This window comes from Primulina eburnea, chromosome 6, assembly GCF_022965805.1.
Source record: "Primulina eburnea isolate SZY01 chromosome 6, ASM2296580v1, whole genome shotgun sequence".
NCBI classification, from domain to species: Eukaryota; Viridiplantae; Streptophyta; class Magnoliopsida; order Lamiales; family Gesneriaceae; genus Primulina; species Primulina eburnea.
The window spans coordinates 34,127,945-34,187,028 of record NC_133106.1 but is presented as its reverse complement, the minus strand read 5'-3'; the positions used below and the strand labels follow the sequence as shown (position 1 = coordinate 34,187,028).

At 33.6% G+C, this 59,084-nt stretch overlaps 8 protein-coding genes and 1 long non-coding RNA gene across 17 annotated transcripts; 3 read left to right on the top strand and 6 right to left on the bottom strand.

Annotated features, from left to right (window-relative positions):
- The first annotated feature begins 1,146 nt into the window (after nt 1-1,146).
- On the top strand, nt 1,147-3,698 carry LOC140834564 (uncharacterized). The gene is made up of 3 exons (XR_012118735.1): nt 1,147-1,603; nt 1,698-1,783; nt 2,577-3,698. It is a non-coding gene; the product is annotated as an uncharacterized lncRNA (long non-coding RNA).
- A 2,556-nt stretch (nt 3,699-6,254) lies between these two features.
- Nucleotides 6,255-8,329, bottom strand: LOC140834563 (5-amino-6-(5-phospho-D-ribitylamino)uracil phosphatase, chloroplastic-like). Of its 2 annotated transcripts, none has more exons than XM_073199537.1 (2): nt 8,173-8,329; nt 6,255-7,715 (listed from the first exon to the last, which is right to left on the bottom strand). In XM_073199537.1, the coding sequence occupies exon 2, from the start codon at nt 7,577-7,579 to the stop codon at nt 6,437-6,439; it is 1,143 nt and encodes a 380-aa protein (XP_073055638.1). In that variant the 5' UTR covers nt 7,580-7,715; nt 8,173-8,329; the 3' UTR covers nt 6,255-6,436. The 2 variants fall into 2 exon arrangements, with proteins under 2 accessions (XP_073055638.1, XP_073055637.1); XM_073199536.1 differs by having other exon boundaries at nt 8,053-8,328.
- Nucleotides 8,330-14,353: 6,024 nt separating this feature from the next.
- On the bottom strand, nt 14,354-18,368 carry LOC140834562 (uncharacterized). Of its 5 annotated transcripts, none has more exons than XM_073199534.1 (7): nt 18,286-18,368; nt 17,716-17,926; nt 17,477-17,535; nt 15,684-17,217; nt 15,465-15,607; nt 15,130-15,304; nt 14,354-15,051 (listed from the first exon to the last, which is right to left on the bottom strand). In XM_073199534.1, exons 2-7 carry the CDS (start codon nt 17,834-17,836, stop codon nt 14,468-14,470), a joined length of 2,616 nt encoding a protein of 871 aa, XP_073055635.1. In that variant the 5' UTR covers nt 17,837-17,926; nt 18,286-18,368; the 3' UTR covers nt 14,354-14,467. The 5 variants fall into 5 exon arrangements, with proteins under 5 accessions (XP_073055635.1, XP_073055631.1, XP_073055632.1 ...); XM_073199530.1 differs by having other exon boundaries at nt 18,179-18,304; XM_073199531.1 differs by lacking the exon at nt 18,286-18,368 and adding an exon at nt 18,127-18,268.
- Nucleotides 18,369-19,284: 916 nt separating this feature from the next.
- LOC140835501 (uncharacterized) lies at nt 19,285-20,064 on the bottom strand. The gene has a single exon (XM_073200993.1). It carries the CDS (start codon nt 20,062-20,064, stop codon nt 19,285-19,287), a length of 780 nt encoding a protein of 259 aa, XP_073057094.1.
- An 8,565-nt stretch (nt 20,065-28,629) lies between these two features.
- Nucleotides 28,630-31,006, top strand: LOC140834561 (aquaporin PIP1-3). Its single transcript, XM_073199529.1, has 4 exons — nt 28,630-29,072; nt 29,437-29,732; nt 30,509-30,649; nt 30,767-31,006. The coding sequence occupies exons 1-4, from the start codon at nt 28,742-28,744 to the stop codon at nt 30,866-30,868; spliced, it is 870 nt and encodes a 289-aa protein (XP_073055630.1). The 5' UTR covers nt 28,630-28,741; the 3' UTR covers nt 30,869-31,006.
- Nucleotides 31,007-31,869: 863 nt separating this feature from the next.
- Nucleotides 31,870-34,124, bottom strand: LOC140834560 (cytochrome P450 86A22-like). The gene has a single exon (XM_073199528.1). It carries the CDS (start codon nt 33,790-33,792, stop codon nt 32,179-32,181), a length of 1,614 nt encoding a protein of 537 aa, XP_073055629.1. The 5' UTR covers nt 33,793-34,124; the 3' UTR covers nt 31,870-32,178.
- Nucleotides 34,125-36,885: 2,761 nt separating this feature from the next.
- Nucleotides 36,886-38,893, bottom strand: LOC140834559 (BTB/POZ domain-containing protein At5g41330-like). The gene has a single exon (XM_073199527.1). The coding sequence runs from the start codon at nt 38,446-38,448 to the stop codon at nt 37,054-37,056; it is 1,395 nt and encodes a 464-aa protein (XP_073055628.1). The 5' UTR covers nt 38,449-38,893; the 3' UTR covers nt 36,886-37,053.
- A 3,380-nt stretch (nt 38,894-42,273) lies between these two features.
- LOC140834558 (AT-rich interactive domain-containing protein 2-like) lies at nt 42,274-46,072 on the bottom strand. Its single transcript, XM_073199526.1, is given in 3 exon segments — nt 42,274-43,366; nt 44,557-45,093; nt 45,095-46,072. Coding segments are annotated over 3 exon segments (2,178 nt in total). The 5' UTR covers nt 45,830-46,072; the 3' UTR covers nt 42,274-42,460.
- Nucleotides 46,073-52,607: 6,535 nt separating this feature from the next.
- Nucleotides 52,608-56,467, top strand: LOC140834557 (uncharacterized). Of its 4 annotated transcripts, XM_073199523.1 has the most exons (8): nt 52,609-52,787; nt 53,562-53,730; nt 53,828-54,122; nt 54,538-54,685; nt 54,805-54,941; nt 55,648-55,710; nt 55,794-55,862; nt 56,106-56,467. In XM_073199523.1, exons 3-8 carry the CDS (start codon nt 53,931-53,933, stop codon nt 56,178-56,180), a joined length of 684 nt encoding a protein of 227 aa, XP_073055624.1. In that variant the 5' UTR covers nt 52,609-52,787; nt 53,562-53,730; nt 53,828-53,930; the 3' UTR covers nt 56,181-56,467. The 4 variants fall into 4 exon arrangements, with proteins under 4 accessions (XP_073055626.1, XP_073055624.1, XP_073055622.1 ...); XM_073199521.1 differs by having other exon boundaries at nt 53,562-54,122; XM_073199522.1 differs by lacking the exon at nt 52,609-52,787 and adding an exon at nt 53,095-53,471 and having other exon boundaries at nt 53,562-54,122.
- The last annotated feature ends 2,617 nt before the right edge of the window (nt 56,468-59,084 follow it).

Sequence of the window (59,084 nt, the reverse complement as noted above, 5' to 3'; positions counted from 1 at the left end):
AGATAATTTAAAAAAACATGATTATAAAGAAATATTTCAAGATAGTTTATTCAGGTTTTTCGTAAATGATATAGAAACTATCAATTTATTCATTTCAATCTCGTGTCATTTTTTCTTGAAATCGAACTTAAAGTTTAAACTTGTTATCATGTATATTTGTATTTGATGAGTTTGATTGTTTTGGTTACTGAATTAGATTCATTTAGTACATTTCAGATAAGCGAAATTAAATAGATCCTTCTTCGTAAACATCAAAGTATTCGAATAAATCAATAGCTGGCTAGATTTTGCTATCAAAATGGATATTTAATTTGCAGGCTGAAGGCTTAAATGTAACATTACTGTTATTTCACCACAGAATAACTTTGCGATTTCCACCTCCTCTGTTTACAACGGACAAAGATTGGATCTTGAGTCTCAAGCAGTAGAGGAATACAGAAGCAGCATATGCAATCCAAGTATTCGCTCTAAGCCCGAATTCACTCACACTACAACCCACGATGGCGTTTCCCAGCAGAAAATTCAGAACCCCCAGATCGTGAGACGGCGAGAGCAGAGTAACGTCGGCGAGCCACGCCGCAGCGAAGTAGAGGAACGACACCACTTCTTTGAAGGAGTTTAATCTGAAGAAGTTCTGAAAAACAATGGTGCCCAGCAACCCAACTGCAAATTCTGTCGACTCTTTGACTTTGTTGCTATTAGTACCATTGAAGATGGTGAGATTTTGATCATGTACTTCTGGCTGGGTTGATGGAAGCGATTCCCCCAATCTTTTGTTCTCAAATTGATAAAGCCAAGAAGCATATTCAAAAAATGAAAACATGCGATAACCATTACTTTGGAGATTTGTCGGGCCAAGAGCTGAAAGACATGCAAAAATTGTTGCTGATACCGTGCAGCACGCATAGACGAAGAGCTCCCATTTGTAGTTGGGATCCGAGGTAAAATCTCCATTATCATACACGATGAAAAATAGATTGCATAAAGCGTTGACAAAGTAAATGGGTAAGAAACAGTATCCACATGCTCCGCCGAAGAAAGACACAAGAACGAAGATTCCGCAGGTGAAATTTAGGAGATATATGTTGACAGATTTGTTTATCTAGTGACGAAAAAAGAAGGCATGAATGGATGAGTAGTGTCAAGACCGTGCAATTTGGGAGGCACCAGTCTTGGGAGAAATCCTTGCAAACTCAAGAATTCACTCTCCAATTTGCATTAAGAAACCAAAATCACTCCCTCATCATGGAGCAAGATTCTCGGAGTCCACGTTCGAGAGAAGCGCAGCAATTAAGGAAAGATGATTATGGAATGGGCATTTCAGCCGGGTGGTACAGCCCTATATATATATGGTGTCCAACTAGAAATGAGATCACACCATCTCAAGCCTGCAATTTCCGAGCACATCATTCCCCTTCCTCGAAAGTTTTCCAGCGAACAAAGTTTCATCCAGAATCTCGAGATTTCCGCAGCGGTTCGAACAAGTTGTTGTCCATTGTTCTGTTAGCATTCCCCGTCAATCCTCAAGCCAGATTTCAGCCCAAGTTCGAAGCTTTGCCGCAGCGGTTTGAAGTCTAGATTCCACCACTTCCGAAGCCTTCCAGTAAGCCCACCTCTGTCCAATTTTTTTTAGCTTCCGTAGGATCCCTCTTGCAACAAATTCACGAAGCTTTATTTGTCATCTTCGAATTGTGCAGCAGCAATTTGATGTCCCTGTACCAGTAACCATTTGAAGCTTCAAATCCTCCCCACAAACTCAATTCTCGATTATCTTATTTGAAACGTAAGTGGGTTTTCTCCTTTGTTTTATTTTGCCTCTGATTTTATTGAATAAAATGGCTCAATCATATTTATTTAAGTGGCCTTGATATTTATACTCTTTAATAAATATGGTCCACTTATTTGATTATTTTGTTGTGGACTTCTTTTGTTTATTATATAAAAATTTCACAAATATAGTTATTTTAAGTGACTATTAGTATTTATACTCTTTTAATAAATATGACTTATTATTTAATTGTTTTTAAGGTAAACTTTCGAATATGTATATTTTTATATAAAATATTTGGGCACACTAAATCCTTTTATTTTTGTGAGAATGATATATGTAGGAAATAATTTAAATACGACTTTAAAAAAAATTCGATCGGCATAACCTATTCATTTCCATTCGGTATAAAACCCCTTGAATTATTCGTTATTCGATATCAGTTATAATATTCGAAAGCATGTTGAATTATTTGAAATGCACTGTAATGATGTGATTTAGAAATGGTAAAGGAAATTCCGAACTTCGATATGCTTTGTTTAGGCCCTGATGCGGTGGGTTATAATAACCGTTCCTTTGGCCTCGCCCCTTAGAGGAGTAACATATAGGGGACTGATCAGTAAAACCATAGAAAATGAAATGACTTGCAGTGCTATATTCTTATTTTTGTTATTATTTGATTCAACATGCTTAATATTGAAATTTCGATAAATTATTCGCATGTATATCCTCGATATTTGTTATGCTCGATCGGCCCCCATTTACTGAGTATTTCCCCAAAATACTCACCCCTTACATTCCCACCCAGATAAGAACGAGGAACAAATCGAGGGTGAAGAGCAAGATCACTTTTGGGGATGGTAATGAAGAAAACTCCATTTGAGACCAGTTGAATTTATTCTGTCTTTAATTTTATCATCATGTATTCCGCTTCCGCATTTTATTTCTATCGCATTGTAAAGACGATTATTGGTTATGAAAAAGACTGGTTATTTTGATTTACTACGAGGCTTGTTGTTTTGCAATTATGTGATTGTGAGACAACGCCGGTGTCGACTAACCCCGGTCTCGGGGCGTGACATTTAAGTGGTATCAGAGCCGACCTCTCTTAGTACGGTGTGGTTCGGGGACGAACCAAGCGGAAGCTGGTGGGCATGTGAGGCCCGGGGCCGAAGAGGGCGGGGGGTGAACGTCGGTGCCATTAGTTGCACGGACAAAGAGCGGCTCCTGGCAGGCTTCTAGGTGAAGGGAACATGAATGAACCGACCCACACGGGAATGAGAGGGATTCCGAGACTGGGCAATGTAATGGACTGAACAGTTGAAGAGGGCTTAAAAGATTTGATTGGTACTACTCATATCACGAAGGTGCATCTTCTTTTCGGTAGCTCATCACATAAGAACTCCAAAGTTAAGCGTGCTTGACTTGGGGCAATTTTGGGATGGGTGACCTCCTGGGAAGTTTCCCAGGGTGCGTGTGAGTGAGGACATAAGCACGCTGGAAAGACCCGTCTTGATACAGTGAGGACAGTCGTCGAATCTGGGGCGTTACAAGTGGTATCAGAGCAGGTCACCGGCATGGAACACCGAGAAATAAGTGCTATGCGGGGCAAAGTGCTACGTGCATGGGAGCCACCTCTTGAACCTGCGGGGCAAAGTGCTACATGACGGGAGCCACCTCTTGAACCTGTAGGAGCCACCTCTAGATTCTCGGTGCTGGTGGATCGAGTGGTCAGGCCGCGACGAGGACGTCGCGTTCTGAAGGAGGGGTGATTGTAAAAACTAAAGATTTAAAATGAGTTTATAATATGCTACAATTGACTTCTATAGCAACTTGGGTTAATCATTTTCGTAAAGCGAGGACGAATACGAAGTAGTTGCTATAGCGGCCCATTGTGCAGTCACGCAGGCGCGGGTCCAGGCTCGGGGCGTGACAAGTAGCATGTGAATATAGCCATAGAATGTTTGAACAGAAACATCACAAACGGAGGAACTGATTTTGAGAGCTCTGTATCATCTATAGTGCTGAATCCGAGTTTCAAGAAAATAACGCTGATCACAGACCAAAACAAGAAAAATTTATTCTCGGAAATCTCCATATCTTTGTTCTTCTTCGAGCTGTAGAATATGAATTTTGGTAAATTGGACGCAGTTTATGGAACTCTACGGATTGACTAAGCGAGTGGTGACGTACGAATTGACAAGCAGGAGACTTTGAAGGCATATGTCTGTGAACAGCGTTATTTTCTGTAGCTCCAATTTAGTATATATTTCTTTTCTTTTCTTTTCTTTTCTTTTTGGGGGACAAAAGCATATATGTTTTTGCCAGTTAAAATTGAATATTAATACAATAACTTTTTCCTTTGTATTTTAAATGGTTTTTTAAGGGGAAAAAACTCATTCTGAGAGTCAAATTAGTGCACGAAGATCCATCTTTGGCTAAATTCTGATTTTTGAACATTTGCAAAGCCAGTTTAGTTTTGCTAATTTTTTCTTGATTAAAATTAAATGTTATATTAAGTCTATCATAACAAAGTACTAAGCAAAGTATCGAATCAGAATTCATGAAATCTAAGCCCTATGTTCATCGGAGTAGAAGACTTTACCAGAACAAAAAGATCTATCAAAAAACTTACAAGAACACCGGATCAGTGATCTAACTAGCTTGAGATTACCAATGATATCGCTGAAATCGGTGATACTAGCTGGGAGGTCAGATCTCTGCTTGGAGAGCTCGGACCAAACGTTTGAACGCTGTCTGGGAGGTCGGATCTTCACCTTGGGAGCTCGGATCAGACACCTCGAAATCCAGAAACACAAACAAGAGTGTTAGAAGGGGGCCGGAAGGTTGTTCCGGCGTAGCCCCTCCGACGCTCAAGTCAGAAAACTGAGAGAGAAAACTGTGTGTGCAAAGAGAATGTGAAAAAGTATGAATGAATAAAATAATGAAATGAACCTGATATTTATAGGGAAACAATAGAGTCCTAGTTTTGGTAGGATTGGATCCTCAGAATCTTCGGAAGATTTGATAAGATATCGTGATAGATTTGCTTAGATCTCCGATGGGCTTTGTCTTTCTGGGCTTTGATCTGGGTGGGCTACGCGCTTATTGTTTGAATAAGAACTCTTGTGGATATGAGTCCGCCTGATGCTGGGACCTCCTGGGAGCTCGGCTCGGGAGCTCGGCCGGAGAGTCTCCAATTGTCCTTCTATCACCTTCTGGGAGGTCGGCTTGGTTGGAGGTCGGCTCGGTATAGGAGGTCGGCTAGGGAGCTCGGGTAATGCATCTCCAATCGTCCCGATATCTCTATGTAGGAGGTCAGCTCGGCTTCATGCGGGGAGGTCGGCAAGGGAGGTCGGCACGGGACCTCAGCCGCCCTCTCTGATCGACGGTCCTGCTGTTTTAGGAGGTCGGCTGGGATGACCTCCCGGATGACCTCCCGCTGATGACTTCAAGTGCTCCTTTGAGTGCTGGGCCTCCCTCGAGATGGGCTATCGGGAGCGGGCCGAGCCCATCCTCCATCCGGGGGTATCAACCAAGTTTTCAGAAGATCAGAGTAAATCGGGACTTACAAAAACCAAAAGTATTTAAAAATTGGATTCCGGTAAATGATTATGGCTTGGGAAGTTCTAATCAAATTACGATAATATGGGGTTTAATTAATTAATATCATTTGAGCATGGAATAAAATAAAAATTGCAGACCCATGACTAATTTTCCAGTAAATGACATTGGTTTATAGCGTCTGAAGTTGATATTTGATATCAAATGTGTGTTGTTTAAATCTATATTATTGTTTTATGTTGCAAGAAACAACAACACGAAATTGTGATACGATCATTGTCCATATATATGTTCTACCTGAGTCTAAGAAATTAGTTTAAAAATAAAAAAATACAATTGAAAAAATGTAATCAAATTAAATATATGATCTACAGCTTGTGGATTCCATAGCAGATGAAATAGAAACAGCTCGCTAATTTCCTCTTCTTTCCCATGGACGACTCCAAACTGACGAGGCATTTATAAGATTTTCAATAACAAAAATGAGTTCGGTTTGATTTAAAATCTTTTAATATTATCGGTTAATGATGTCTGAAAACGTGTTGATCCACATCGACCGTATTGAGTCAATAATAATATATCTTCTTCTATATCTATTAAAAATTTATTTTGTTTTCATCTTTGTCTTATTAATCAATTTTGGCGTATTTTAACATGCTCAGTATAGTCAACACCAATTTTTTTACTGTTTTGGCCAAAACGAAGCGGTTTAGGAAAGTTTTAAATTTAAATGGGACTTAATCTGAAACTAAGATAACCCAAAAATATGGAGGAACAATTGATAACCAGAATAGTGAGACCATCAACTCAGCAAGGCCGAGTTTTTGTTGAGAAAACAACATTATTTCTTCCTTTTCTTGGCTTAAACTTCTACGAAATCAAGAACGAATATCAGCATCATATTTCAATAAAGAACCAGAAATTAAAATGCAGATCACTATACATATAACAGATGCATGATACAACAATGTGTTTCCTTCCACTTGAATTTGTTCTTCCTTGTAGTCCTAAACCCTTTTTTGTACACGTGGTATTGGTAATGATAGGTATTCATCACCAAGAATTAGACTAAGCATAACATTCTGTCTGTACATTTGGAAAATATCACCAGAAACTATCATCAACACCAACAGGAGGGAGGTGATCTTCTTCCTCAACCTCCATCTCCATCTCTGGTTCACCGGATTTAAACTCATCCGATTCAACAGCTGCTAGGTTCTTTATATCGATCATTGAGAGCTCATTAAGTCGTCTCACTACCAAATCAGCGGCTCCAAGCTCATATACAGGGTGTTTGCTAGCAACGGCCACACATTTCATCCGAGCATCATGAGCTGCCTCAACGGTTTGATTCGAGTTCCCAAACACTATCACTCTCTCGGGTATGAATTGCAGGAGCTGTGCAGCATACACAAACATCTCCGGATCGGGCTTTCCTCGGTAGACATCCTCTGCAGCCACGATGACAGTAAACACCCCTTCGATCCCAATGGCTCTAATGGCTGTTTCGAGATACTTTCTTGGTCTGGTAGATACCAAAGCAATAGGAACCTTGTACTGTATCAGAACATTCACGAATTCTTGAGATCCAGAGCGAAATTGATAAATCCCACCCTGCAAAGACTGGTAAATATCCTCTTTTCTTGACGCCATTCTTTTTACTTGGACTGGATCTCTTGACCAGCAGAGAACTTCGGATATTGCTTGCTCATTCTTCATTCCTTCTATTCTACGAAGCATGAAAGCTGGTGGTGGCGATTTTGCTTCTTCCTGAGAAAGAGCCAGCCAAGCTTGTTTCTCGAGATCTGGATTGTCCTCGATTAACACGCCTTCCCACTCAAATATAGCACCTAACCATCCACAACCAAGTCTTTCTTGCCTAAGCAATGGATTACCTAGTGCGGGATTATCCGCCTTATTTTCCGGTGGCCAGAACCCCCGCATCTGATCCAAGCCAGTCCCTCCTATCCCGTACATAAACTCACGATGTATTTGCTCTCTCTCACGATAGGAGTATGCCTCCTTCGTCAATTCCATCGCTTGAGCCTTCAGCCACAACATCCTTGGCCGATCAAATCGAAATCTTGGAAACGCGGCAGATAAAGAAACTTCCTTACCGAGAAATTTTCTAAACGTAAGCCGACAAAGATCAGCCGGCTTCCGCTTGTTTGAGACATTCTTGCAATAATGGTTTCCGTACACAGGTCGCAAACCCAATATGGATGTTGTCGCGATTGACTCCACCATCTTTATGTAATCAATTACCACAACAGCTCGACTTCAGAACCCAACAACGTCCCACTTCCAACAACACAAACGGAACTCTTATGCTATCAATACATATATTTTGTTATTTGTACAAATTATCCCTTCATCACAAGCCCTTCAAAATAAGTAATATACAAACTTCAATCAAATTACATAGACCAAACGGTCCAAGACATAAAAACGATCTGTTGTGTGCTTAATTACCGTATAACAGTTTTAAGAACCTTCTTCTAAGGAAAAATAAGCAAACCAAATGACCCAAAAGTTATTCTCACGAAAAGTAAACAGTAGAGAAAAAGCAACGCAAAGATTGTAATTTTATTCACACCCAATTAAAGTAAACAAAACAATACAAAGATTAAGCAACACCGACCCGAAATAAAAACAACAACTTTTATTTCAAATTCAATCCCAGAAGCAGAAAATTCAAAACAAAGAAATTCTTTACACACCCGGAAAACCCAGTTGATTTCAACAAAGACGGCAAATACAAATGCAATAGGACAAAAAAAAAGGGTAATGTATCTACAGACACAGAAAATCGAGGACTTATGAAGGGATGTAAGAGTAACCTGGAAAGGGTGACGGGGAGAGGGTTGGAAGAGAAAGATGTGATTTTTATTGATCTGAAGAGACGTAAAATCGTGGACCAATTTGTCTGCGTTGGTATATGTGTGGTTTACAGGCAACGCGGGGGACTTCGTTAATGGGGAAAGCAAACAGGGACACTGGTAAAGGTTATTTTATTTGACCAAACGTGACGTGCCGATTATTTGTCGATTAATATTTTGATAAGAAAAATGGGGAAATAATCACATAAGCTCGTAGAATCTTCTTCACAGTTTCGGGAACAATTTTTTTAAAATATTAATATTATATATTAAACAATATTACTATAATCGATATATATGGATTAATAGAAATATCGTGTCAATATATAACGATTCCTCATTCATCCATTCAATTCAACTGATAAAAAGATGAGTTATATTTAAGTAAAAATATTTAATGGCAATTTATTTTCAAATCTCTAAATCTAAAGTTTGCTTATTATGACAGTAAGAGAAGGTGAATGAATATCTTTACCAATTCTTCCTTTTAGCGAAAACTTGTATGAGACGGTCTCACAAATCGTATTTTATGAGACAGATATCTTATTTTGGTCATCCGTGAAAAAGTAAACTTTTTATTGTTAATATCGATATGATTGACCCGTCTCACAAATAAAGATTCGTGAGACCATCTCACAAGAGATCTACTCCTCCCCTTTTTTCACTTCTCATTTAAACTTAACGTTCTATTATGTTAATATATCAATTTTCAGTATTAGACAAGTGATTGATGTATAAAATTTTTTGACAATAATGTGCCATCTATCTAAAATTGAAAGTATAAATCATGATTTTGTACTTCTGCACCTAAAGTTTTTTAAATTAATGAACTAAAGTTGTTAATTGTTTTGTACCCAAACATGTACAGTGAATGTTGATTCATGTTTTCAATATTTTATACTCACTTTCTTCTAAAAAAAAAATAGTCCACAGAGTATAAATATTTTTTTTATGGATCATAGAGAGCACAAATATTTTTTTCAAACTGACTTTAGGGATTTAAAAACAGCTTAATTTTTTTTAAAAAAAAACATTGTATTTAAGTAAAATTCGGGATTCAAGTTTTGTTAATAAATTGGTAGATCTCTGGATAAGTTTTCCTAGTGAATTCAATCTTACTTAATTTCAATTTAATTATTATAGGTTCGCCGTGGCACCAAAACCTAGGAGATCTAGGACCTGGAAAATTAATTTTGTTACATTTAATTATATTTTTTGAATTCAAATATTATTTCATATAAAAATATTTTAAAGGGATGACATCATGTATATTTAATTTGAATAATAGCATTTTGTGTGTATTTAAAACTTTAAGTTATTTGACTCTGTAGGTAGAATAATTAAATTTTTTTGAGAAGAATACTCTAATTTTTACTGTAAGAGTGTGGTAATAAAATAAAACAAAATAAAATCTCTGTTTTATTATCGACAAAAAAATCTAACAGTGTTTTACAAAACTAATCCCTTATTTTTCTTCTCACTTCAATATCAAACATTAACCACAACTTCATTTAATTCTCCGACAATATTTGACGTCCTTTGCATATTAATTTTAAATTGCATTTTTATAATGTGTAGCACACTCAACAAATGAGCTCCATCGTCGGTATAACATGATACTAAAATACTAACGGAAACCATGGAAATTTAAATTAAAACTGAATAATTAGATATGAAAATCTAAAATGGAATTATATTTTTTATTAAAAATATAAAAATCATAAAACTACCATATCATGTTTCACGGGTTGATTTTGTAACTCGTTAGAAATTTTTATTTTTATGTTAAAAATATCACTTTTTAGTGCAAACATAGATCGATTTGATATGGCTCACGTGAGATCTCATCAATAAAAATTTAGAGTATATCTTTTGTGAGACGGTCTAAAATATTTTTATTGATTAAGCAAGTTAATTATGTTTATATTTTTTATAGAGGACCTAAATAAAATATTCAGCTCACAAAATTAATTCATGATACCGTCTCACAAGAGTTTTTTGGTATAAAAATTATATTTGATTTGTTTTCAGACATGAGACATTTCGTATCATGATTTTTACGGTTGTGTGAATAGTGAATAACCCATAGATCCGCTGGTTGGAACATATTCCATTTGTTTTTCCCTTCAACCGAAATGTGTCAATTTTCCCAAAAAAAAAAGTAAGTATAGTTCGATATACACGAAAATTATAATTATGGAAATTATAATATAGTCGAAAATGCCTTGAAATTGCATCCATTGACTAAGATGTGCCGTGTACAAATCAACAATCGCTCGAAGAATAATAATATTTATTTATTTATTTATTTTCACTACAAATTAACATTAGAATGGATTATTAAACTCGGTTCATATATAAAATTAAAAAAATAATATTTTTACATAGAACGAATCGGATTGAGATCTGTATCAAAAAATCAAATGTGAGTCGATCTCATGATAACTTTTATCATTAATATATATGTGGGATGTCAATATTCATAAATAAATAAGGCAAAAACTTGTGTGAGACGGTCTCACGGGTCATATTCGTGAGACGGATCTCTTATTTGGGTCACTCATGAAAAAGTATTACTTTTTATGCTAAGAGTATTACTTTTTATTGTGAATATGGGTAGGGTTGACCCGTCTCACAGATTATGATCCGTGAGACGGTCTTACATGAGACTCACTCAATAAATAATTCGTAGAGGACGTGGTCTAATTAAACACAACAGTTGCGCCTGAGATGCGTTTGAATGGAAATATATGTATTGATTTAACTTCGGAATTTTAGATATATATTTCATATACTTTCAAAATAATTTAGCACAACTGAAATTGTTGTTTTTTTAAAAAAAAAAATTATTGACAATATATTTCGAATCTTTATTTCATCAAATTATTTGAAATTCTCTCTTTCGAATTCTTTAAATCAAATTATTTAATCCAAATAGAGCACAATGTTAACTGGTCAAAATTTCAGATCTTTGCAACAAAGCATACAGAACATGTGTATAAAGGAAATATATATTTTAGAATAATATATGTTTGTTACAAAATTATATAAATATATATTGCATAATCAAATTAAATAATAGTAAATTAGAATTTATTTGAAGATTTTTTTAATGATGATCTGATGTTGAGTTATTGACAAGATAAAGTGTAATTAATAATAATTCATCACGAAAAATATATTAAAGTTTAAATTTAATAAATGCTTTATTTATTTTTTTGTTGAAACATTTAACGCTTATCAATAATCTGAATAAACAACATTATTTAACTATAAAACTTTAACTAACACATCGTTCTAGAATGAAATTAAAAATGTTTATTGGGCTTCTAAACTCTAAGCTCGTAACATAAGATCAATGATTTATATTTATATGACATAAAAATTAAGATTTTAAATTTGAAATAAATTCTGGAACTTATTAATTACTGTAAGGTTTTTTTAAAGTCATGTCAAGCTAGTTAGCAGTGAAAGAAAATTGATGTATTCTATCGATTATTTGATGGGAAAATTGTTTCAAACTATAAAAAAAAATTTGTGAAAAGGTCTCACGAGTCAATTTTGTGATACATATATCTTATTTGAGTCACTTATGAAAATTTTTTATTTTTATAAAAAAATATAAATTTATTATTATAAATATGAACAGATTGACTCATGAATAAACAATAAACTTACTATTAAACCATTAGTTTTTAAAATTCTTAAAGGAGTGGTCGCAAAAAATGATTGGGACATTGTGGCCACGTCAAAATTGGCAACTTTGAGTCACACAAAGTACCAAAATAGAGGAATTCATATACAATTTTTTTTGTTATTTGTGGAAAGTTTGAGAGGTAAGAATTTGCGAAATTTTGATGTTACATTTTTGTTTTACGTTTTGAAAAAATGTTTAAAATTTGCTCTGATTGATCAGTTTGAAATTTTGATAACTTGAGGTGGATTTCAAAATTATTTTTTCGATATAATATTTTTTAAAAAATTTATTCTGGAGTCTTTTTGTAATTTCGGAAATTCCAAATCAAATTTGAAATAAAAATCCTAGCTGAACTAACTCCGAGGAGAAATAATTTAAAAACCTAGAGCATAATTCCATGCTTTATTTTTTGTTTGTTTTTATTTATGGTTTCTACAAATTGAAATGTATTTAAATCTTTATTAAAATTTCATCCCCTATTTCAAAACATCTTTTTAATTTCATAAAAAAAATATCTTTGTACTTCTCTTAGTATTTTTAAATATGATATTTTATTATTTATTAATATCAATTTTTTTTTATAATTTTCATTTAATATAGTAAACTATAATTTTTTTAAAACAATTTATCAAAATTTTTATCAGGAAGAACTCCTGAAATTGAACTTTTCATATTAAACTAAATTTTATTTGATTTTGATGAAACGTTTTTTAAAATAAAAATATTATTCACGATCCACGCAACATCACATCTTTTCCAATTGAAAAAAGGGGAAAATATTTTCCACTTTAGAATATGATAAATTCAACCAAACTCATCTATAAATAACGAAAGAGGATCTGTCATGAGATGCTAAGAGGATGTTCGAATTGATGGAGTAGCGAGTGTTTATCAATGGTTGAGAGCTCGATTTTTCACACCAACATGCGACGACCCTGTTACACATGATTTATCCAATGTTGTTTACTTAATTAGTATAGTTTGCAGCCTAAAAGTTACTATCACGAATAACATAGTAGTACCTAATTGTAAGTTGACTAAAACTTTTCTCTAATTCCATTTTTAGTGCAGCGTTGTCTCCTATATAGTGCTTGGTAGAAACTATCTATATGGGCAGAATTTAGTCCACGTAATATATTATATATCATGGTTGAATAAGTGACCATAATTTATTAACTCAACATATATATCATGTATTGAATGGATAAGAACATTTCATATGTGAGAAAAATTAACAAAACCAAGACATAGATGTCTTTTTTAAGAGAAAGGGGGTGTTAAAGATGCTAATATTTGACCAGTAATTTAGCAATTTGAATTCATCTGTTTTGAGTCAAAGGTCTCTAGATAGTTGTTGGAGTTATATCGATGATACTAATAAACAATTCAATTTAGTTCTAATGATATATGCCAAATGTATGTTTTTATCTCATCTTATATAAATAAATATATAAAATTAAATATATAAAATGAAGATTGAATTTGAAAGGAAAAATAATTTTGGATTCCAAGATATAATGTATTCCTCGAAATAATATATTTTTTAAATTTAATTTTTTTATTGATAAGATTGTATGAAATATTGACTCAAGCGTTTTCACTTTCTAGATATGATATATATGATAAAGATTTTATGATATGATATTATTGATTTAAAAAGAGTTTATTTCTAAAACTTTTGATTTTCATATTTTATAGATTTCTTTTTGAAGATAAACCCTAGAAGATGATGAAACCATAAATAAGAGAAGCAAGCTAAGGAAAAGGAGCTCTTAGATTATTCTGCTTTTGACTCTTTACTTAATTGGAAGTTTTTGTGACTACGTACTTGTGCACTTTAGCACGTTGTGAAATTCAGAGAAAAACTATTTACAAGGACGTTGTTGTTTTGGAGAATGTTGTTTCACGTGTTGCAATAATTGTTGGAGATATCTGCAGACAACACGCGTGCAAGTGTTGGATGAAAATCACATTTTGTTGCTCAATTTTTTGGCACCGTGTCTTTGCTTTCTTGATTACGTTTTAGTGGGGTTACTTGTTTAAGAAGGCAGTTTGTTTACTCAAAGTGTTGAGAAAATCGATTTTCATTAAAATCACCAGTGATTGGTTTTTGTAAACTGAAAAATGTTTTCTAGTGATTGTTTTGTTCTAAAGCACGCACAAGTATAGTATTTATACTTGGTGCACAATTAATTCTGAGTTATTTTAGTTTAAGCTATTTATTTGTGTTATATTATTCGGGTGCGTGTTGTGTCAAGTAATACAACATTTGAAACAACATTTAAATCTGATACAAACAAACATTTAAATGAAGAATAGATCTCTTGTAAGACAGTCTCACGAATCTGTATATGTGAGACGAGTCAACCCTACTGATATTCACAATAAAAAATAATATTTTTTCATGGATGACCAAAATAAGATATTCGACCCATTGTGTTAAAATGAATGGATGTATTTATGCTTCCACACTTGAAAATCAATAAACGTTCACTGGCTCCACATGGTACACAATGAACTCAAATAAGAAAAAAAAAATTTAATAGAATAAACAAATGTTTATGTATGAAATTCAAGTAGCACATCCAGTATCAACTCCTCTATAAAATCTTCTGACACTTGAATCACAATTTGCTCGGCATCAAGCCGGACATCAAGCCACGTTCTAGAATTTGCAATGTCTTTCGAAACAATCTCGTTCAACGTTCGTCTCTCTGTCTGAGGCAGTACATAGAAATCAGCTTGTTTCATGATCTCATCAAGCACAACTTCTTCCAATGGCAAACTCGTGATCTTTGGCTTTATGAATGTTAGCCAAGGAGGAGAGGAGAAATTCCATCGATAAATCTCTAGTAAAACTTCATTTATATGATCAAATAGAAGATTTGGATTGAGGCTAGGATCGATAAGAGGGAACTCCAGTTCCTCGAATAGTGATGCATGAATCAGTTCTTCATCTAGTGGACTAATATCTGATAGATGATCCCAGTTCATACAAGAAGCTTGGAGCACTAAATGGACATAAACTGATATGTGGTCTTGTTCATTCTTGCATGTTTTAATGTCAAGTTTTGGATCATGGGGGGTTGGGTCGGATGAGCATTCTTCAAAGTTGAGATGAAGTGGTTGTAATAATCGTTCAACTGCAAATAATGATAAAGTAAAGTCTGTCTGAAACAGAATAACAATGGATAAGTATTGTTTATGTCAAAGTTAGTTACCAGTTTTAAACACCGTGCTTGGCGGACTGTTAATGACATCTATAAAAAATGGCTCGAGTACAGAAACCGGGCTCAGATGTTCTTCTTGATATTTAGTGCTGTCGCAGATGCTCAAAGAAGTGAAGGGGATATCATCCAATGTAGATGCCAATGTCTCGTTCTCCGAATGTGTGTCCTGCCAATTCAGAAACTTGTGAGAATGGTATGAAGTTGCTTAGCTGGCGTACATCAATTTTCCATAAAAAGCGTCTATAAGTTGAAGCAAATGGGTACATAAAGGAACAAAAATGCTACATATTGATGACCATTTCTCCACTTAGAAGAGATGGACTCACCATCAAAGGAACTGCAATTTCATCGTCCTCCAGTAACTCCGTAACGTCACTTCTTTGTACTGTGCTGCTGGATTCACTTTCCACTTCTGAAGTGCATAATTCATGTTTCTGGATGCTATCTATTTCCTCCATTTCTTGTTCTCCTGTAGACATTGCCAAACCGATACGGAGAAGATTTGTAGAATTATAAAGAGAAGGAATTAAAGGAATAATTCATACCATTATTAAAGTCCACTTCATCTGTTTCAGAAAGAACGCTACAATATTCATGATCATCCGAGGATCGGATCATAGTTGAAATGTTTTTTGTCTCCAAAGTCTCAGTACCTTCATGTATCTTATAATCTTCATTACACATAACTTCTTTATTTGGTCTCAATGGACTTGGGCAAATGCTTTGCCTCTCATTCATTATCAAGCAACTGCTTCGAGTGATACTTGGAGAGTTGCTGTAGGTGCTAAATCTCATTTGAGGAGAACCAGAACAAAATAGGCTGTCTCGTTTCGGGCTTATTGGCCAGCTGAAATCATGTTCTGGAGAGGAAAGAATCCGAGCCACTGTTTTTGGGGATCTTTTACTTTCCGTGTTCTCTAATGCATTCACGTCATTCACTCTAGCGTAAAGTTGCCTTTTCGCCTCAAAAATCACATCAAATTCTTGTTTCATGGAGAGGCTAACACTTGGGAAGTCTATCTTTCTGCGCACAGTCTCCTTCATGCAAATATTATCAGGCCCTTCGATGGATCTGAGAGATGATTTCTTGCTTAGATGTCCCCTTATCTCAACATTTTTGGAAGAACTGAAAGAATTCACGGTGTCCACTCCGCGACAGATACAGTCTCCGACTCCCAAAATGGGCTTATCATAGGCAAGTTTATTTGAATTTACCTTCATTGAAAGCTGTTTGGTTCCTTTTCTGCTGCCTCCAAATGTATGTTTCAACTTTCTCTTCATCTCTTTGAAAGCATTGAAAGCTGTTTGGTTCCTTTTCTGATTTGATTGCCCAGACGAGCAATGACAGGTAATGTTTTCCGAGTATCTGATATTTTGAGGGGCTGGCTTCAGTATTACTATCTTATCATGATGGCGCGTGAAATGTGTTTTCATGGCGTATTGGCACTTATGATCGATCTTTTCCGATAAAGGCTTCTTTAAGTTCCTGTTTTCCGAACTAATATCATATTTGCTCTCAAATTCCGAGGATTTGGCTTCCAGCACTGGCTTAATAAATCTTGCTGACCTGGGATTTGGCTCAGGCAAGAATTCCATGAACAAATCCTTGTTTGTGCTCAAAACTTCCAATGCATCGGAGAAGGGTTTGCACTCGGAGCTTGTTTCTTTTTTTCCAAAGAACCTTCTGTCGATAAACATCTGATCAACAAAGGCTTTAGCCCTTCTTTGCACATGTTTCATCTTCAAGTCTGCATCCTGAGTGCATATTACGCCTAATATTTCCTCAATCCTGAGCTCATTTAAAGATGTTGCAGCTGAAATTGAAGAAGGCCGATGAATCAAGCTTGCTGAATTGTGAGCCAAAGAAGAGTTGCGAGCAGATTTTTTGCCCTTATCTCTTGCTATGTATTGAGTTTTCACCAGATGAGGAAGAAGGTCCGACTCAGTTTTCTCATGTTGCAGCCCCTTAACGATCATTTGATCGGCATTGTGATCCTCGACGGTGATATCTTCTTGAAGGAGATTACTGAATCTTGTTTCTCTTGTATCAGCTCTGCATATTGCCAAGTCTGCTGCAAACTGATGGAAATAAAGAATAGATTAGTTCATTTTCTGGACCTCTAAGGCGCAGGCAAGGATGAAATCAGGACTTTGATTTACAGGGCGAATACAACTTTTAAAATCAGGGGTGCCAAATTTTAAAGTTTTACATAATTTAGGCTCAAAATCGTTGTCCTTTAAGTTGATTGGATCCATATATCTTGCCTTAAAATCATTCTTGATCACAAAACACAAAATTCGGACTATCGCTCATTGAAGGTCTTAAGCTGAAACTTACTTGAATTCTCTGACATTCTTCATTAAAACTTCCAAGCCGGTCAAGCTTTCTTGGATAATCTGCCGCAATATACACAGTTTAAAATCTTAAATATCTGAAATGGCATCACCTACTCTTAAATTAACCAATGATATCCAACAGCGTAAATTGAATAATTTATCAAAATTTATATGCCACTGCGAATACATTACATGTATAATATATTCAAAAATGCTGCGAATTTAATGTTACAGTTATACCAATAATGTGTTTATTCATCAACTCTCCATTCGAAATCTGGTCATTACAGGCTCGGACTTGGCCGGATTCAAGGACATCAAGCACTCCCCACATACAGCTGATATTACTTTCCCGCATCATCTCCAATCGGATTCGTGATGTCTTTTCGACCCAACCGATTAGTCTTTACGCTCAAATGGCGTAAAAGAAGTTCTCCATGGACCACATGATCTGCAACAAGAAGAAAAACAAGAAGAAAATGGTCCTGAGAAAGGTTAGCAAAACCACCATCAAATACATGGAGTGTAAGATAAATGACACTCTTTTGTTTCTTAAAACATAATACATTCATATACTGTCTTAGAAGCAAAAAAGGCTAATAACATTGCATTTTTCTTATCATTAAAACCATGCTATGAAAAGGATCGAACCAAGAAAATTAAAACCTCAAAAGATCTCCATAAACAAACATTCTCTACGTACATTTCCCAAGAAAACAATGCATACATCTCAAGAAACACAGCGCCACAAAATTAGGGAGTGGGGGAGGGAAGTTAGGGGGTAGAGAATACAGGCCAATAGGAACTAACTTTGTCCTATCAACAGTTCTTGAGGGACAGTGGAGAAAAGAAAATGACCCAAAAAATAAAAAAAGAATGTCATTTGTTTGTTTGCATACATGCAATTTTATTTCTTGATTTGTTATTTATTTCGACGAACAGCATTAAACTGTGAACTGTGCGATATTGACTTGGTCCATCCCATTGGCATCAAAGCTTGGCTTCTTTCGGCGACTATAAATCTTTGAACTCAAGCAAGATCATGAAATTTTTCTATAATTCATCTGATTTTATGGCTGAAACAAAAAAAAAAGTGCCAAATATTTAATTGCATTATTTGCATTAACTCCAACCTTCCCGTGAAATGAAGTCTCCTATTGAAGACATTAAATTTACGCAACATTGGACATCATTTATCCATATGGCCTTCCCGGTATTTAAGATTCCCTGTTGAAAATTTGTTCATTACTCCCAAATTTAGTGCCGAAAATATGTTTACTCATGCTATACAAATTTCTTTTAATTTTTTTTTTAATGCATGTGTCTTAGTAGCACAAACATGACTTTGAGATTTTGTAAATTTTAATAGGATATTAAATTTTTTTAAAAAAATCCATCAGATTGAAGGACTGTACAAACACAACATTTAAAAAATCTTGCAAGGCGTGTAAAAATGACTTTGACTATTCAGTATATTAATCAGGCGCATCATGAGTTGGTGGGCACGGCAAATTTGGTGCAAAATAGTGCACACAGTTAATTCTGAAGACTTGCGTTGATCCTCGGTTATTTTCTTGTCTGTGGCTGCCCAACATTAAAATCAAATAGTTATAAATCGGACTTCTTCATTAAAATTTCTTGTCTGTAGTTATCTTTTCCTAATATCTTGCAAACCGTTGGTCAAATTTATAGAATCTCGCATCGTTGCTAGCCACGGTAACACACTTTTGAGAGTAAAAAATTGTTAAGAAGGAATATATTTATCAGCTACGATTTTTTTTTTTTTTTTATAGTGAAAGTTCTTGTAATTTATTGAAAAATATCAAGATCCTTAATTACAAGATTAATCAACCAAAAAAGGAAATCTCCACTCTTCCAAACGAAATAGGGAGGGGATGAACAAGCAAAAGAAGCAATAGAGTGAACAACATTATTTGCAGTCCGCCGCACATGCCGTAAAGAAGGGTTGCCCAGATGAGACAAGAGACCTCGGATATCCAAAGCTAGGGTCCCAACATAACTACGATTCTCATCTCCACTAGTGACTGCTTGCACAGCTAAGAGAGAATCTGATGTGATAAGATGAATATCAATATTGTGTTCCCTAGAGATGTTGACTCCAATTTGAATAGCAAGAAGCTCAGCAAACGAAACCGATATGGGTTTCGCAATATTTTTACCAAAAGCAAGAATTGGTTGTCCTTCATGACTTCGAATTATCCCACCAAGTGCGAAGCTATTAGAGCCTTCGTTATAAGATGCATCCACGTCCAAGCGTAGAGTATTCACACGGGGAGCAATCCAAGAGTTCGGGGAGCTTAAAGGTTCATGGTGTGGCGCTAGCCACAGAGCCTGGCGTGCCTCTTGGAAGTCTTTCAATAGGTTAGTGCACCACTCCACATTGATCGCACAGGGGTACGCATTACGGAGATGTGTAAGACGAAGTCTCTCACTCCAAATAGCCCACGACCTCATCACAAAGCCTTCAAACTCTTCCTTAGTCAACTTATCTTTCATACGGAGTGATATGTCCGAGGCTTCCAGGTGGCGAGCTTGTTTTAAGATGTGCCAAAACCCAGTTCCTTTCATACAGAGTGATGTCCGAGGCTTCCAGGTGGCGAGCTTATCTTTCAGCTACGATTATTTTGATTGGCCGCTAGCTACTATCTCTCGATTTCCTTCACATAAATATCTTTTATATATTGTGTATACTAATTATTTGTCATATTAATTATCTATATAATTTTTATAATATTCAAAATATGTTCTTATTGTGAAAATTAAAATTGAAATAATTAGTATTTTAATAAAATTATATTTTCATTAAATATTATATAAGATAAAAGATTATGGACATTGTTGATGGGCAAAAACTTGTGTAAGACGGTCTCACGGGTCGTATTTGTGAGACAGATCTCTTATTTGAGTTATCCATGAAAAATTATTATTTTTTATGCTAAGAGTATTACTTTTTATTGTGAATATCTCTATGTTTGACCCGTCTCACAGATTAAGATCCGTGAGACGGTCTCACATGAGACTCACTCTTGTTGATGTATGGGAGAAAAATATAACTTAGCAATGAATTATACACAACAACAAAAAATTAAACTGTGTAATATTTCTATATATATATTGTGGATATTTAAATATGATTTTGTTTCTACTTTAATGTGATTCCTACATAAAACTAAAATCAAGATTCCAAGATTAAACGGAATTATTTATATATATATATATATATATATATATATATATATATATATATATATATATATATATATATATTTTCCCTATCAATTTTTGTTTAATCCTAACGTGGTGCTATGTGTATGGTGTCATATCAACACTTTCAATGAAAATGACTAAATTTGCTAAAAATTAAAATATATATGATTAAAACTGAAATTGACGATAAACCTATACACATTACAAAAAATACGATTTTCTCGAATTTTAATTGTTCCAAATTTATTATGTTTGGATTCCTTACCCTAAAGGCAAAAGAAAAAGGTTGAAGATGACCATACACCATATATGATAGGGGTATTTTTTGTAGGTAGTGGGAAGCAATTTGTGTGTTGGCGTCATTGTTATGGGACAAGGTAACCCCAACTTGGCTTTTGTTTCTCCACTCATCAACGATGCCTCTCCTACGGGACCATATACCAATACATGCATTAATTAATATGTATACATATATGAGTCGATGAAATATTAATTAATGCATGTATTGGTGTATATGATAACCTATTTACATCGGTGTATGTATAAACTGAAATTGTTTGGTAATCGGCTAATATTGCTTGTGGTGGTGGTCGTGGTGGTGCAATGATATGATTATTTTTGTTATATTCAGGAGTAGGTTTCTTATGAGACGGTCTTACGAATCTTTGTCTGTAAGACGGGTCAATCCTACCGATATTCACAAAAAAAAGTAACACTCTTAGCATAAAAAATAGTATTTTTTCATAGATAAACCAAATAAGATGTCTGTTTCACAAAATACGATTCGTAAGATCGTCTCACACAATTTTTTGCTTATATTAAGATAACATTATTAAAATTAGGAAAATTGAATATGTATATATAGGGGTACATATGTCATTTGTAGTAATGTATTTTTCATTGATTCATTAATAACCATGAAAATATGTTTCGACTATCAATTTAGACGTTCTCATCAGAATGACGTCACAGTTGATTTTTAATATTTTTAAATTTCCTGTTAAAATTTATCATTATCCCTAACCCCAAATCAGATTTAATTTCAATACTATTACAAAACCCTATAGGGTGTGTTTGATTGAGTGGATTAAATAAGGATAGCTTAATAGTCCAATATTTATCGTTAAAATTTTAAGTTGTTTTAATAATCATTTTGATCCGGTTTAAGATTCAATTTTATGAATAACTATTTGATTAATAAAATTGGATCTTAAACCGGGTCAAAATGATCATTAAAACAACTTAAAATTTTAACGATAAATATTGGACTAGTAATCTATCCTTATTTAATCCACTCAACCAAACACACCCTATATATTACCAATTTAGTCAATGTCATGTCGAATCGGTATAAATAGTAAGTTAACTTTTCTCGTCATAAGTAGTATAGTATATCAATTATCGAGTGACTGCAAAGTTTAACTTATTTAAATTAGTCTTATACTAAAAGCTATACAATTTCATAAAACTATATACGTGATATAAAAATGAAAATTATAATTTTTGGTCTAACTGGATCATTTTTAGTTTGGTAGGTTTTCAAATTATAATTTTAATCAAGCAAATTGATATTTATTATATTAGGGTTTAGAGTGTTAGGGCGTGATATCGTAAATTGTTGATATGATATTAGACATTTTGATTTGTATAGTCTATGTCAGCAAACTATTACATGGAGCATGTCGCGCTAGCATCGGATTGTGTTGTAATTTTTTCCTTTTTTAAATTGCATGAGGATATGAGTACCACTACCAAAGTAATATGTTAAAAAATTTAAAACTTTTTATTTTCCATTGGAAAAACTGTTGGGTGTGGATCAGTTGTAACGAGCAACCGTGTTACAGTGGTCCATTGCAGGCAAATGGATAATAAAACTTCATAATTTCTTTTATCCAACGTTATTGATTGATTTTGGCTTGTGGAAGGTACAAAGACAAAATTCTTTATGATGTGGCGACGAATGGATGTATCTTTCTATAATACATAAATTTAATGAAAAATTCAATCAATATATCGTTTCAACGATATTTACAACTATTGTATCACGAGATTTCATTGTTATATATTACGATATTTTGTATTCAATATATAGTGAGATTTTGACAAACTGATATTTTGTATTCAATTTTTTGTGTTGTACAAATATCGATGTACATGTAACATAACTTAATACATAATTCAATAGTGGAATGTGGATATGGATGCGGAGTAAGGAGATATTAATTTTAATTACATGATAATAATTATATAAATGCATCTTTATTATGGATAATAATATGTATCCCCTCTCACCTGTTGATTTCATCCTACTCCCTATTCATTGCCGGTTGGTTATTTGCGAGTACCGGTTTGGCCGTGATCTGTCATTACGTGCGACTATCCCGGGCCATCGCACGGAAAACTATAACCAAAATCTTTTTTATCTGGCATTAACTTGGATAACCAGCACTGAAAACCGTCTTTACATTGGTAATGATCCATCAACATGCTGCTTCTTTTTATGAGGCGCCCAATCTGATATTATGGTGCCGGTATAGACCGAAATTAATCCCTTTTTGATAAGACCTGCGTAAAAATATGCATTTTGAACGATATAAAATCAAAATATCTGAATTTCGAATTTCATTGGAGTCCTCTAAAAAGGGAAATGTTGAATGAATTGATAGAGCACTCAATGACCCAAATTTAGCCACATATACATGAGGTCCACTAATTTTTTTAATATCACATATGTGTGTGAATCTTGTTCATCCAAATCATTTGAGGGCAGTACCCCACATGTAACATCGACTTAACCTCAAGTCTTGAACTCGATATTTTGTTTTTGATTTTTGAACTTCGGTGTCATGTGAAGATAAACATGGGTAACATGCAACATGCATGAGTGGAAAAATCAATTATTTTGTACAATCACATCTCAATTTCAAGATTTCATCTTAAATTTGGACATTGTTATGTCATCGTAGTTTTATTTTGGATTTAAGTCATCGGCCCATTTAAAAGATTTACATGTCAATAAACTCATGATGTTTTTGTTTCTTCGTTTTTTAGATAATAAGCGATTGATTTTTTTTTTTTAACGTTTTTTTAGAAACTCTTAAACAAAAGTTAAAAAAAAAATCCTTCACAACTGTACTATAATTCCATTAATTTTTAAAATATTTTATTTATTTCACAATTTTTACTGTTTAAATTATTTTTAGAATACTTGATAATTTATCATCCGAATTATTAATATCTAGGTTCGCATATTTTTATAAATTATAGTAATATTTTTGTAAACATTATATCAATCTTTTAGACACTATTAAAATCGTTATATTTAATTAATATTTTTATATATTTAAATTGAATACTTGTAACTTTAATTTTCCCATTTTAATTGCTAAACATATTGTTTGCTTTGAAATTTTGCGTGCTTGCCACATACTCAAAATACAAATATGAACGTAAAAAAATTGAAATATAACTTCTGAAATAGATGAATATGGATCTCGATTCGAATGTTAGTTTTATTCTCATCGGTTTGATGCGACAAAAATGATTGAATTTATCCACTAAGAATTGAAATAAACAATTTTCACAAGCTAGAAAGTTACTATAAACTGGAAAAAAAATATGAACAATGATGCTGAAGGTTTTTCTTCTGATCCTTTTTCCTCTTGTTTTTGTTCAACTCCTCTCCACGTTTCCTTCGGTTTTCCCATGTTGTAAGCCCAATACTTGGTCAATCCTTCAATTGTCTAAACATTCAGCCGTCAAGTTTCTTTTTTATCCCGATGGACCAAAATCATCCTCATTTTCCTTTGGTCCAAAAAAAAAAATTCCGTGTAGGGCCAAGAAAATAGTAAAATAAGCCATAAAATTTTTTTTTACAGATTAACAAGAAAATAAATTATCGTCCCATGAACATAAGGAATAAATAATAAAATAATCCATAAAAAATTTAGATGAATCGGTGGTTGAAATTAATTAGGTCGTTTAGTTTATATGATTTTATAGTTATTTTTTTTTTCTAAACTCATAAATTTTAAACTTCGTAAAACCCAAAAACACTTCGTGTGTTGTACCATATTTAATTTTGAATCAAAGAATGTTCAGGTGAATTTTGTATTTCTTTAAATTGATTTCATCGATGTCTTTAATATTTCGCCATTCAGAGGAAATACATGATTACAATGGACCAACCTCTTGTATGTCTCTGAGCATACTTTTGCTGCCAACCACAATCATGTACCAGTACATTTTTTTATAAAAAAATAAAATTACAATTTCGTTCATTTCAGTTTTAGTTTATTGCATTTGTTTATTCATATATTTTTTTTTTTTTTTGCGATTTTAGCCATTTTTATGATACTGATGTATTACATATAATTTGAATCTTATGTAATGATAATGTTTATAATGTCACATTAATATTTTTCCGATATAAATAACAAAAATCGTCAAATTTTGAAAAAATATTATTATGATTAAAAGTTGACAAATATACAATACCAAAATTACAAAAAACCAAACAATCGTGAACAAAATTAAAAATTTTCTCTATGTTATTAACTTATTAATTACTTTTATTATTTGAAACTAATAATAAAGAAAAATTTAGGGGTGTCAAAATCATACACGACCCATCAATTCGATGCGGTTCAACCCGAAAAAAATAAAGTTTAGGTTTGAGGATTTCGGGTTCGGGTCAGATCGGGTTGGGCCCGGTAGATGACCCGAAAAAAATGATCGGGTTCAGTTCGGGTTGAGCAATTTTTGAATAGTATTATTACTCAACCCGATCCGACTCGACCCATCCGAATTGACATCTATACTATCTATACTATTATATTAAGTATGAGGCCCTAATAATAACCGCTTTACGAGGACACCAACTTTCTTTCATGTTATACCTTTTTTTATTTTTTATATTTACTATTTACTATTTTATTATAGTTGAGCCCCTAATAATAACCGTTTTATAAGGACACCAACTTTATTTCCTATTTTATCCTTTTCTCATTTTTTATATTATATTTTTTTCTTAACAAATAATATTATATTCACCGTCATAAAGAAACTGATCACGTGAAAAATAATATTATTTCTTCTCCAAACTAGCCACCGTGAAAAATAAACTCTCTTCTTTATGTTGTAATATCATGAATATTTAATATATTAGTCACATATATTCAGGACACACCCAACGTGTGTGCTACAGTTACTAGTCCTTAGAAAAAAGCCAAACATCATAATCATTAACATAACGGTTAATTGGCATCGGGGGGCTAAAGTTGGAAGGTAGGGCCTTAGGTCGCATGTGAGTCTCCATTAAATATGAGTTGTCCATCACCTGAGAAGTCTCTTGTAACGTTGAAATCATTAATCCTAATATTTTCCCACTAATTTAAATTTATACCTATTCAAATATGTCGATTTATTTAATCTTTTTATGGGGATTCTTGATTGAATTCAAGGGGACCAGTATCTCTTGTGATTACATAAGCTAGCCGGACATTTACAAGCTAGTTTCTTTTTTTAAATCAAAATTTGAATTAGGGTTGTGTTTGGTTATTGATTTCAAATTCATGAACAAAATTAAATAACGTTTCATTCCACTTCGTATCAAGTTATAAAATTTTTGCTAATAATCACGATAAATTTGAAATTCACTCGAGGATAATTTCTTAGATTTTTCTTGCAGGTGAAATTCATAAACGGAGAATCTACCATATAATTATCACATGAAATCAAAAATTTGAAAATGATTTAATTAAGTTTGTCGAGTAGTAAGTAGCTAAGGTATCAAACGGGATTAAATTTTGGACAGTGGGGTTCTGTGGAGCCGTTGGCCAAGGCAGAAATTCACTCTCCGCAACGGCTACTTTGCAATTTCATCCCGTTTGATTACCCTACTAGATGATAATTATGTGTGAATACTGAATAGCCTTTCAAAAACTTCCCTGACTTTTATTTTTTTATATTTTTTGTTCATGTCTTGTTTGTTATATAATATTTTTGCGTAGAAAATTTTGAGAGTATAATGAAATTAAGAATTTTAAAAAGTTTGTGAGATTTTTTCATACTCGATTTGAAAGTTATTTAAATATATAATTTTGTATATTTTCACTAATTTGATTTTTAATATATTTTTTGGATTACGGTTGATACTATCATTTTGAGAATATAGCATGGTAATATAATACTACAATATCATAAATTAATAACTAGAATGTTTCTAATTTTGCGTAAAACTGATTTGCATGGAGAGGAGGAAATTTTGGCTAATAATCCAACATAAATTTGAATTCTAAAAATACATTTTATCCGATGGGTTGTTAATATAATGTGTTTTTGTAGTCTCTAAAAGTAGCAAACTCTACCTAACGTTAGAGATGACCTTTTAGCTCTGAAGCAATAGTCGCAATATTAGTGCTTAAATCATATATAAAACCAACTTCAAGATAATATAATTCATATGTTATAAAAATATTTGACTTATATGTGTGTTAAATTCATCTATCTAAAACTGAAAGTGTAAATCATGATTTTGTACTCAATTTGAGTATGTTGACACCATGTATATATAAATCAATACGTTGATAAAATGTTTCTGCACCTAAATTTTTTTAAATTAGTACTCAGACAAATATGATAAGCGTTGATATTAATAAATTTTTCTACTTTTATGCTTAAAATCTTATTTTTTGTAAATGATATAAAACATCCGGCACTCAAATATCATATACAATAATATATTTTACTTTTTTTTTTTATATATTTTCATACGTGAAAAAACATGTGAGTCTAAAAGACCTAAAAAACATTATTATATATCATAAAATACAAAAACTTATTCTGTCTTACATGGAACGACCTCAAATCCAATTTTGAATTTGAGGACTGAAAGATAATTTGTCATACAGTTGTTTTGAAAAACATTTTTAAACATTAGGCAACCTTTTTAAAACATGATAATCATTTTGGTATATTTACGTGACATCAAAAGATATTTCCATTTTTACTCCTCCACAATTTATTATATAACTTTGAACCTTTGATGATGTATGTTTATTAATAATCTTCATATATTTATCTATTTTATTTTTATTTTTTTCATAACTTCTCTCTATTTTATCTCAAAACTCACATGTTTTTTTTCAGTTAAACTTTTTTATTCAAATAATTAAATGACAAAAACTTACGTGAGACCGTCTCACGGGTAATATTTTGTGAGATGAATATCTTATTTGGGTCATTCATGAAAAATTATCACTTTTATGCTGAGAGTATTAATTTTTATTGTGAATATCGGTAAGATTGACTAATCTCACAGATAAAGATACGTGAAACCGTCTCATAAGAGACTTACTCTAATTAAATTGCGTGAGCATGATATAACTACTTGCGATGAGCCGATGATTGCTATTATATTTATTAAGCTGCACCAATATTCAAATTACGTCAAAATAAAATTATTATTATACCCTCGTCAAGACAAAAAATTCACAACTATAATATTATATTTATTTTATAATATAAATCAAAATAATTGAAAATTTTGATTAAAACCCAAATGAATTTTTTTAAAAAAATAAGGGCACTGTATTACGAGAATTCTTATGTTATGAATGGTCATGCGATATTAAATCATCCAAACCAGCTAACCAAAATGCATAGATTTAATTAATTAATTACTAAATTAACTTACAGAGTTTATGACACTCTGTTGCAGATAAGAACAAAACATTATTAAGAATCAGTCGGTCAGATTTCACGATCGCCCCTCTTCTCCCAAGAATCCTAACCCCCGCCAATCCTTCTTTTAACAGATAGTTAATTTAATAAACTAAAAGATTAGCTTAAATAATTGTGTGAGCACAAGTAAAAAACTTTATGGAAAGATAAAGCACGATCCTTTACTTAATTCCAAATAATGAATGATTTTCAGCTATAAAAGAAACATTGCGGATGTTATTTAGACACTCCACCACCACCTTGCTTCAGTATTCCTTCAGAAAGTGAGCAATTTTAGCTTTGTGTTCTTGAATCAATGGCAGAGGGCAAGGAGGAAGATGTTAAGCTTGGAGCTAACAGATACACAGAGAGGCAGCCATTGGGCACGGCCGCTCAGTCGGACAAAGATTACAAGGAGCCACCACCAGCCCCTTTGTTTGAGCCCGGGGAACTGAAATCTTGGTCTTTTTACAGGGCTGGAATTGCGGAGTTCGTGGCCACTTTCTTGTTTTTGTACATCACAATCTTGACTGTTATGGGGGTCAATAGAGCACCGAACAAATGTGCGTCTGTTGGTATTCAGGGCATCGCTTGGGCCTTTGGTGGCATGATATTTGCCCTTGTTTACTGCACTGCTGGTATTTCAGGTCGGTTTTGTGCTCTTTCCGTTTTACTTTCTGGGTTTACTCATTTCGGCTTAGATCCAGTCTAATGGTTGAATGTCGGCATTTTTATGTCTGAAGTTTTAAATATTTACCGCATTCTTATATTTGTGAGTGTGATTTTGCGATATTTCTTTTTATGTGACTCTGGATCTTGGTTCATAGGCTGCTAGTAGACCTATCTGCACCATCAGCGAAATAAAGGAAGAATATTGATAATGTTATCAACAATTCTTGCCTAAAAACTTTTCACCTCTACTTAAACTATATAATTTTAGATTATAACCACTAAATCTTCAATTTTATTTGAATTAAGCAGTAAATTTTTGGTATCTTTGTGTTGAAACAGGAGGGCACATCAATCCTGCTGTGACCTTTGGCTTGTTCCTGGCAAGGAAGCTTTCCTTGACCAGAGCTCTGTTCTACATTGTGATGCAGTGCCTTGGTGCCATCTGTGGTGCTGGTGTGGTGAAGGGTTTCATGGTGGGACCTTATGAAAGACTGAAAGGTGGGGCAAACATGGTGAGCCATGGCTACACTAAAGGTGATGGGCTTGGTGCTGAGATTATCGGAACTTTTGTTCTTGTGTACACAGTGTTCTCTGCTACTGATGCAAAGAGAAATGCCAGAGACTCGCATGTCCCTGTATGTCATCCTTTCCTTTTCTAATTTGTTTTATCTGCCCTGTTTTACTGGATGATTTTTCTGAATTTTCCCTTGCCACTCGATTCAGTTCGTGGTAATATGGTAGATTCTAGAACATACATGCATGCTAGACTTAATAAATGAAAATTTTAGTGTGCTTTCGTGGAGGGCTGCACAGTTTTTTTCGCACCATTTTAATTTTTTCGTAAATATTGATTAATCATGTCGTGTTCCTTTATTATTACAATAGAAGAAATAATCTCGCCCCACTCAAATCACCTATTGAGCCTCTAAATCGAAGAAGCTACTGATTGTAACTGTTATGTTCAGTAATAAGCACAAAGATGGGGCTTAAAGAAATGTAGGCCCGATCAAACTGTTATTTTTTTTAAAACCAGAGAGACCTATTTTCATTATACTAGAGAGACCTATTTCTTTTGAATAAAAGTTTGACCAAGCCTACATTTTAAAACTTCCCTACAACAACTAACCCCACACCCTTAGATGGGATGAAATATGTCGTTGGTGGGGAAGCTTTACTAAAGTGTATCTCCAAGTTTTTTTTAAATCGATAGGTGAGGCTTAAATTTGATAATCTTCCTCCCAATTACTTTACTTTGGCTGATAAATTATATATTTTATCATTTGAAGAAAAAACCAAACCGGTCACACTTGAGGAGTTTTTAAAAGTTTTTGTCATAATGTATGCGGGTTGTGTCTTTTAACAGTTCGATGTATGTCGAGTTGAAGCTAATATATGATCACTTCTGTGATAGCTTTTGGCTCCACTTCCTATTGGATTTGCTGTATTCCTTGTTCATCTGGCCACCATCCCCATCACTGGAACCGGCATTAACCCTGCTAGGAGCCTCGGAGCCGCCATCATCTACAACAAAGCCCAGGCATGGAACGACCACGTAAGAATATTGTCTCATCTTTTGTGTGAATCAATTCGAAATATACTGACTCTGTATCATTGTTCATTTCTCGATATTTTTTGACGGAGTTGTTTATGATTGATTCTGGTTTCTCAGTGGATCTACTGGGTTGGTCCCTTCATTGGAGCTGCTCTCGCCGCGGTTTACCACCAAATCGTGATCAGAGCCATTCCATTCAAAAGCAGCAGGGCTTGCTAAATTCAGAGGCCACGATTGTGTGTTGTGCTAATTATGGTGGTTTATGTTAATTTGTGTAGTCTGATTCTCTTTCATTGTTGCCTTTTGGTGTGTAAATTGCGACTTATGATTATGGAGTTTTTGCCTCAATTTGGATGTATGAAATCATGTCCAAAATTGACCTAAATCCCACTATTTTTGACTCACAAAATCTATTCCCTGATTGATTATTTAACTACCTAAATTATAGGATGTAGATTCCTTGATTCCTTTACCCTTTTTGATTGGTTCGAAGATATGGTGGCTAGGTGCAAAGGGATTTTGTGCGCAAATAGGTTGATGGATTATTTCCATCTTGGTCCCAATATACAAGATTGTTTTAGAGGGTCGCTACTTAGGCCGCTACTTAAATTTTTTATTTTTAATTTTTAGAATTTTTGTGCTGTCCATCACCTACTTTTATCTGATTTCCGTGCAAACCTTGTATGATATTATAATCTTACCAAATCTTCCTCCCCAATTTTGAAAATATGCATGCTTATGCATAATTTATTTCCACTTAATATTGTATTTCCAAAAAGTGTAATTGCAACATTTTCCCCCTCTAAAATATATGTACACCAAAAAAATTTAATAATAATCATCCTAAAATTAGAGTTGCATAAGAGTTTTCACATTCTAAATCGTAATGAGTTTATTCAGTGTGACACAATCATCCGAGAAAGTGTCAGGTAGATTAATTAAACACAACCTTTGTATATGAAATTATTAAGACATTGGAGCCCGCACAAATCAAAATCCATATGACGATGTAGAATATTTAAATTTGACTTTTGGATAACAATATTTCAATTTCCTTTCGGCAGATATTGTAGAATGTCAATTCTTATTTATTACTAAATTTTAAGTCCATGAAAATTTATTTTAATTAGATGCATTAATATGTAAGATGTGAAATAATTCAACTCCTGGACCACCCTATTTTGCCCTACCTAATTTTTTTTGAATAATTGCAACGAATAAGTAGACGTTTTATTCCCAATACAAAGCCCGTATGTGTTGTTCCAACATATACTCTATTATCGAGTATAAGACAAATATCCGATTATTATATATAGAAACTTGACAAATATATCTCATCCTTGAAATGTATGGAATTGGAGGAGCAAAGATTTTAAAACAATACAAATTGGTATCTTTTTGGGAAGGAAAAACCTATATGCAATGATATTTTGCTTTATGTTGGGAGGCAACTTAAATAATTGACGATTGGTTTTTAAGGCATCATATTCCGATTGCTTTAATTAACCCACCCCATTAATTGTCTCCAATTAGGTATGAGAAGTACCATTAGTGAGAGGCTCCTCCATGGCGCAATAATCTTTGCGGACTTTGCCGAGTATAGGAGCCAAGTCTCTAGGATACACATTCACCTTCAAGCCATCCTTCAGGAACAATGTCAAGGACATCTTTTGGTCCACCTTGTGCCCCGGTGCCACCTTGAGCCGGTGGCGGAGCAGCACGGCCGCCGCGATCGACTTCATTTGTAAATAAGCCAAATCCTTGCCTAGACAAATCCTTGGTCCGGCATTAAACGCAACAAATTGAAATTGATCTTTGGGTTGGAATTTCTTGCCATCCCCGGACAACCATCTTTCTGGCTTGAATTCGAGGCAATCGTCACCCCAAATGAACTTCATTCGGCCTGTCGAGTAGATGGAGTATGTAATACTCGAACCAGCAGGGACGAACGTTCCATCGGGCAATATGTCATCTGCTACGACGTGCTTAGAGTCTTCGGGCACTGAAGGGTACAACCTAAGTGTCTCGGCTAACGCTGCCTTGAGGTATATCAATCGATCAACTTCTTCAAACACTAGGGGATCTTCAACCCATTTCAAAATATCACTACCACGAGTTTCCATTAATATGGAGCTTAGTTCAATCAAGATTTTCTCTTCCACTCGTGGGTTCAGGGTCACCAACCAGAAGAACCAGCTAAGCGCCACCGATGACGTGTCTCGTCCAGCTAGGATGAAATTGAGTGCCACATGTCGTAGGAATTCATCGGTGTAGGACTCTTTTTTCTTGATGAACCTTGATAGTAAGTCGTCATGCGGAGACTCACCACTTCGTTGACTCATCAACTCAAGCTTACGAGTATTGATGACTTGGGTCAAGTAATTGTCCACGTGTCCTAAACATCGGCTAAGGCTGTCTTCCATTCCAAGCCGGAGCCATTTTTTCAATTTCCAAATGAACTCGGGTAAAATAAACCGTTGCAAAGTGGCTTCGGTGGCTCGATCGAAAGCCGACGCGAATCTGTTCTCCGGTAGGCCCGGAGACAAGGTCTGCGGGTCCTTACCAAAAGTCAGACCACATATGTTGTCAAAAGTGAGCCGTAACAAGAGGTCCTGGAGATCGACCGACTGGCCCGCACGCTGAGCCGTCTCGAGAATGGGGCAGAACCTATTCTTGATCGCTCGGCTCACCCATCGAGCCATGGCTTGCCTAAGTGTCCGAGTGGTGAACTCCAGTGCCGCAGTCTTACGCTGGAAGAGCCATGTGTCACCATCAGAATTGAAGATGCCTTGCCCAAGTAAATCGTGGAAAACAGCTTGCCACGTGGGCCCCTTTGGATAATTATCAAACCTAGCCTTCAAAATGTGCTCTAAATTCTTCGGGTCGCACGTGACCGTCACGAGGCCTTGTTTTCGGCCCAAAAGTGGAATGGCGCATATACAAGTCTGATATGTCCCGCCGCAGGCCCGAAGATTTTCGGCGATCCATTCATGCATTCTGCTGCTGTTCTGGATTAAGCCCGGAAGACTACCCAAAACAGGCCACATTCTCGGGCCCTTTAAAGTCCTCGTGATTGATCTGAACCATACAAAATATGCTGCTACAAATAATGCTGAAACTATCACAACCATTGATGCATCCATCTTAATCCCAATTCACGAAACTTGGAGAAACCCTCCCTCCGAGCGTCTCTGAACTTCAGAAAGTTTCAATCTTGAGTATTACCAAAGAAGGTAATACTCATTCTACAGTGTGATGAATAACAGGGAAGTAAAAAAAGATATAGGGCGAGAGATCTGCGAGTGCCAGAGATGGAAGAAATAAAGTGATTTATAGCAAATAAAAGAGTTGCAATAAATACGGGGAGGCGACTGCTTTTGAAACTCAGCATATGCCTACACAGATATGTACATATATCTCGACGATAAATGCCACCATAAGAGGTTGTGCTTGAGTTAGCCAGCATTACACATGATTTAACTGAGGGTAGCTTTTTTTTTAAGACGGTCTCACGAATCTTTATCTGTAAGATGGATCAACCTACCGATATTTATAATAAAAAGTAATATTATTAACATAAAAAATAATATTTTTTTTATAAATGACCAAAATAAGATATATGTCTCACAAAATACGACCAATGAAACTGTCTCACACAAGTTTTTGCCACTAACCGCTCACAAACACATAATCCCACCTCCAAAATTTGATCTGAAATGTGTAAATGTAATATAAAATGAGTAGATTACATGAAATGGATTTCTTGGAAGATAAATACAGATATATATGAGGTCATCCCATTACCCACCGCTAATTTTATACATGTCTTTAATTTCCACTTTAACTGCATCATGCAACAAGTTTTTGAAATCCTCTTCCTTTTTTTAGGCGTTCTTTTGGTTTCTAGTTGACTTGTACGTGATGAGTATGCTCACCTAATTTGGCAGGAATGGAGCTCCTTCTTAAATTCTTGCATTAAATGGTGGAAGCAAAGTTAATGAAATTCGTTGAGAAAGCATGTGCACATGCATACATGCATGCAGCACTAATGTATCATGGATGCATGGTACATATACATGCATGAGATGAGGAGAGTGACAATTTGTAAGGGTGTGCAAAATTTTGGTTAAACCCAATTAACCGATCGAACCGAATTAATTTGGAATTCGGCTCGGTTAATTCAGAAGTTCGGTTTTGAAATTTTAAACAATCGATTAACTCGGTTCGATTTCGGTTTTATTTTTGAAAAATTCGGCTAATCAGAACTAACCGATTTAGTATATATATTAATTTATATTGTATATGGGCATTAAAAATACATTAGAAAGAAGTTCAACTTTTCATATATTAGAAGGGAGCTCATTTATCCAATAATTTTATCTTCAATATTTTTATTTGTTATTGATATTTTTTGTTCAATGTTTCTTGTTAGCTATGAGCTCTCTACTGTTTTTTTTTTTTTTGTATGTGTTAAAATTTGTACTTTTTTTAACAAAAAATATCGGTTATTTCGGTATTTGAAAATCAGTTCGGTTAATTCAATTTCTATGAATATTTCGATCGGTTCGATTATTCCAAAATAAAATCGGTTAAATCGGTGACCTAACCGAATAGACCGATTGCACACCCCTAACAATTTGGTCTGTTTTAAAGCGTCTCACTCAAGTTTTACAATAATTTGAATTAAATTATACATGTGTTATATAATTGTTTTTTAATTTATCATCTCATTCATTATTATTTTATCTCAACAAACGTCAAATGTATTTATTTATTTTTAAATAAGAAACTATGCATCTGATTTAAATGTTTTAGATTAAGTGACATCATTGTATATAGACATAATTGTTGTGCTCCATGTATATATATGACATGGATGGGATATTAGGTACTTCGATGGTATCTAAATATAACTTCATTATTATTACTATAATTGACATTAATGTATATTTAGAAAGAGATTTGCATGGTTGAAAGTTAAATATATTTAATAATGCTCCAAATAAATCGTGTTTGTATATCATAATAGTTTTGTAATAATGTGAATGATTGATTTAATTTCATTGGGTGTTATTACAGCTTTTGTAAATCCAATTATCCAACCTTTTTAACCAAATACCTTTTTTATTATGTTCTACAAAATTCCATGGAAATTTTCTTTTATGCAGATCGAAATACTTGTTAGATATACTCGTATGTCTCAAATTTATAGGTTTGTTTACTTTGTCCAGACAGATTAAGAAAATCGTTAGAAAAACAACATTTAAAACAAACTTCCTATTTTATCCCCATCGAATACAATTTTCGCAATTTAATTTTTAATTTCTGAATTTCGAATAATAAATATGGAAGCGTTTAGCGTTCATTATTGAATTTGGGTACTAGGCTAATAGTTTGGTTGTGGTATATATACTGGATATGGAGCCGGTCGAGGTCGATGTCGAAGTCGAAATCAAGTGTATATAATAAATTTTTAAATAATTACATTTACATTAAAAAAAATAATGATTTTAACTGTAGCTCTAACCAGAGTAAAACATACTGAAGCTTCCTCTCGAAACATGTACATGCATTGCGTACATGTCAAAGTTAAAATACTTTATGAACCGTGTGTCCGGCCACTAGTGGTTTAGAATAAGTGATGCAATAGTTGGATTTTTTGTTGGTTAATAATTTGTTATAATTAAATTTCGAATTCAATATCTCGTGATGGTTCCGTAATCTATAAATCGTTAGCCACGCTGTAATTGGATTTTATTAGCCTGTCAACATTTATTTGGGCCTACCATGGGCCAGCTCAAATTTCTGAGAATTTTAGATAATTCAACTGAAAAGGGCCCCATAATGAATGTTCCTTGATCTGTTTTGAGTTTTTTCTTCAGAAAAAAAAACCAATAATTCCTTTTCTTAAAAAAAAAAAAAAAAATAACACAAGCTAACATCATAGTCAGGTAATATACATTGTAGAAAATCATGTGCATATTTGTTCGAGAAAATATTGACAGGAGGAATCAAACTCCGGTCATTGGTAAAAAAATTCACATATTCTACCAAGTCGGACACTTATTTAACGACGCATTATATTGCTTGTTTGACCTTATTTTTATGAATATGCAATGATAAAATATTTTTTCCCGACTTGTTTAAAAAAAGGCATCATGAAACATTGAACTTGCCTGGGCATAATCATCTTAACAGGGCAACCTTTGTCTAATGAACTTGCCACACATAAAATAAGCAAAACGACAACAAAAACAATCCCACATGTTCAAGAAAGCTATACAATTCTATAATAAGATCAGCTAAATAAAATCAGAGACCATTCAAATTCTTTACAGCATCCATTTGATATTCACTGCGATGAAAGATTTAGCACAGCATATCAAAAGATTTAGAAATGAAACTCAGACACCTCTAACCGAATTCCAAACTTCCACGCACTGTTGATCCTTCCTTGTAACAAACATCTTGTTCCCTCCGAAACTCAAATTCGTTATCCGGCTATCTCCCATATCCTTTGCTCTTCCCATCATGTTTTTCCTAAACATTCTCTCTGACAAACCAATGTCCAGTTTCGCCAACGATCCGATCAAAACTTCTGACCATATCTCAAGATTTCCTCCTTTACTACAAAACACCTGATTCCCATGGCTTTCGATTCTACATCCGAACCCTTCTTTCTTCCCGTTCACGATCTTTCTTCCATCACCAAGACAAACCCAAGGTATGTCTGCATCCATGTATCTCAAATCCGCGAAGAACACTTCCCCTGTGCTCATACCGACCTTAAACATTGCTAAGTGCGAATCCGAGACCGTCACATCAGAAAAGCAATCAACTTTTTCTTTAAGTTCCCAAGCTACATTGCCACTCCTAATGTCCCAAAACTTAATATTTCCCGATACTCCAGATGGTCCGCTGTGAGAACCAGATGCCATCAACAAATTATGAGTCGAGACCCATTGCAATTTTGTTGCTGGGATTGCAGAATCAAGATCAGCACCGAAAATTTCATAGTGGCCGACCTTAGTCACAGGGCTTAAACTATTGTTAAGATCATATATCATTATGCAATTCGAATTTCTCCTACTTGACTCAAAGCTAGTGAACAAGTGTTCTTGTGATGCCCCAATGGCCTGAACTGTGGAACCAGACCTAGTGACATTCTCCCAATTCAAGGTCTCTTTGACGAAACCCTTGTCAAGATCGACGATCTGTAGCCCAGAAAAGTCGGTGGCACCTGCAGCCGCTACTACAGGGGACAATGCTAGTAATGAATCAATAGCTGTGAGTTGGGTTAAAATAGTGGATTTCCTATTCAATGACCAATCAAAAGATGTGATTTTACTTCCGTGAGCGACATGGAGTGATCCATAAGGTGTGGTGGAAATAGAAGAGGGCGAGTCTCGGCCATTCAAAGGCAAAATATATGATTTTTCGAGATTAAAGGCATCAAATTGAGAAGGGTTTGATTGAGAATTGATGAGAAGATTTTCGACACCATAAAACTGGGACTCAAAAATCAGGTCTTGAATATCAAAGGCTTTGGCTTTTGAGGGAAGATTTCCAGTCCTGAGGAGGGAAAGCAATATTGAAAAACGTTCAGGGTCTCTGTCAATAAAGGGGATAACATGACCAGAATCGGAAATCTTGGAGAACAATGATTTGGAACCAGCAAGAGAAAGAGTCTGTTTGGTGGTTTGAAAAAGCTGGCCACCCACATCGATCGTAACTATGTTTGAATTTGAATCCAGATGAAACCCATTTGAAATTGGCTTCGATCCTAAAAAAGGTGGCATCTTTCTTTTTCCCTATAAATAAATAATTAAAAAAAAAAAACCAATCTCAACACCGAGGAGTTCAAACGAACCAAAAACCAAGACTTTATTATTCCGATTCTGGGAATCTTCTAACAATCAATACCGTTAACTGGATGGTAAAAGCAATAATCGATCTCAAACGTCCAAGAACCTAGAAGAAAGACTTCAATTTTGCGCAACATGTGAAGAATCTTGAAAGCCTTTTGCCAATACTCCACGGTCTGTGAAATGTGTAATTGATTCAAGATGGAAGAGTTAAGAGTTTATTAAGGGTGAACCCGCAAGAAACAGTAGAGCAGACGAAAGAGAAAAACAACGCAGGCGTACAGAGAACGAACGGTTTGGTTTGAATGATGGAAGAATGGGAGAGACGGGTGTGGTGGAAAAAATAGCGGAGGCGGATTTCTAGAAGGTCAGCAATTGGTTTATGGTATTAATGACATTATGCTCTTTTGGACAGCATGGGATCATCAACGTTGTCATTAGACCAGATTCTGTATTCAGTGCCCCTGTCAACCCCCCAAAATTAGGTCCACCTAATCTTTATTTTCCACACCTTATATTTTAAAAATTAATAATATATACAACCTTGTATGAGTTAGATAGAGTCATTATAAAAATAAAATAGTAATTTAGTGTAATTTTTAGAAGTCTAAAATTACTCTTCTTTCTTTTATAGCCCACTATTTCTTTTTCATAAACATTCAACATGTAAAAAAATTAAATATACAAATATTAATAAAAATATAAATTTTATTCAAATTTTTAAAGAATACTTATATATAAATTAGATGAGCAATATAATACTACCAGAGAGGACACAATTTTCTCCAATGTTACCTTATATGTACTTAAATTAACTTTGTTTTTTGTTTTTTAAAAATTTCAACAACATTTATTTTATTTATTTTGTGTAATAATCATTCAATTTTAAACCCTCCAAATTGTCACTTTAATTTTTTTTTATTTTTGACTTTCACACCTTTTTTTATTTATTTTTATTTCACATTCAAATATTATTCTCCATAGTTTTTCATTCACGATCCAGTATAAAAAATTGTCCACCTCGCGTGTGCATAGTACATTAAGTTTGATTATATTGTGTCAAATCCTTCATTTTTGACAGGTCAAATGCTTATTAACATTCGTTATCAAAAAAAATATTGATATACACATGTTATTAAAAAAAAATTATATATAAGGTTTTATTATTATTTTTTATTTTAAAACATTTCAAAAATAAAATTGTATATGCATCTGATACTGATATTTATTTAATTAAACTTTAATGTCCTATAAAAACTATTGTGGTGTGTAGTCCAACACTTTATTTACTTCCAAAATACTTCATCCTAGTTATTCTGCATACGCGATGCGTGTATATACAATATTTTTTATCATTATCGATGGACTAAAGTGAAATTTGACAAATTATAGAAGGACTAAATTGATATTTGAATGGTTGAAATAAAAAAAAAATAAAAATAAAAGTGTTTGTTGAAATTAAAAAAAAAAAACAAAAGTGTGATATTAGTATCATATAAAGGTAAAATTGAAAAATAAAAATTGGTGTCCTCTCTAGGTAGTTATTATCATGTCTTCACACTTAATAATATAGTATAGATATAACTTCTCATGTCCACACATTTTCAACAAAAATTTCCAAACGAGAAATTGAGAATACACATTGTCAATAAATATCTATCAAATCTATAAAAGTGTATCATTTGAAAAATCACTAAAAATCATTAAAATTCTTAATTAAATACATCCCACATTTGATTTGTCTTTAGTTTCCGCATATTATCTGATATGCATGTACGGATGTGCTTGAACTACTTAAATTTTTCTTTAGAGTAAAAATAGTTGGGAAAAGGAATTAACAAGGAAGAGAATAATTACCATTTCCATAATTTTGTGACCAACTTAGTATAAAGACAAATAACATCGAACGGTTAGTTTAATATTACTCTTCATATTTGATTTTATATACTTTATAATTTTATCAATATCCCAAAAATTATTTATTTAAGAAGTAAAAAAAATCGATTATGTTCAGAATGGATGACTCTAATTAGTCATCGGCTAAAAACTTTAGAACTAAACCAATTAACTAATTTTTGTTGTTTATTGTTTTCACTATTCTTGCTACTCAAGACTTCAACTACAAATAGAGTGTAAAATCAACTTTTGTTATTTACAAGGCGAAATGCTAAAATAAATAAATAGTAATACAGCCATATCTTTGAAAATGGTATAAAATTTCTCCGGATTTACGCAGAAAACTTGTTCAAAATCTGTACTACAACTCTGCAGTAAACACCGCTTACAAGAAACTCAAAATATCTATTGTGAAGTATGATTTTGAGCGTTTGCAAGGAGCCTGGTAAGTTTGTTAAGCGTCTCACGAGCAGATATGGTATCCGGATGATTTTCACCGCATATAGAAGTCCTTATAAAAACAGCCTTCCTTATCAAATCTTCTCCTGCATCACACTGTCCCCCTCTCACCATTAACTTGGCTCTAACTTCAAAGCATAGTCGCCCTAGCCAATGCGAGTTCTTGCCAAATACAAGGATTCAACTGAGCGTTTGTCTGAACGGGTTTCCAGCAAAATGACTTATCCAACCAGTTTTCAACAGGGGTAACAAATTCTTGATCTGCCGCTTCTAATGCATCTGTACATAGGTGAAGTAGTTCGAGTGCAGCACAGCAACGAGAGAAGGTGATGAATGTTCGTATTGCAAGTGGTAAGATCACTTCTTTTACGACCAACAAAAAGTTCAGATATTTTGAGCTCAACGACCATAGGGTCCTTTCCAAATCCGAGGAGCAAGAAACACGCTGCCCATACGTGATCAGAGTGGCTGGATATGATCCCGCGACTAGTGACAGCTTGCACCATGGCCTGCATGTGCAACTCCAGTGATTCCTCTCTTTCGAGCATAAAGTTTTACGAGCCCATTGAATTGAATGAGACCTTCATTTGAACACCCTCTAGTCATGTTAAATCTTAATAGTAACGAGGATGTTTATGCTTCTGAATTATCAAAATTATCCTATGAAGAAAAAATCAAATCGTCAACCAGCATAAAAATATCATTGACATCTTAATATCATTGAGCAAGGTTTAGTATACTTTGATCTTTGTAATACTTTAATTTTTTACGTTAATTTCTTCAACCAGTTGTTTTATATGTTAAAGATTGTGGGAAGAGTTTTATAGAAGTTGAGATTTTTTAACTTTTAATATAACAGTGATATGAAATAGTAGAATCCGCAGAAAAAAATGAGTTTATAAATTTAGTACTGCGGACACCAAAACTTGACTCATGTGATATCATAAAAAATGGTTATATATGTCAGTCGCTTATGTGATGTGATTATATCATATTTATTAAGTTCTGTGTACTTTGGTCATAGTAATTGTATCACAAAAATAATGTTTTTGCCTATTCTATTTGGTGACAGTAGCTAACCAAATCAATCATTCATCAATCAAAAGTAAAATATATATACAAAGAAACCATTTCAATTTCAATGATTAAAAAAATACACACAAAGACTTTTGTAAAATCTCAATTTTATAAAACAGACCTCCAACTTGATCAAACTCATAAAAAATATTATTTTTTACACCAAAATTATTACTTTTCATGATACATAAAACAGATAATCTATGCTAATAATACTCATAATCAAAATAATATTTTTTCATGATGATATAAATAAAATATATATCTGATAAAATTAACATGTAAAATAATCTCACGCATGAGTTTTTGTGAAATTGCCAAGCCTCCCCTGTAACTAAAATCAAAACTTCGGTTATCTGCTTTTGACATCGGTAAGATATTTACAATTTCAACCTGACGGTACAAATGCCAACAGGATACTCCAAAATCAAAATTTTTTGTGTTCCCCATCCCTCCTAGCACCCCATGTGATTGGTAAAGCAAAGATTTTGAAACGAAAGAACAATCGTTTGTGTTAGGGTAGTTCAGACGACTGCTTGTTATGGGTGCAAGAAACTAAACTTGAACCAGGTATATTGAGAGCTTTATATCCAAAACTATCGCCTACCAACCCACATTCTTTTTCCTCATCATCGCTATCGATTTCTTTCGGAGTCACTCGATTTTGGTAACTTCTGCGCTGCACAAGGTATACATTAAAGTAGTAGCTAATCAACTTTTCTCTCGTCTTAGATGGTAAGAACCGGTGAGAATTGTTCCCGAACTTGTTTGGGTATGCAGAATGTGACCTCATCATGTCTCTGAATCTACTTTCCTCTTCTTTTGTCCAAGAAAGTGAAACTTCCTCTCCCATACGATCGAAGCGCCAACGGTAGAATAGTAATCCAAGATCACGCCTTAGTTTGAACCGCTTCTCAGCTATGTGAAACCGAACACATTCAACAGAATTGGTAAACGAGCAACTGCAAAAATCATGTCTTCCCTTACCGATGGGATCGAGTTTACCAACAGATTTTTTTTCACCATTTTCTTGAGGCCACATTCTTGTGCCGAGCCACTTGGAGTCGCTTTTGAAACGCTCACCCGTCCATGCAGGGACTTCAGCTTGAAAAGGAGGACCCACAGAAACATGCTTCTCAGCTGGCACATCATAGGACTCATCATCGTTCAAATCTATAGCAGGTTCCTTAACATTTGTAGAAACTGGCTTTACGGGTGTTTTTAAGCAATCACTTGTTTTAGCTTCGTGATGGCTAATAACTCTACTTTGAGGTGCTGCGTCTAAATTGCAACATGGACACGAGTAAGGACTTGTTGACGAAGGTACTCTATCTCTGTATCTAAGTTTTTCCACTGATTGGTGATTGGAAACATGGGCCTCGTACATTGAAGGATGCATCCTTGGCTTCTTATGTTTATCCTGGTTCATGATGAGAAAGTCGGAAACTTAGAAACGGCGGCGGAACATAAAAGATGAGCATCAAAACAGCAATACATTCAATCATTAATAAGTTCAAATATAACCATTTCTATATTATTCTGCCTCCTAGAAACAGCATGAAATTGAGGACTCACAAATCCTTAAAATTCATAAGCACGAAACAATTCTCATATATTTAAAAATGTTTCCAAGCCCAAACTAAAACTGCAAGACGATCCATGATATGAATTTGGAAGACCTAATTCGATGCCCAAACCATTAGGCAATAATGAGGAAATATAATATATTATGTTGACAAATAAAACATGTCGCAAAGCAAAAATAGTCCATAATTTAAAGAACACAAGCTAGGTCTAGACACCTCTCATCAACAAAAAATAACAAACTTGATCTAGCAGGGTTCAGAAGGGTATAATTTTGAATGAGATTCAGTTATATATCCAGGGGTCGGGATATCCTTGAAGGTTTAAGTTCATATTATTTGCATTCACATCTCCTACACTTGATGCATTTGATACTCACCTCCCTTATTAAGAGTAAAAATTATTACATGTCAAGCGAAGTGAATGTCAAATACATAAGAGTGTAGGGGAGGTAAATGCAAATTACTAGTTTAAGTTCAGCTTTAACTAAGGGTCTTGATGTCTTTAATATCCCTGGAAATAAGGAGATATGAAAGATGCAACCGACGATATCTTCAGAGATGGCAAAAATGTAGCAGATTGACTTGCGAATAAAAGAGCACAGGCAGAAAAAAAAGATTTTGGAGGGTTGTCTGTTCATGTGTAACTTATCATTGCCAATGAATTTCAAAACTACACATGCAAGGCAGTGCATGTCAAACCTATAGCAACGGCAACTGAAATATTTCTGCAAAGTATAATGATGCCCTTCATATAATGAAGATTAATTTGACAAACGATTTCCACTGGTTGACCTGAGGCAAAAATAGCTACTAGCCTTCTCAGTCATTAAACTCCTCTCGCAAAATGAAGGAAAAAGGCATATATAGAAACTCCATCAGATTCCAAAATTTTATTCGGGCTTTGGGCAAATATAATTGATAAAAGCAGCAACACACAAGAAATGTAGGACAACACTAATGGAGTAAGTTAAATAGCTTCTTAAAATTGATCGGAAATAATAATTTAGAAAGATAAACAATTTACCTTCAGATGTTCACGTGCATTTGCATCAGCAGGCCTTCTTATCATCAATGTCTTCCGAACCAATAAAACTTGGACCCAGAGCTCCTCATTCCCATGGTCCTTCCACTTGGAACACTCGGGTATCAACCCATTTGCAGGATCATCAGACTTTTTCGCAATATACTTCAGCCAACCTAGCATTTCTAATAAGGATCGATGTTCTCGCTTTCTCTTCAGAGAATCTAGGGTATTTTCAACATTGCCTTTTTGTGTTATGAACCGTTTTTCGTCATCAGCAATTTTCTCAGGGAGATCATGCGCTTTGCTGATAACTTTCTCAACACCTCTCCTAGCTAATACATTCTCAATTACTTTCTTCCCTGATGCCATGATACTGACACGGTCTTCAGCACATGATTTTCCACCGCCACCAAGAAATCCTTCAGGAAAATCATTTACTTCATTAGCAGCCTTTTTGGATACCCAATCAGCCTGATGCTGCAAAATCATCATCGATAAAGAATTTTCCATTATCATCTTCAACATTTTCATCTTCATCCCCGCATATCTCAATGATTTTATTGGAAATCCTCTCAGATGATGCTGTAAAGTCGTCGTCACAGTTGATACATAGTTTTTCATCGTTATCATTAAAGAAACAATTTTGATCATTCATTTGTCCATTCATAATCCCTCCAATTGGTGAGAAAAGACATGTGGTCTCTCTAGTATTTATATTGCTCATGTCCCTGATACGGTCCACAAACTTATCATCTTTCTCTTTCCCTTCTCGGTGGTCCAATACAACATGGAACCTTGTTTCCAACTCCCTTGACAATGCATCCAACTTTTGAACAAGTTCAATATTCCAATTCTCCAAAGCTCTGTCATTAAACCCCTGCCGTAACCATTGATCAAACTCTTTCAAATACTTTACATAGATCAATTTAATGGATGGAATCAGCCCAAAACCCAATCCACATTCTCCCGAAACAAAACCCCACAAATTATTTCTCGAAACAGCTTCATAACCTCCCACTTTCCTCACCACCCAAAACAGTTTAAACAAATCCACCGGCTTCTCATCGCCGCAAAAGGCTGGAATAGGTCTAACGCACTTGTCTACAGAATTTTCTACCACAAAATCAACAAGAACCTGATCAAATAAACCCCTTAGGCTCTCCTTACACGGATCAAACCTACATTCCTCAACCGGAATCTTTGTATCAAAATCAGCCTCAAATTTCTCTTTACCATTTCCAACACCATTTTTTAACTCCGTCCATCTTTCCATTAACTTTTGTTTCCCCCCTCTCAGTGGAACTTTTCTGCGCTTTTTTCTCTCTCGGTAGGTATATCTAATCCCCAAAATAGATAAATAAATTAATTATAAACACAAGTTCAGATGAAGTCAAGAACAGGGTAACCAACCAACAATTCTTTTTATTGAAAAGAACCTAATTCAAAGTAAGACCATACATGCAATCAAATACACATGAATACTACCATCTGCGTGTCAAAGTTGGAAACTTTTACCTTGTTTTGGGATGGAGCAGCAACGGATACAGAGCTGCTCTGCGTACGCGGCCTGTGGCAGGGAAGAAATATGCAGTAAGATTCAAATTTGGGGGAAATTTCAGATGTATTGCGTAAACTACAGGTGTTTTCCTTACGGTGATTGTTCTTATTGACAAGCGTCCATATGGATTTGGAAAGTTGATTGCGAGTGTGTCCGAATTTGCAGATATATTAGGGAAATGTTTATCGAAGTGAAGGAAAGGAATTCGAAAAGGTAATTTTATTTATTTATTATTTTCCATGAATACGGATGTAAATGAAAAGTTGAAATTGTTTTAAAAGGAATGTAATTGAAATTTCACCTCGTATTTTTAGAAAAGATAATTTATCAAATATATTTGATATTTCTCTTGTGAAATGGTCTCGCGAATTTATATTTATGAAACAGATCGATCGGATACATACTTGGAATAAAAAATATTATTTTTTTTGCTAAAAAAATAATGAGATTCATCTTATTAAATTGAAATGAGTCGTGAGATGGTCCCATAAGTTTTTGTGTTTATTTTATAATTTTTTTGCTGGTCATGTGAATTTATATATGAATCACATGTTATTCGTAAAAAAATTTTGCATATCCGAGGATTATTGTCAAAAGAGATTACAGTAAAAAACAAAAACAAAACAAAAAGTGTAACTTTGAAGAAATAATCAATTTGTGTAAGGAAGGAAGATGTGGATACAGGATATATGTTAACATAGGTGTATTGATGTGCTCAACATGAGTTCACAAGGGCAAGCAAATGAGACCACGATCGTTTAGCGATGTAGTGAGAAGTCTAAGAGGGCGTTGTTGTCAGGAGGGGGAGAGCTCTTTGCCATGACAATCTAAACGGGGAGGACCAAGGAGTAGGGAGGTGAATTGAACCATCGGATGTAGGATAAAATCAAGAATGAAAAGTTAGTCATATCTTAAAATTTTATTTTGCTATTTCATAATAAATATAAATTCTGGTCGAATGATTGACTGACGATTACCAGCGTTTTCGGTTTCATGAAGCAGCCAAGAAGGTGTAATATGGCCATCAAAGGCTACGCCTACACGAGCTATGTGGTTGTCTCATACTCCATGAGTTTCGTCTCTACCTTTTTTCCCGTAAATATCAAATTTGATAAATTCGTTGATCATTCAATAGATTCAAATTTTAGCTGTCTTCCCTATTATATTTGTTATCTAATTTGAACGTCGGAGTAGCTACATCGAAACAATATCCTGGACGTTTTCTTACACTTTGTTTGTGGTTTCAAGTTCACTTTGGGTCAGAAATATTAGTACGGGTCAAATTTAATTTCCAAAAAAAAAAAAAATCATCTAATGTAAGTGAATATCTCATAGTAAAACCAAAAAAAGTTAAATTAAGAGGTACAAATTGCTTAGGATAATTATTTGAAATTTATGTTTGTTACATCATATTTCAGTAATTTAATTTTATTTGCTTGGTTGAACAGAAACTCATATATGTGAAAATAAGTGATTCATTTTCTTTTTTCGCCCACGTACGTATCAAGGAATTTTTAAATTGTTTACACAACGTATAAAGGAATTTGACACGCAAAGGAAGGTAAAATGTATGTCATTATGTGTTCGACTCTGTTTAGACAAATACTTAAAAAAAAATTACGAAATTTTTATAAAAAGTTTTAAAAGTTATTATAAGAACAAATATTTGTTAGGAAACTATTATATATAAAAAAATCAGTTAAAAATATATATTTTGCTTTCATCGTTGCTTTCATTTATAAAAACATAAAAAAAAAAACACATCATAATTTGTTTTTTAAAAACTATATTTGGATAGCAGTTTTTAAAAATATTTTTCAAAAACATTTTATAAAATATTACCTAAGCACATACACTAATTTATATTACTTATAAAACACTAAAAACGCTTTTAAAACATTTAACCAAACAGATTCTTTGTATCTTCATGCAAGTTCCAACTTTATTATAATCCGTTAGTTCGTTCACGACGTTCGTTTCTAGCTCTCGGGGAGGTCTGTTAGAGCAATAGGGACAAAGGACATGATTCCTGGGAAGACCCTGGATTTTCTCCTGGCTAAATTTTATAGTATGCATAAAAAATTATCTATATTTTTAAATTTAATACAATATGTAAGATCAAACATTTATTGTTAATTAAAAATCATATATTATAATAATGATATAATTCATATATTTTAAATCGTACAACAGGTCAAATGTCACGTTTCGATTGCTAAATCCAACGGATATAATTTCTGCACTCAATAATCTTCATCTAAATAATTGTACTTCTTGATCCATCCAACAGATATTATTATTGCACTCAATAATCTTTATCTCAATAACTGTATTTCTTATAATCAATGAAAATTGAACTCGTGACCTTAGTTTTGATATCAACTATTGGATTGATTGCTTGTCGTTTTATTAAAATCTATAGTTGATGAGAATCGTGCAACTCAAACATTTTAAATCTATATTTTGATTGTTATCTCCAACAGAGATAATTATTATCTCAACAAAACATATAGTAGATTTGGTATATTGTATGAAAAATTTATGGATGAATGCATAATTTATTTTTAAAAAATTCGAACGAATATAGTTTTTCAGCTTTGAAGAAACTTGACGAGTTAATTTATTTATAATATTCATAAAATATGCAACAATGTTCACGATTCCGCGTTTTTGGTCGAGTCAAATACCTTTTTTTCCCCTTTTATTTTTTTAAAAAGAAAGACACTGCTAGCAACTTGAATTGTGTAAGTTTAAATCTGGTCCGTCGAATGGCAGATAATGCAGATGTAGGGATACAACGAGACGAAGAACAGGGGATAAAAATCTTCCTCCGGCATGTGCTGACGGGTCCCACTTCAATTCCCTCGTTTCTCCCCCTTTTGAATTTTGAGGCTTTCTTTTTTGATTTTGCGCTCTTTCTCCCATCTGTGCGCTCCAGCTGCCCGCAAAGATTATTAAAGGAAATTCTATTATTTATTTATTATTATAGAATTCTAATAAATAAAATCGAATCAAATTTACGGACGTTTCCAAAGTACTGATATTTTTTAAAAAAAAAACGTAAGTAACAAATTGTCTCACAAGAAATCTGATTGTGCGATATAAAATACAGAAGTCTAGGAAAATTTGGCAAAGTTATTAGATCCTAAACAAGCCCAATATATTTAAATATCGATCATGGCAAAAATAAATGAAACAAAATTTCTAAAATTTCATGTCTTTATATTTATAAAAAAAATTTAAATTCGTTTCATATTTAAATTATCAACTTTATTCATTAGTTTTACTTTGACCTCTTCAATTTCGTTTTTGCAAATTTCATTTACAGATATGGTGGTGGTATGGAGAAAGAGCACGCACCCAAACAGCCTTGATGGTACACACAATTATTGCGTTGGCTTAGCAAGGATATGATACGACAGCTGGTGTACTCGACACGTGTACTTTCCTTCCCTTGGTCGTGTTCCGATTATTACCGGCTCCAATCAGCTTCAATCGGCTCGGCTTTGCTTTGCTTTCAAAGTTACCATTTTATCCCGCAATTGGATTCGTTCTTCGGGGGCAAAAGATAAATGAGGTTTGTCGGAGATTGACGTGACAGAAGTTTTAAAAGCGTGGGGCACATTACAGAGTATTATTAGGTGCCGTTGATTGTTATTATATCTGAGCGTAGAGTAGTCATTTTCGTATAAATGTTTTTAATTTGAATTTATGAATTAAAGTTTACTTTTCTATGCACGATAATTTTTTATGAGTTTTTAAAATATGACAAAAATGACAATCTCTTCGAAATTCTATGATTTGAATTTCTCATTAATTATTATATGTTATTATTGAATATATATATATATATATATGCATAAATGTTTATATCTAGCATATTTTTCTTGAAATGTCATGAATCAAATTAAAAAATTTGCTAGTACTTTAATTAATTACTTTTATTATTATGTTCAGAAGGATATTATTTCTAATTTCATATCTAAAGATAGTTTGTTTAATTTATATGCTTGTGATTTCTAAATTCTACAATACCAATTGTAGTCACACCAAGTCATAATTTCCTCTAAATAGCAATCACAAGAGAATGATTGGGAGATTTCAATCGAGATAAGAAATGAACATAGGAGATGACAATAAATCAAGAAGACATATACATCTCACGTGATACCACATGATAAAAATAAAAAAATTAAAATGAGCTACAATAAACTTATATAATAATTTATATTAATTATATTTGTAAAACAATAATGGATACAAAGTAGTTATTATAAAAACCCATTGTGTAATTGCGAGGGCGCGGGCCTGGGCCCATGAAAGACAAAATGGTATCAGTGCCGCTGACCAACAATGAACACCGAGAAATTAGTGTCATTCGGGACACATTATTACGTGTATGAGAGTCATCTTTTGAACCTGCGGGTAAATTACAACATGACGGGATACACATCTACATTCCCGACACTGTTTTGGATGGAGGATTTAGGCCACGACGAAGACATAGTGTTCTGAAAGAGAGGTAATTGTGACATCTCTTGTCCCACGTTGTTAAAATTAAATATTTAAAATGAGTATACAATGTGTTACAATGAACTTCTATAGCAACTTAACTTAATTATTTTCGTAAAATGACGATGAATACAAAGTAGTTGTTTAAGGTCTCATTGTGCAATCGAGCAGACATGGCCTTGACTCGTGACCTGACAAAATGGTAACAGAGTCGGTCACCAACAAGAAACACTGGGAAATAAAATTATGCAGGGAAAAGTATTATGTGCATCAGAACAACCTCTTGAAGCTGCTAGGTAAATTGTTACATGACGAGAGCCACCTCTTGTACTTGTAGGAGCCAATTTTAGATTATCGGCTCTAGTCGATTGTGGCGTGACGAGATCGTTTTTTGAATGAGTGATAATTGTGATACTTCTTGTTCTACATGATAAAAATTAAAATTTTAAAAAAAAAGTTTATATTGTGCGTGATATCTCATACACGATGAGATTAATTATCAAATAAAAATAATAATGGATGAAATCTAGAATTTTCATTTTGAAATATATATAGAGTTGTCCACGCAGTTTGAAGATAATTGTCAACTATATCATGCATGATTAAGAATATTATAATTTATTTTATTCGTGTTTTTTTCTATCTAGTGGCATACATTCATGTTTGCATTTTAATATTTAATCACACATATATTGAACAATTATGATCATTTACAAAGTGCATGTTGTGATATAAGTTGATATGCATCGGTTGAATTTTACAGCATTTTTTAAGTTGAATTATTTTAGGTTGCGTAACTCAAACCGTATAATCCATTTTTCTCAAAAGTGTAGAGAATGTTTTTTAAAATATCTTGTATTTTGTTGTTCCATCTCGATCTACATGCAACCTAATTATTTGAAATTCATGCATTTCAAACCATTTGATTTTATTTCTCTCATACGTTCAAATCCTTCCTAAAACACAACATTGGAGAAATCTCTAATGAATTCTCATATTAACCTTATTGGTATATCGATTCTTGTACTTTGATGAAATAATTTGTCAAATCAATCAAATGCATTTGAAATACATAGTTTTAAATACTTGATAACAGGTGTGTATTAATAATACTTTTAGATCGGCTATATAAATTGTAGCGGAGATAAGTATTAATAATATAGTACTTTTATAAAATGTTTTTAAAATTCAAACATACTTCTATAAATTGACCATATTATACTTCACAATTTCTTCTATTTTAATTTCGAAAACTCGAGATGTATTCGTAAAAGATACAGTCAATGATTTATTTAGTTCGTATTTCGTTATATTTTAATTTTTAAAAATTTGTGCATTTTATATTTCGTGTAGTTTTTTTTATTTCTTGTAAGTTTTAAATTTTAATTGTTTATTTAATTTTTTATATTTATGTGCAATTTTATTCTGTTTAAATAAATTATTGAATTAATAAAAAATTAATATTTCAATATCTTTTTTGTTTGATAGTTCGTGAGCCTTAATATTTTATTATTATAATATAATTATATATTAAATATATATACATTTCGAGCTTTCGGATGTTTCCAGTTTTTGAACATTCATTATTGAACTTTAATATCTAAACAATAGTTCGAATAATTTGTAAATATGTTCGAAAATTTCGAGTCAAACTCATGCTTCCTTTAGAGTCGAAATAGAGCCAGGAAAAAAAAAAATGAGTTTCGAGTCAAACACAAACTCGAATATAATTTATTTTAGTCGAATTCTAACTTTAAAATTTTACTGATACTCAGTTGAATTAGATTTATATACACAGTATAGACGAAGCTCTCAACTTTATGGCATCAATTCACCACACATGTTGAAGGTCGTTTATAGCTCGGCTCGCGAGCCGATTAACGGCGACCAGGTCAACCGGTAAAAAAAATGGGGACAAATAGGAGCAGAAACCGTACGAGTGGGGTCCTCTCACTGCAATTTAGCAGTAGCGGGTTGTCTCCCAATCCCCATTCCTCTACTCTCCAATGGCAGTTACATTACTTCTACTTCGCCTCTCTCTCTTTCTAGAATCTGACAGTACTAGCCATTGATACTCTTCAAACAGTATTTGCGATCAGATCCCAGCGTACCACTCGATTTTCGTACTCGGCTTCATTATTGTTTGCTCTCTCGTGCTCAGGTACGCCGATTGGTTAATGACCATTGGGTGCTGAAAGAAATTTGTCATTGATCGAATTTTCTCCTTCTCTCCGCTGTTGATATTATTGTGCTTTTGTCGAATATTATGTTTATATGTTATGTAGTTCGATAATTATTGGAGTTATTAAGTCGGAGTATTGCCTGATTGATTTTGGTGTATTGCAATCAAAATTTTAAGGTTATGTACAGAGTTATTTGACTTGTTTTCTCATTGCTTTTAAGCAGACCATTATGTTAATCAATTCCAAAAATAATTTGTGCGCTTTTCTCCATGAAAGCAGACCGATACTTATTGCTTTCGGATGTCATTTTATAAATATTTTTAAAATTTCATTAGAAGAGAACATGGTTTAGATTTTAACAATATTGGTAGCTATTGATCTGAGCCTTCAATGGCTGCTTTTGTTTTTTTATTTGTCTATGATTATTATTTTTGGTATTGCGTCGGAGAGAGAAGAGGGGGTGGGGTGTACAGTTTTGAATGCTATGTATGATGAGTTGGTTCATTTATTATGAGGGTACTGAACCCGTGAATAACAGTGGATTCAATCCATAGCATTTAAATCCCCACCAACTATACATGTCAAAACTTCAAAAAACAAATTCTGCAATCCTTTTAGTATTGTCACTCATGCAATTTGCAGGATCTCAACTCAGGGTTTAAGTGTGTGGCTTCAGAATTTGGTGGCATTTCATTTTCGGACTTTTTTAGCGCTAACAAGTTATAACCTACTTTTTATATTTTCCTTTTCAGGGATTCGTTAGAGAGCTTGAATTCTACATGCGTTTAAAGTTTTTTACTCGTTACCCAAGTTCACAAACATCTGTGTGCCTTGATATGGAATGAAGATTAATTGAATCAAGAAAATCAAGTCTGATTGACCCCTGAAAACTCCACTCCCAATACTGGGGATTCAAATGCGGTGTGGTGGAAATCATATGATTTGTTTTGGCTTGGGCTCGATTGACTTCGACTTGGTTAATTTCTTCTCAATATCTTTATTAAAATTACGAATACAGGAGGCTTACATGATATAGATCGAGAGCCGGAACTGCAAGTGATATTCAAGATAAAGCTTTTTGTTTATCGCCGTTTGCCACTAATTACGCCTGATTGAGAGAGATGCTGCACACGGAATTATGCCCTTCGCGGGTTTTGTCGCCTTTCCGTGAGGAAAGTGGAGATGAAGAGCTGTCAGTTCTTCCAAGGCATACTAAGGTTATTGTGACAGGCAATAACAGAACAAAGAGTGTGTTGGTTGGGTTGCAAGGCGTTGTCAAGAAGGCTGTTGGGCTTGGTGGTTGGCATTGGCTGGTACAATTCATCATCTTACAAAATGATATTATCCTGATTATTAATAACAATTTCTATTAGACCGTTTTTCAAATTAATATTATGCGTTAATATTCCTATTTCCTCTGGAGTGAAAAGGAAAGTGACGTTCTTCATTAACTATAGACAATTCACTATTGTCACGTCTCCTAAAAATGGCAAATAGCCCATTGAATTGCTAATATATTAGAGGTGCGAAATGATGTGTGCAACTGGGAATGTTTAAGATGATAGTTTCCGTTTATTCAATCAGCTTTTTAAACGCAACTGGAAGAAAGCAATAATTACTTCTGTCCAGCTAGCGTTGTTCTTTGAAAATACACTTTTGATTTTTTTTCATGGTTCAGTTTCTTCTCTGCTTCATCTTTTGTCCTCTTCCTTTTATTCGTTTAACCAGGTCTTGAAAAATGGGGTTGAGGTCAAGCTCCAAAGGAATGCTTTAAGTGTGTTAGAACCTCCAACTGGCAATGAGGATGATGATGATTATGATTTTGATGATTCTAGCAGCTGCTCTGACATTGGTGAAAAGGACCATCATCGCTTCAGTATGTTTTACCACTTGCTCGTAAAAGTTGGTTCTGTTTTTACATATCAGTATATAATAATTTCCTGGACAAAATAATTGTTCCATCCTTTTTCAATAATCCTGCACTCCTTTGAACAGCTTCTGGGTTTCACTTCGGAAAGATAAGCAAGCCCAGAGTTCGGTATAGTCGGCCATGGTCTCCATCTGCATGCACAAAATCAGTGAGCCGTAGCAGTTGCAGAGAAGTTCAATCCAAATGTGATGCAACTCAATTGGTAAGCACTATCAAAGTAGACATCCTTTCAATTATTTATGATTAATGATACATGACTTATTTTCTTAATATTGTGTTAATGTTCCTCGGTTTCGAAACTTTATAAACCGCGCCATAAGTTTTCTTTTCTGTCAAATGAAATTTAAATTTTTAGAAACTCAAGTGTCTGTCTGTTACATTTTGAATTCTGAGATTAAGATGTAACCGGGAACTTCATCGTTTTCCTTGTCGAGATTTATAATCTGACATGTTGGTGAAATTGCACTGTTGATATATTTTAATGAGATGATGTTATTGGTGCCTTTGATGGCAGGTTCTTGATTAAATACTGCAAAGAGAGTGCCATATATGGTTTTCTTTAATCCCGGTTGTTCCCAATATGTTGTCCTTATTTTTTGTAACAGTGTTCCTTGCCGTTCATTAATATGCATGTTCATATCAAGAGATCCTTGCTGTACCATATACACTAAAGACCAACAGGTTACTTACCATTGGAATTTGTATAACGTGAATTATAGGATGACCGATATAACTATCTTTTGATTTTATTTCAAGGACCGCATTCAATTTGTCTATCTGATCTAGAGAAGCATAAAAAACGCTCTTTAATTAGGAAGTAAGCTTGGTTGATGTTTCTTTGAAGATGCGGTTTTACTTTGAATTATCAATTCTGATGCATACTTGTTTTGTTCTCTTGGGTTGATTAGAGAGTTAATTTGGCAAAAATTGGGACTGGATCATTGTGGAGATACTGGCGAAGCTTCCATCTTGTGGGTGTCTTTTTATCTCCATTTTCATATCATTCAGCCATATATTTTACATAGTTTTCATGTTTCCCCATCTGCATAAGCAGGCAAATGTTAGTCCTAACCCTACGAAGGAACAACTGGTTAACTCCGTCCAGCAGCATTTTTCTTCGCAGGTCGGTCCCCTCACTTGCATTCAATCTCCACACTCACATTCTAGTTCAGTGCTGTGGCCCAAATGAAAAAATTTCAAAATTAACCGCAAGTTTTAACAAAAATGTGACTCCCGGCCTCAAGATAAACTTCTTACAACTAAATATCTGGGTCTAAGTGCAAGTGCTAGTGTAATCACGTGCAAAAAGTTTTTTGAATACTATAAAGTTGTGAACTCTGAGGCATTGCCATTAATGATCCAACAGCAAGTGGACGAGGTACAAGTGATCGTGGAATTTATCCGGGCAGCAAAGAAACCTCAATCAGTTGGCTTGCGTTGATGTGAGATGGATTACTTGAAGTCATATTATTGCCTCAAATTCCTGTAATATATATATATATATATATATATATATATATATATATATATATATATATGTGTGTGTGTATGTAGTAGATATACTTATGGACCACCCTAATTCAGTGTACCTTCTAATTATTGACTACTAATTTAGAGAGCAGGTTCGTGTGTATGCCTTGGTGCGTCAACTCATTCTCTAATACCCAAATCTTAACCTTGTATTATGGCGCATTTGGCCTATCCATGTTATCATCCTTAATTTATGATTAGTGTCTAGCCTATTCTATATTAGTCGACTGATGGAACAATCCACTTGGCCAGTCATTTCAATTCAGTTGCCACAATTTCGGGGTATTATATTTGAGTTGAATTAATAATGTGATTTGTTTAGGATAATACGGGATTTGCACGGTCAACAAGGTAATGCTCGTAATTTGATGCTTCATCAATTTGAGAGTTTCCCTTTAAAAGGGATAAAATTATCAATAATTGAATTCCTTTTAGAAATTATTGTTCCAAAATTCATTTTCCTAATACCATTATGAACATTTTGGACTCGATCCAAGGAACACTTAAATCTACAAATAATTAACTGCCAAAAAAAATTGCAGCCTGGCTTCTGCATATTTGCACATGTACATTTTCATGTGCAAATATGCAGAAGCCAGGCTGCAATTTGGTGTCAAGAAGTGATGAATGTTGATATTTTTGTAGAGATGAGGTGATGGGGACATTGCACGAGGGTAACACTAACAACCAACTAGGAATTAATGGGATTTTTCTTTTTTTTTTAAAGCAGTTTAATTTCTCGAACAAAATAGTGGGCTTTATTCTTTATGATCGTTGGAGGGTCTCTTTCTCTTTACGTAAATATCAAAGAAACTATCTCACAATTGGCCCCTACAAAGATTTTGTGGCAAAAGGTTGAGGTGCCTGCTTTAGATTTCGATGGTTTTCAAAATCTTATTTGGACCCACCTTAGTCCTTGTACTACCTCAAAAGAAGGTCACTTCGTTTCGTGAAAATGATATATTGGTCGAGATATATAATATCGAAAATATCGTGAATCCAGCTGTCAAATTCAATTGAATTCATGTAGTTAGCTATATATGGTAGAGTCATTGACAATATATTATGGGTATGTTTGGTGTGTGTGATAAGTAAAGGATAGATTATTAGACTCATGTTTGTCTCATTTTTTATGAGTCCAATTAATCAAGAAGTTCATGATAAAAAAAACATACTTGCTTGAAAAGATATCACACTGTTTTGGAGGGATTGACAATCCAATTATATATCCTTACATTGAGTTTTGACATCAATCCAATTAATTATCTTATCCTACACATGTGTATTTTGTATCCTAATCATGGGTGTATGAAAAGGTAACGTTGAGCACCCAATTGCGGAAATAAAGTTCGTGCTAAACCATGTAATTCATTAGCCAAAGAAATTTAATGCAAACTAACGCAATTAACCATAATAATTTTTAATTTTCAAACTAATGATCTTTTTCATATTTATTAATTAAGTGTAGCATAATAAGCTAAAATTTTAAAAATATAGGTAAAAATATGATATTATATAAAAATATAGATAAAGCTACGACTGAAATATGTTTAAAAAAACTATTTTATAAAAATAAAAATATCAATAAGATTATATAATGATGATATAATTGTAATTTTAAATAAAAGTTCATCAAATCAATTTAAAGTTAGTTAATATATGGACACCAATTTTAATTAAGAAAATCTAAATTTGTGGAGTTAGGATCGTGGAATTGATTCTCATGGATAAGGAGGAGTTCACGATCGAAAGGATCAATTGTTAAAAATAAGAAATAATATTATCATTATTTTGTAGTTTTTTTTTTTTTTAGCTTCATAGATTTTATTTGGTAAATTTCTATTAAGATGAATGTTTATACATAAAAAATAATAATTTTCAATGTGTTAGATTAGGTTAGAAACCGGACCCGTATCACCTACTGTGCACAGCAAGATGCTGTGCACACATTGAATTTTTTTTTTTAATTTTTCTTTTTTTTCACTATTTCCATCTATTTTTCTCTTTTATTTTCATTCCATTTTCCTTCATTTTTTCCATCTTCCACAAATATTAACAGATAATTTTATTTGAAATAATATAAACATTTTAATTCTTTTATGTTAAATTAATAATTTTGCAATTAAAATTTACTATATTAAAATTTTACATGTGAAAACCGTATCATTTTTTCGAATTTGATGAGTATTATAATTTATTTTTTTTTCCCTATGAACGAAATTTTTAACTATATAAACTATTAACATGTTAATGCTTAAATTAAAATTTAGAACATTTCCATCATGCAATATCAAAAACTAAAATTCAACACCATATTTCCATCAAAAATAAATAATTCATACATTTTGAAACATCATTTCAACTAACAATGTTAATATGCTATTCTTTAAATAAAAAAACTACTCAAGAGCATTATTTGATATATCTCAATTTAAATCCATGACTTCAAGAGAATGGTGACGATGATCAAATTGTGCCTACATTAAATAAGAATAAATATTATAAAATCAATTTTACCATATAAGAATTAATATTTTTTTGGCTTAAAATTTTTACCACTAAAAAATTTCTAGATATCATTAACGTTCATATCATTAATAATTCAGTGAAATTGAATTGACTTCCAGTTGTTTGAAGACATGCATGAGGTACCGGAGGTACTGAACAAGACACGGATAATCCATCGTGTGTTCCGATGTCCTACAATAATCGTAAAAATTAGAAATGTAGGACATTTCTAATTGAAAAATTATTAATTTAACATAAAAGAATTAAAATTTTATATTATTTCATATAAAATTGTCTGCTAATCTTT

Bases quoted from the DNA above. Each gene is read 5' to 3' on its own strand.
- LOC140834563 (XM_073199537.1), bottom strand. From the start codon at position 7,579: ATGGTGGAGTCAATCGCGACAACATCCATATTGGGTTTGCGACCTGTG.
- LOC140834562 (XM_073199534.1), bottom strand. From the start codon at position 17,836: ATGATGCGGGAAAGTAATATCAGCTGTATGTGGGGAGTGCTTGATGTC. The intron at 17,218-17,476 runs GTAAGTTTCAGC...TATTTCCATCAG, and splicing joins AAGAATGTCAGAGAATTCAA to TTTGCAGCAGACTTGGCAAT. The intron at 15,608-15,683 runs GTATGAATTATT...CAATGTCTACAG, and splicing joins TGAAGTGGACTTTAATAATG to GAGAACAAGAAATGGAGGAA.
- LOC140835501 (XM_073200993.1), bottom strand. From the start codon at position 20,064: ATGAAAGGAACTGGGTTTTGGCACATCTTAAAACAAGCTCGCCACCTG.
- LOC140834561 (XM_073199529.1), top strand. From the start codon at position 28,742: ATGGCAGAGGGCAAGGAGGAAGATGTTAAGCTTGGAGCTAACAGATAC. The intron at 29,733-30,508 runs GTATGTCATCCT...CTTCTGTGATAG, and splicing joins CCAGAGACTCGCATGTCCCT to CTTTTGGCTCCACTTCCTAT. The intron at 30,650-30,766 runs GTAAGAATATTG...CTGGTTTCTCAG, and splicing joins CCCAGGCATGGAACGACCAC to TGGATCTACTGGGTTGGTCC.
- LOC140834560 (XM_073199528.1), bottom strand. From the start codon at position 33,792: ATGGATGCATCAATGGTTGTGATAGTTTCAGCATTATTTGTAGCAGCA.
- LOC140834559 (XM_073199527.1), bottom strand. From the start codon at position 38,448: ATGCCACCTTTTTTAGGATCGAAGCCAATTTCAAATGGGTTTCATCTG.
- LOC140834557 (XM_073199523.1), top strand. From the start codon at position 53,931: ATGCTGCACACGGAATTATGCCCTTCGCGGGTTTTGTCGCCTTTCCGT. The intron at 54,686-54,804 runs GTATGTTTTACC...TCCTTTGAACAG, and splicing joins AAAGGACCATCATCGCTTCA to CTTCTGGGTTTCACTTCGGA. The intron at 55,711-55,793 runs GTGGGTGTCTTT...CTGCATAAGCAG, and splicing joins ACTGGCGAAGCTTCCATCTT to GCAAATGTTAGTCCTAACCC.